Source organism: Castanea sativa, chromosome 5 (genome assembly GCF_040712315.1).
Source record: "Castanea sativa cultivar Marrone di Chiusa Pesio chromosome 5, ASM4071231v1".
In the NCBI taxonomy this organism is placed as follows: domain Eukaryota; kingdom Viridiplantae; phylum Streptophyta; class Magnoliopsida; order Fagales; family Fagaceae; genus Castanea; species Castanea sativa.
In genome coordinates this window covers 26482455-26554543 of record NC_134017.1, presented here as the reverse complement: position 1 = coordinate 26554543, position 72089 = coordinate 26482455, and the positions used below count along the sequence as shown (strand labels likewise).

Sequence of the window (72089 nt, the reverse complement as noted above, 5' to 3'; positions counted from 1 at the left end):
AGACCTGTCCTTATTCTTCATTTAGAAGCAAAATATGCAAAAATGGATTGCAAAAATGAAATCTACGTGAAAAATTGGGTAAAGAACACCTGGACTGCAAAAAAAAAAGTCAACCCTGGAGAAAAGTCAACGGTCAAAGTCAAAGTCAACGCGAGTCAACGCAGGTCAACGCGGGTCAACGATGACATGGCAGGTGACGTCAGCAGCGTAGATGGACGATGATGTCAGCGATGACGTGGCAGTGATGACGTCACCTAGGGCTGACGTCACCAGGTGCAGACTGGCGCGTGGCAGCGCGTGAAGAAGGATGTCAGCGCGTGGTAGCACGTGGGCGTGTGATCTTCAGTGCAGGATCTTTGAGCGGCGCGTGCGGGCTCCGATGGCTTCACGGCTTCCACTAAGGTGTAGATCGGTGCAAGACGATCTCAGTGGTACCTGAAGAAAACTGATCGGAGCAAGAGTCGCAGCGGTGCGGAAAGAGGCAGTGGTCTTTGCAGTGTGAAACTCCTCAACAATGGCTGCTACAGGTCCGAAACCCAAGGATGATGTCTGGAAGACGTCGAAGGTTCAACGGCGAAAGGCTGCAGCAGTTGTTGTGACGGCGAAAGCAATGTTGAGAATGGAGTAACACCAATAAAAGACAAGACTACTAAAAAAAAAAAAAAGGTCAGAGCAATGGCTCTGATACCATGTTAGAAATACTGAATGCAATAGTATTGTATTTCTCATTGAAAGAATATACATGTGTGCCTTTATATAAGAGGCATATGAGTGCAGTACAAGTAAATATGAGTGTAGTACAAATAAGAGTGTTATACAAGTAAACTAGTTGGGCCTAAAACCCACAACATTATACATGTTAACACGAATGATGGTTCCTAAGCCTGCTTCACCAATCTCCTGAAAAACGGCATCGTCAAAGTTGATTTTGACCAATTAGTGGAGAGAGGCTCCCATTTGATTTGACTTCGGGTAGGAGAAGGAGATGGTTCTGTGATATGAGCATCCTGAAATTCCAGTAAAGCATCACTCGCTAATGAGTTTAGCAGTCTCAGGTTAGCCACAGTTTCTCCCAATCTTAGTTTGTTCCTTCTAAGCCAAATCTGAGATGTTATCATGGCAAGTATGTCCGTGGGATGGGCTTTCTCCAGGCATACTCGAAACACTTCCAGGAAAGTCGAGCACTATTTTGCGTCATCCCTTAGCGAGCCAAAATGCACTACCCAAACCTCATTCAATTTTGGGCAGGGCCAAAGTGCGTGCCGTGTAGACTCCTATTCTAACCCACAAAGCAGGCAGGTAGCATCTGTGAGGACTTTCCTCTTTACTAGGTTGACCCGAGTTGGAAGAGCATCCGAAATTGCATGCCACATCAAAGTTTTAGTTTTATTTGGAATCCTTAATTTCCAAAGACCCTTCCATGTGCTCTTCGGATGGGAGGCAATCAAAGGTCCTACATTTAAGATCAGCTCATCTTCAATCAATAGTCTATACCCTGCCTTGACCGAATAAACCCCATCCACCTTGCTCAGCCAGTACAACTTGTCTTCTGCATTAATGAAGCATAAAGGGATTGATTTGATCATCTTAGCTTCATGGGCATGAAATTGTTGTCAACTGCACCATCAATCCAGTAACTCCTCTCCTTATCAATTAGCACTAATACTTGCGCATCACAGCCAAAGAAAAATAGGAGGGATTGAATGCTAGTGTATTGGGGGTCAGGTAGCCACTTATCCTGGTATATGAGGATGTTCTCGCCACTTCCCACTCTCTATTGGGCTCCCTTTTTTATGACATCTCTATCTTTAAGGATACTTCTCCACGCAAAGGATTCACTACCTTCCTTTGCAGCGAAACTATTCCCATTTGGAAAAAAAATTCCCTTGAAAAATCAGTGGAACAAAGATGTTTTATCTTCTAATAGTCTCCATACTTGCTTTGTCAACATGGCATCATTAAATTTTTGTAGTTCCTTAAACCTCATACCACCTAGGTCCTTTGGGAGGCATAGTGTGCTCCACTTTGACCAATGTATTTTCCTTTGGTCCCCCTGTTGGCCCCACCAGAATTTCCCGATTAGCTACTCTATGTCGTTGCACAAAGTGACAAGAAGTTTGAAACGACTCATGGCGAAGGTTGGAATGGCTTGCACCACCACCTTTAACAACACCTCCCGCCCGGCATGGGAAAGAAGTTGTTTTTTCCAAGCTTGCAACTTGGCCCAAACCCTTTCTTTGATGAACATGAGGCTGGCCTTTTTGATTCTTCAACTAGAGTAGGAAGGCTGAGGTATTTTTTATATTGCTTGACCTCTTGAATCCCAAGGAAACTTGTGATTTGATCAATGGATTCAGCTGAAGTTGATTTGCTGAAAAAGAGGGAGGTTTTGACCTGTTTAACTGTTGACTAGAAGCTCTTTCATAGCTGCTCAAAAGATCTTGAATCTTGTTGCATTCCGCAATGGAAGATCTGTAGAAAAGCAAGCTGTCGTCAGCGAAGAAGAGGTGTGTCAGCCGAGGACCTTTCTTGCATATAGAGACTTCTCTGATTTGGCCAGAATCCGCAGCATGCTAAAGTAGGCTATGAAGGCCTTTTGTACTAAAAAGAAACAAGTAAGGGGAGAGAGGGTCCCTTTGCCTGATGCCTCTGGATAGGTGAATGACTGGTGAGGTCTCGCAGTTGATAAGGATCAAGTAACTAACCGATGAAATACACTCCATCATTAAGGTCACCCATCTGTTTGCAAAGCCCATTCCCTTCATCACTAGCTCCAAATACTTCCATTCAACACGGTCGTATGCCTTGCTCATGTCGAGCTTCAAGGCCATGAAACCCAACCTGCCCTTTTGATGGTGCTTCATATAGTGCAATGTTTCAAAAGCCATCAAAATGTTATCCATGATAACTCTACCCGCCTAGAAAGCACTTTTTTTTTTTGAATTACTGAGGGGAGGATACTTTTGAGCCTGTTAGCTAACACCTTAGACACCAATTTATAAATCACACTACATAAACCTATCGGACGATATTCAGTAATTCTTACCGGAGATTTAACTTTTTGAATTAAAGCAATATGAGTACGATTTATATTGGTTGGTATCTTACAATTTTGCAAGTGGTCAAGAACAGCAGAGCAAACATCCTCACCCACAGTGCTCCAAAAAGACTAGTAGAAGAGAGGAGTCATGCCATCGGGGCCCGAGACTGTGATAAGCTCCATTTGTTTCATGGCCATTTCCACTTCCTCCCTGTTAAATTGCCAGAGCAGCATTGATGTCATCAGTTATTGAAGGCTGGACCTTGTGGAGGACATCATCAAAATCTGATGGGGAGGAGGATGAGAATAGGGATTTGTAATACTCAAAGGCAATGCTCTTAATCGGGCTCTCCTCTGTCTACCAAACATTCTAACTATTCTTCAGTCCGAGAATTCAATTTCTTCGAAATCTTTAGGAAGCCTTGCTGTGGAAGTAGGAGGTATTTCTGTCTCCACATTTCAAAAAAAAGCACTCGTGAGCGCTTTTGCCACATCTGACTTTCCTTATCAAGAAGGACATTAATTTCCTTTTGAAGAGTATTCACCAACATTTGATCCCCTCCTTTCACTGCTTCCAACTCAGCTCTGTCTAGAAGCTTCCTTTTCTCCTCAAGCAACTTCCTAATACTTCCAAAAGAATTTTTACTCCACTCCATAAGTATTTTCCCACATGTTTGAATTCTCCCTGCGACCTCCGGCATTGTAGCCCAGTGTTGTTAAAAGCGCGCTTAAGCGCAAAGCGCAAAGCTCTTGGGGCTTTTTCCCTCTAAAGCGGAACGCCCTCACAAAAGCGCGTTTTTTTGAGCTTTTTGTAAATTTTTTTGAAAAAAAAAATCCTAATGTGATTCTTAGCCATTAGATCTAAATATGTTTGATATAAGCCATTGATTTAATATATAAAAACTAATAGTGTGGTGTGCTACCATACACCTAAGCCTATCTCTTTAGATTTTTTTTGAACTTTTAACCACAACCACACAAACAAACACTAAATCAGATACTCACAAAAATAACATTACTCAACATTCTAGTACTTTTTAGCCTTTGCCTTGTTGGTTCTATACTTCTATTTTGATTCAACCATGTTTTGTAATCATAGTCATCAAATATCATGCTTGCATATATTTTTAAAGCACAACAGAATTATACAATGTTATATAAATTATATAAAATATTTTATTGTAATTTATATGATTAATTGATCACTTGATTGTTGTATTAATCATTAATCATTAATAATTATTTTTAATTTATTAAATTTTTTTAAAATGTGCGATTCACATCAATCAGGCGAGTGCTTGGCTTTGCGCTTCGCGCCTAGGCTCCAAGAGGCCTTTGCGCTTAGGTGCGCTCAACACTTTTAACAACACTGTTGTAGCCCCCATTAGAGGCGAACCCCAGGCACTAGTGACTGTGTCGCTACTCCCGCCATCTTTAAGCCACATTTGTTCAAATTTGAAAGTACACTTTGGTTTAGGAGTGATACCTGGATTTTGGGAGAGCCATTGGTTGTTTGTGACCGCTTGGTCCAGTCTTTCAAGCACCAAACCACCGTGGCAGTGACCTTTCCAAGTGAATTTCTTCCCTACAAATCCCAAATCCTTTAACCCAGCCTCGTCCAACACGTCACGAAATGTTTTCATATGATTTTCACTTCTCGGGCCCAAACTACCCTTCTCATAGGACCAGAGGATTTCGTTGAAATCCCCAGCACACAGCCACGCCATCGAGGAACTTGAATGAAGCCGTCAGAGCAGCGCCCATGTGTCACCTTTTTTGGCCGGGTCGGTAAACCCATAAATGCCAGTGAGGTGCCACTTTCCTTTCGTCGAATCCCCAACAACAGAATCAATACGGTTTGACGATGAGGAGACTACTTCAATCTTTATTGAGTTCTTCCAAAACAGAGCTAGGCACCCCAATCTGTTGACTTGTGGAGTAACCCAGTGTTGATCAAACCCTAGCTTTGTGCACAAACTAGTTAGTCTAGCTTCGCCCGCCCACGTCTTGGCTAGGAAAAGGGCGGTGGGATCTTGTGCCCGACTGTATCTCTCGAGCTCTTGAACGACACGCCGGTTCCCAAGCCCGCACACGTTCCAGAATAACAAACTCATCGTGGTCGGCGGGGCTACTTGCTAGCCACCGCCGTTTGAGGTGAGGGGGTTGAGGAGTCATCACTTGGCACTGCTCTTCCCTTCTAGGAGTTTAAGTTCTCTAGGGTTGGTAGTGGACCACACTTGCCTAAGGAAAACTCAAGGTTAGTCTCATCTAAAATGTGAATAAAATGTGAATGGGTCGTTGCATCCGCACCCATCTCCTATCACTAGCTGGGATCAAAGGGAGTTGGGCCGGGGTGGTATTGGTAATATCTTTGAGTGGGCTTGGGTCAATGGGCTTGGCATGATGGCTTTTGGTACGTAGGTGAGTCTTTGGGTTTATTTGGTCCATTTTTGTGGGATGGGCTTCGGCCCGAGTGAGTGTCATTTGAGTTATTCCACGTTGGATCCACTCTGTTAAAGCAACAGATGTCCTCATCAATTTCATCAATTAGCTTATCAAAGTTGATGGGCTGTGTGGGCTTCAGTGGGGGAACCAAAAAAGGGGGCTTTGAAAAAACCATGTCAGTAGCTGTCTCTTCTTTGGAACTGTTTAAGACGACATTCACATCATGTTCCAGGATTTGTAGTTTTCTAACTTCTTGAAATTTAAAATTTTTGTTGTTTTACTATTATAACCTTATTGTTTATTATTCTGTTGGAATATTGTAAGAATAACTATGGTAGGTGCATTTTAGCAAGTTGAATTTATGAAGTTGAGCACATGTAGGGCTGTCCAACAGATCTAGAGACCCAACTTGCCTGAACAATCCGACTAGACTAGAGCCAACTACCATTTGATCCGACCACTCTGGCTATTGGTGGTGGGTTTCTTCCTTCAAAATAGACGGCAGCAGGTCAGATAATAGATCTCCTCCTCAAAATTCAAACTACCCAAACCAACTAACGAACCAAGTGTTTTCTAGCGAGATTTGCTAGATCCAATGAGAACTCAGCCATATTCTAAAAGATCTTAACTAGATCCGGTGAGATTTCTATTGAATTTTGCAAGATGTCATTAGGTTTGGTGAAATCCTTGCCAAATTTGAAGAGACCTTGGCCATATCCGGCAATATCTCAGCTAGATTTTGCTAGATTTTCATCGGATTTGGCAAGATCTCATTAGATTTGGTGAAATCTTTGACGGATTTAATAAGATCTCACTGGATTTTTGCCGTTTTCATATTGTCCCATCTCTATTTCTAGTGCTGATTAAACCGTCCGCCATTCAATACGAGATCGAACCACCCAATTCAAACCTCACTTTCGGTGGACAGTGGGTTTAATTTTCTTCGGATCGATGAGATCAGGTCTATTGCAAGGTAAGCATAAACTCGACTCGTGGACACCCCTAAATATATGGGTCCATAGTTGTCATTTGTCAATATCATATGATATGCAATACCTATTGTATCATTTACAAAAAAAGTTTCATAACGTAAAAACATATTGGAAGTGCTCATGAATCATACAATATAGAAGTGCGTATTATATGAATTATATCACAAAATCGTATGTATTGTACAATAAATAGGCATGTAGGTAACGAGTTTTTTGTTAAAAATTGTGTTTTTATTTGAGTCCAACAAGTTGTTAGATTGATTTTCAAAAAAAAAAAAGTTGTTATAATACAAAATTATTAGGTTACTTAATTGAGTCCAATAAAATAACATATCAAAGATATATATATATATATAAAATTCATAAAATCGTATGTATTGTACAATATATAGGCATGTAGGTAACGAGTTTTTTGTTAAAAATTGTGTTTTTATTTGAGTCCAACAAATTGTTAGATTGATTTTCAAAAAAAAAAAAGTTGTTATAATACAAAATTATTAGGTTACTTAATTGAGTCCAATAAAATAACATGTCAAAGATATATATATATATATGAAAATTTTTAATTTATTTTTATTCTTCTCTTTCTCGTACAAAATTTTGGCTACACATTTAACACTTCACTTTTTATATTTGCAATTTTTTTCTATAATATGAATAAGGTATTAAATGATAATATAATATTTTGTTATTATTGTTATAGCACTAAGTAGCTAAATTGCCAAGAAGAAATATAAATAAAAAAATATTAAAATAAAAGATAAAGAAGATAGTAATTTAATGTTAATGATTATATGAAGAAAATGACGGTGGAGATATATATATTTGCATGATGATAACATTAACTTAGATAGAGTTAATTTGGCAAGATAGTAAAAATAAATTATAATTTTGGCTCATATGTCATGTATTAACACTTTTGAATTTAATCAATTTGTTAAATATTATTACATAAATTAGTCATTAGTTAAATAAGTTTCAAATTTGTAGTGAGTATACCTTTTATATATGTATATCTTTTTTTTTTATTTAAATTATTAGGTGTTTATGTCTATTATGGTATATGATACAAAAAAAAAAAATTGATTCACGATATGATGCAAGTTTTGACAAATATATAATAGAAAATGTTGATTTTTAACTTTTAACCTTTGTTGTTCAATTTTTTGTTTTGAAAGAATGAGTCAATATTCAAGAGTATTGTAATTCTACTTATATTTGTTGAATTACAATAATGAAACGTTTAGCGCTTAAATAATTTATCTCTCATATATTGAATTATAAATTAAAAGGAAAAAAAGAAAGAAAGATGTGGGAGGGTTTATTTTTGACAAATTAAAATATGAGAAAAATTTGGCTGCTACTACTTTTCGTTTAAAAAAATAATTTGGCTAGTTTCTTTATAGTAATATAGATTTCTCATAAGAAAAATATATAATCTTTCTGTGAAATTAATGAAGAAAACAAAAGTTTAGAAAATCATGTTTGCCCAAATTTTGGCGATATCATTGCAAAAATGGAACAAAACTGAAAACTAAATTTCTTTCGCAAGTCACGTTAACACAAACTAAAAATTGCGTATATTATTTGCAAATCAAGAAAGCAAAACTCAAAGCTTCTAAATGAGTAATCATATTTGTTGCAAATGCAAGAAAGCAAAAACTCAAAAGCTTCTAAATGATTGATCAGTAATCATATAATTGGCAAATCAAGAAAGCAAAAGTGCAAAACTCAAAAACATTAAGAATATAAAAGAACCTTTAGAACTTCAATATATAATTCAAGTTGAGCAATTGATCATAAATAGAATCAAATTTGAGCAACTTGGACCTGCCCCATGATTGAGCAAAACTTTAGCCAGGTCAATGTCGGTACGCAGTTATTTTATTTCCTGTGGGCATTTTGATTAACCCAGGCGATTCTCCTGTTTATTATTTATTTTCCAAAATTGTGATGTGGTCAAAAAATTCATACATATTCTTTTCTTTTTCTTTTTTCTCCTTATTTTCGTTGTGGAGATGAGTGGCAAACTGTCATGCTAACACGGCAATAGGAAGAACAACTGTTGCAGACAAAAAGCACAGCTCTTTTCTTTTTCAGAAACAAAAAGTTGTACCTTTGATTTCTTTTTTGAAATTTCTAGTTGGAATCTTGTACGTGTGTGAGAGAAATCTTAACCCAATTGCATTCAACAGGAAAGAGGAAAGAATGCTTAAAAAAAGAAAGATATTGAAAAGTTGCAAAATCGGAATCATATAAGTTTGACAGTATGAGAAACATTCTTAGCCCATGTAATGTAATCAATCAAGATCGAAAAGAAAAGAAAAGGACAAAGCATGGAACTTTTATAACCTTTCCTTTTTGTTTGTTTGATAGACAAAGATTTTATATCAATTGTTTATATGGCATGAAATATATTATATATTGCATGTTGGATTGCAACAAGTTACAGATTGTGGGCGGCCGAGTTTATGTCATTTTTACGTGGGTAAATTTGGCTGGTTGGCTAAAAGGACATTACTATTATAAGAGAGCATCACCTTTTGTAACCCTTAAATAATATCGTACTAAATTGCGAGGCCGGTGGTACCTTATGACAATGAGAGCTAGAACCCAGTTTTGTACCATGGTGCCATTGATGGTTTGGGGAATTAGGTATTAGGGCCTTGAAGATTGTCGTCTATGGTACAAAGTATTACACACGTAAGAGTTTAGGGGAGTGATCATGCTTTTTTGTAGTTTAGGAGAGTATGTACAAAAGGGATATAGTTTAGAGAGGTAAAATGTTATTTCCCTAAAAATAAATAAATACAAATGAAAACCTATTCAAGTTTTATGCCCTTGGATAATTCATCTCTCTTCTCTCACAAAGAAAATATAATGAAATCTTTATCTCATGACCTTGAAGACCACTCCAACTTTGACACTTAAGAGTGTCTTCTACATATTTCCCTTGACTTGAGTCTTATGTTTATTGATGCTTGATAACGCTCGACTCCACAAGGGGTTCATTAAACATAATATTAGAATTTTGGAATCCTCCGTAAAGAAAGGAGAAAACTCTATAAAATTTTATTAAAGAAAAAAAAAATTTGTCTTAGAGGCTACAATGCATAAAATAGAAAAAGAAACCTTAGAGCTTCGAGCCAACCATTTAAAAATGCTAAAGTACTCCTAGGACAATTCTTTTTTGATAATTACTCCTAGGACAGTTGCTTAAACAACCTAATTCTTGTTAAACACCTATAAAACAGGAAAAATCATTTTAAAGAAAAAAAAAAAAAGAAGGAAAAATTACAAAATCAAATCATATGGTCTCTAGGAAATGTCCCAAAAATAGGCAAGATTTTATTTTAACTTTTAAATCAAAAGTAATAATAAATATAAAAATTTATGTAAAATTTAAAAGTTGGGAGGGTTTCAGTGCAACTTTTTGGGATTTGAGGCTTTTGTTAAAATTTATAGAATTTTAGGCATATTTGTGTAATCTTAAGAAGTTTAAGGGCATTGGAGGAATTTTTTGGAGAGTTTTGAGCATTAATGCATTTTTCAAAAGACTGGGGTTGTAATTTTTTCTGAAGCGTAGGGAACATAAGCGTAATTATGGAAAAAAAAATAGGGGCAAAAGTGTCTTTGTGAGAAGTGCTTGGCCTAAAGTGGTTTTTAAATAAGTTTTAGGGGTTTAAGAGTAATTATTCTAACTTTTATGTGTTGCCGTGTTGGAGCCTTGGAGGTTTTAAGTGTTATTTAAAGAAAGTTAATGTGCTAGTGAGCCTTTGGATTTTTAAACAAAAGTTTCTCTTGATGGATTATTCGGCCTTTAAGAATAGTGATGGGCTTGGTTAAGAGAAAATAAAGTTTGGGCTTAGTTTATTTTGGTTTCCACTTGGGCTTTGAAGGAAAAAAGATGTTAGGCTAAGGTAGTGAATTGAATAGTTTAATGTGAATGTGGATGGCTCAAGTATGTGTATATCTATGTGGGGTTTATAGATTGGACTTGGGCTGGGTTTTGACTGAACCGATCTGTGGGGGTGGCAAACAGGGTTGAACGGGTCTGATCTAGATGGGTATTTGTGGATCAGACGGGTTGGACCCGATTAATACTTACCTGAATAAAGTTCTAGCAGTATCAATTCACCACATCAGTCTCACCATTCATGCATTTCTTTTCCTTCTTTTTTATATCCCTCTTTTTAGTCTTTAATTTTCAAGAGTAATGTAAGTCTAAGACCTTACTCCAACAAGGAACATGGAAGTAGTATCACACCTATTAAAAACTGCATATTTTCAATAGTTTAATTACATAATGTGAGACAAAAAAAAATAGCCTTTTTTTTTTCTATGAGAAAAAATTTGGATCATTTCTCGATATATACACGTCATCCTTGCGCAGGGGCTTCCAATTTTATTGGATGATTTGAAATAAAAAGTATTGTAAGACCTATAAATAATACATAAAATAAGGAAAAAGCTAGCTTAATTCATTCTCCATGCAACCTAGTATAACATTATATAAATGAATTCGTAATGCAATTTATTTAAATTTGCAACAAAAAAAAAAATCCAAATTGGTACTAGAGTTATCGTTTCACTATGTGCAGATTTTATAAATGTCATTTGAGATTTTTTTTTAGAGATAATTACAACGTGCTGCTAACTCCGCAGCTCGAACCATTTTCACCCCTCCCCCAAGCACTTTGTAAATGGGAAGGTGTTAATTCAGCTACAAAGCCTTAGGCGTCATTTGAGATAGTTATAACTAATGTAATTGTTGTAAATAAGCTTAGTTTTAGTTTGTAACAAACTTCACTTCAACAAAGAGAATCTTGATGATCCTCCCGTAAAGTTGCTATTTTTAGCTATTGTTGACTTCTACAAAATTACTGAAACCCTTTTTTCAAATCGCAACAAATTACAATAGTGATATCTCAGTTTATTATATTTATTAGTACAAATTATTATATTATTCTCATCAATTTTAGTTGGAACGAGCTTCGCAACAAAAAAATTATGTTTATTATTTATTATTATTTTGGTTTAGAATGCAAGATATATTAACAACAAAATAAACTTACAAACTGGCCACGGAGGCCAAAGTAGTGACTACCTGCCTATAATAGTACAACCCATTAACATCAGATATAAGAAGTCTATCTAATTCAACAGAGGGGGAAACTTCAAAAATAACAAAATCCTCCCTCATGCAGCAACCATTCTTGGCCAAAAGATTAGCACACTATTCACTTCTCTATACACATGAGTTACCCAAACTTGTGTGAATCTTGCTATGAGGGATCTGCAATCAAAAAGCAATGGAGAAACTTTAATATTAGTGCTGTTAGTATTTTTTAACATCTCCACAATACCTTAGCATCAAGCTTTACTTCCAAACATCCAAATCCCAACTGAATAGCAAGATTTAAACCATCTCTCAATGCCCATAATTCAGCCATCACACTTGTCGTGTGCCCAATAGACCTCGAATACCCCCTAATCCATCTCCCTTCACTATCTCAGATCAACCCTCCACCGCCTGCCTTACCTAGGTTCTATCTATATTTATTATATTTTTTGTTATTGTTATCGTTGGTGTTTTTTTATTATATATTTTTATTGTTGTTGAAATAACAAAAACAAATTGTTTGTTTCTTATTGATATTTTAAATATTTTTTTAGAACAATATTGTAAATCTTTAATATAATCATGATACTAATAGGTACAAAAATAAAAATTTAAAAGGAAAAATTGTAATATCTCCCGTATGCATAACACGCTAGTTAATCATAGATCAATCTTTTACACTCTCGACTTGAAATAGATTTAGCTTATTAGTGACTCCAATGCAAAATACAAATATTATTAGAAAAGAATTTTGATAACATATTTTTTACGCAATGATGTTCTAAAATAATTGGCAACCAAAAAAAGGTCTTTCATAAATTCTTTCTAGATTGTATTGATTAAAAAAATAGAAATTAATAACAAATAAGTGAAGATTATTGCAATCAAGCCGAGAAAACATGCTTCAATCTGGTGGGAGCATCTTAAGAGGCAACGACAATGGGAAGGAAGAGATCTTATTGTGACCTGGGAAAAGATGAAAAGAGAGCTCAAGAAAAAATACTTGCCTGATCACTTCCAGCAAGATGCTTTTCTAAGATTTCATAATTTCAAACAAAATGAGCTTTCTATGGAGGAGTATACAGCAGAGTTTGATCATCTTATGACTCAATGTGATATTGTAAAACTAGAGGAGCAAATGATAGCCCGCTATCTTGGTGGGTTATATGTTGAAATTAATGATGTGGTCCAACAACAAACCTATTGAACCTACAATGATGTTTGCAAACTTGCAATTAAAGTGGAGACGTGACTAAAGGAAAGGCGTAGCTGTAACTTTTGATCCTATAATCGAGAGCGTGTTTCTAACCGAGGGAGTGGTTCCACTTCTAAGGCTGTTACACCCAAGACACCCACTGTCAAGTAACCACCAAATAATGAATCTATATTAGGTTCTCGTGTGGGTATATACTCAAGGCAATTGTTATAGGTGCATATTCATGCTATATTGTGTACATGGTCATCACGGTGTGATTGTCTCGATCCATTTCACCTTAGCAACATTGGTTTCCTCAGTGTATGCGACACACATCAATATGCTTGATGCTTTGAGGGGCTCCGGCTCGTCGTAACATGAGCATGTTGGCACGCACCGCATACACAAGTGTGAAACCTTGCTGGTGCGCCATAGCGCACCAAACGCAAAACTCTGCCAAATTTTCGTCATGGAAATAAGGCACCTCCGTTACCGTATTCTCATAGCAAAAGCTTGGTGAGAATAGTGTTTTGTGTTCTATGATGCACTTAAGGAGAAGCACTGTCGGATTTTCGCCACAAAAATGACAAAATGCTACCGAATTTTCGTCATAAAAATTTGGCACCAATTCCAAACGCACTAAGAAAGCATCAATCAAGACCACACCCTTTCCGAAACCAAACCTCAAATCCCTATTCATTTAAAACCTCGAAAGCTAATGCCAATAGCTCATTTTTAGTTGCTAATGTCTGAAAATTAAGATTTTATCAAAACAAAGGAATGTCCTTAGACAGGCGTTGTGGGATACCTAACACCTTCTCCACACATAACTAGACTTCCGAACTCAAGAATCAAGATTTTTTCCCATCCATATTAGATTATGAAAAATGTCATTTTTCTTAGCCTAGGATTGGTAATAAAATCAAATAAAGTCAGGTGACCAATCACGCCTTTAAAAAAAAAAAAAAACCTAATGATTGGTGGCGATTTCACTTACCTTTGGTAACTCCCTTAAAATTGACTCATTTTCCAGTCACACACCAGAGATATACCTTTCTTCACAGCACTCGAGATCCGAGCTTTATATGCACTGTGAATATTCCCTATCTTGTTTAAAAGCGAGCAAGCGTCGCCATGATGGGTGGTCGAACCACAATGAGGCATCGACACTAGTGAATTAACGTTCAACTTTGTGAATGAAGCTTGGAAGGCTCTAAAGGTTCGAGCAAACCATGTAGAAGATGTAAGATTAGATGTCAAACTTTCTATCACTCAAATTGTCACTTGAATGAATTACTAAACATTATTTAAACATTACTAAACTTTCTATGGAAATCTTGGATTGTTTTGTTTGGTTTTGGAGATTGCATTTAGTTCAAACGTCAAATTGATGACCTTTTTTAGTTTTTTTTTAATTGAATTATTTTAATGGAATGATGACATGACAATATCTTAACCTTATTTTATAAAGAAAATGTTAAAATTAAAAGAAATATATATATATGGTAGAAGACCCTAAGAACTCTAGAAATCTTGATCCTATGTAACAATTTGCACAAAGGACCTCAATTTTTAAGAAACTAGGCCTTGGATTAAAAATGAGCCATAGTTTCCTCAATTTATAAATCTTGATAACATCTTTTTTACGCAATGATGATCTAAAATAATTGGCAACTAAAAAAGGTCTTTCATAAATTCTTTCTAGAATGTATTGATAAAAGAAAATAGAAATTAATAACGAGTAAGTGTTACCACTTTTTATGATTGTCATTAAATTATGTAGTTTTCTATGGTAGAATCAATATATCTCCAATTTTCAATCCTATTAAATACATTACCAATTTTCAATCCTATATATTGTAAACAATGAAATTTGTTATTGAGGCTCAAAATGATCCTCCAAGAATTTTTTTTTATTTTTTATAACAAACTTCACATTATATATTATTTGATATAATTGGGAATTGATATTATTAATTATATTTTAAAAATTCATTTAATCTCATATTTTTATAGTAATTAAAAAAAAAAAAACCTTTTGAACCCCCACCCACTATTTTCACATAATTTGTGCCTAGGAATCAATTTAAAAAAATATCACTTTTGTTTCATTTTTTTTCCCTTTTGGCAAGATTAATTTGGTGGATATATTGTCAAAGAGAGAGTAAATATAAGAATAAAATTTAGGCGAAAATACACTTCTGGTCCTTACATTTTGGGCCGATTCTCAATTTAGTTCTTAAATTGATTTTGCTTTTAGGTCAGTCCCTGATTTTAGAAAATCGATTTTATTTTGGTCATTACCATCAATCCAGTAACAGAAAAATCTGAGGTGGCAAATGAAGATCCAAAGTGTCAAATTCGATTATTGAAATAATGTTTAAAAAATCCAACGTGTAACACTTACACCCACGTGACCCTCACATGACCTAGCCATGTCAGTTTCCCGCCCACTTAGCCCCCATGTGACCTCACTCATCAACTACCTTTAGCCACCCCTTAGACAAACACACTCGAAGAACTCTAAATCACTTACAAAGCTACCTCTTCTTCACCCACTCATCAAAACCACATTGAAGAGATGGAATCAAGCCCATTATCCTCGGTAAGCCTAAGGGGGAGAGCATCATGCATGTGCTATTGCCCCAGCCCTGCTAAACTAGTTCTAGTGGTGTCCTAGATGGAGAACAATCCAGGCAGAAGGTTTTATGGGTGTCTTAATTACTGGGTAAAGTCTGAGTTATTTCAAATTTTTCTTCTTTTGTTCGTTTTTATAGTGGGCTGGGTTGATTTGATTTAAATGAAAATCTTTTTTTTTTTTCAATCAATCTTTTCAAGAGTTGTATTTTATTTTGAGTTGTGATAACTAAGGACTATTGAATTCTTTGATTCCCTTAATATCTCATACGATCTTGTTGTGTAGGTACCAAATAGCCAGTTAAATATCTACAAATTTGTGAACCAAAAGCAAGATGGGCTTGTCTCCATGGTTCCTCCTTAATTTGGATTTTTATAACTTGTGTATTTGTTATTCTTAATTTGATCTATATGTTATGCATGCTTAGAAATTATATTTGATCTGTTTTGTCTTAATTCTTTGTGTTTAATTTTGTCCTATGTATGAATAGGTTGATATACATATGTGAACATGCTTTGATTTATGTTTTGGTTGATATATGTGTGTGTGTGTGTGTGTGTGTGTGTGTGAACATTAAGATGCTTTGATTTATGTTTTGTTGTTCTCAGTTTAAAATGAGATTTGATGCATGCTTAGAAATATGATATGATTTTTTTTTTAATTTGTTGTGTCTTGTCATGTTTTGAATGAAAAGTTGAATTGATATATATGAGTATCCGAATCTACTTGAACATGGGATTTTATTCTAAATTCATGTTTTTAAGTGAATATGCAAACGCATGCTTCACGCATGCTTAATGCATGCATACACATACTAAGGGCATGCGTACACATAGCTCATGTATGCACATGCATGTTCGTGCCCCGAAACCCAAATTTAGGGTTTTTGCTATTTTATTTGTTTTACTTTGTTTTAATCACATGTCTAGCCTCTGTTAGTTTAGTTTTTACATGTCTAGGTCTAGAATCAGTAGAATACCATGCTTTTTTTTGTTTAATTGTTAGATTAATGATTAGAGTTTACATGCTTTGGGAATATCATGAACATGCATAGAACATGAACATGCATTGATGCATAGGTACTATGATGCAGTGAGGTAAATCATGCATAATCATATGAACATGCATTTGATTGGGTTGTTTAAAGCGAGATGATTGATGAACATGATGAATATGCTTAGTTAATAGTATGCTTGAATGTTTAGGTATGCCATGCTTCGATGCTACCCTTGGATCTAAAGCATGAATTGATTATGAATGATAGGACCTTGAACCATGAATGATGTGACGATATGCCATGCTTGGATGTTAGATGCTTCTTCTTTTTTTTTTGTACGTGTATATAAAATAGCCTATTAAAAGACTATTTGATAGCATAAGATTTAGAATACAATGATGCTTCTTAACACCTTCCCATTACAACACTGAAATTTCGAACACATGCTCTAGTAAGATTAGTCCTTCACAGAGGGCGCTATATTTATGTTCCTAGACCCAAATCTAAGTGGTGACTCCATTTACACCCTTCATCCAATCCATTCCAAGTCAAGGCGTACTTCACATGAGGAAACCACTTATTGCGGGCGATTGTGCCCACATGCCACATCAAGGAAATTGCTTTATTGTAATGAGAACACATAGTCACAGAACGAAAGAGAGAGAAAGATGTACTAGTACGTAGTTGCCAACAACAAATGGCATGATGAACTCACAGCAAGGTGACCAGCGATGTAGTGACTGACATGGCAAGTGGCACGATGGGGGCAATACATAGTAGCCTTTTTTTTCAATATGTGTGTGTATTGGTAATTTGCAATCCGTTAAAAGGAGAATTGGGGTTTCTTAGGATATAGAGGGCCAGGCTGAGCAATGGGCCAAATAGTTTATATATATATATATATATATATAGAGAGAGAGAGAGAGAGAGAGAGAGAGAGAGAGAGAGAGAATTTAATTCCTTTTAGCTTGTTTTTTTGGGTTTTTGTTTTGTTTTTTTACTTCTACTTGTACTAGACTAATGTAAAATTTGAGGGCTAAATTCTAAAGTTTATGAGAGTAAATTCTAACATTTGAGGGGAGCGGTAAATATAATATTTTTTATTTTAATTTTATTATCAATTATATGGGAAAATGAATGGAAATTTTAAAACATTAGGGGGGCCATGGCCATATGAACCAAGAATGCAGTTACTACCCGAGAACCAATAATTCTAGCTTTGTACCTGCCGAAACAAGCGCACTTAGTGTAAATTGATCTGGTACGTACTCAAAACCTATGAAGCACGAGTGCGTTTCGGGATTCGGGTGCGGGTGCGGGAGCTGGTGTGGGACTCGGCAATTTCTGAAAAAGTAGGGTGCGAGTGCGGCGGGGTGCAGCGATTAAAAAATTATTAAAAATATTTTTAATATATTGCTAAACATACTTTTTTCACATTATATAAACATATACCAAATTTAAGAACAATAGTAAATAATAACTAGAATACAACTCCATTATATAAACATTCCATGATGTTCGAAAATTAAAATACAACTCACAAGTTTGAAACTAAAACAAAATAAAAGATACATCAACAAGACAATCAAACACCAACTTCATCATCATCAAGATCAATAACTTCACTTCGAACTTCACTTTCACTAGTAGTAACACTAGTGCTAACATTTCCAATAACCATGGCCTCCAACCCTGGCTCATCAAGTGTAAGAGCTGCATTCTCAAGCATTCCAGCTCCTCCATGTATGTCGCTCTCATTCCAAGAGTCTCCTGCAATATCCCACATCTTTGTATCTCTATTTATGTACTCCGCATTGCGCCTTGACAAGAGTCGAAGATTAGAATGCACATATACCAAATCATCAACGCGTGCAGGAGCCATTTTGTTTCTTTTTAAGGAATGAATAAATTTGTATGTGCTCCAATTCCTCTCAACACATGAGGATGAACAAGGTTGTCCAAGAAGTTTAAGGGCAAGGGTTTGAAGAGTTGGAAATGCGGAGCTATGGTATTGCCACCAAACCAAAGGTTGTAAGACCCACCTATCTGTCAAGACAGCTGGTGAAGGAAACCTCCCTCCTAAAAATGCAGCAAACTCAGACTTCACCACATTTAATTCATTCACATCTTCAAAGAATCGATCCAAACACTTGCTCCTTTCTATAGAAATTTCATAATCTCGATGTGGAGGGATGCGTTTTGAATTCTCCAAAAGCCATTCAGTGGAGTAATACCTAGAGTTAAAGATTAAAAAATAAATATAAATGAAACGTGTGTTTTACTAGAAGGGGGAACTAAAGAAAATAGAAAATAAATGTACTTACCTAGGATTTAAGGAACGAGCCAAGCAGTGTAGTGGAGTACATTTTTAGTCCAACGATCAATAAGTATATCATACACCACACTCCAAAATGAGCTATACTCATCATCTTCCAAGCCTTCATGCCAATATATTGCTACCTTCACCTTCTCTATCATTGAATCCCACATCTCACACACAAGATGAAGACAAGGCTTATTTGTGTCAGCTACTCGTATCATATCATAAATAGGTGCTGTGAATTCAAGGATATAATCAACCTTATCCCACCAAAGATCACTTAGAATCATCTTCTTCACCTTTTGAGCTTTTCCAACATCATCCTCCCTATAAGAAGCCCATTGCTCACTAATAGTCATGGCTTGAAGGTATCTTTTTATCAACTTCAACCTTTTTAGCATTATAACAACCGAAGCAAATCTAGTATCAGCAACTTGGAGCAATTTTAATGGACAAAATTCATTAAACATTGCCAACCTTATTGAATGGTTCATGATAAAAACACGTATGAAGGATGCATCATCAGCAATACGTGTAATCCAACTACATTTCTCATATGTAACTTCATTCTTTTCAGTGTTTTCTGCTGCACAAATATTCTTCAAAGCTAGATTGAGAGTGTGGACAACACAGGGTGTCCAAAATATTTTAGGATACTCACTCTCAATAAGAGCTCTAGCAGACTTCATCACATTAGCATTATCAGTGATGACTTGGACAACTTTCTCATGTCCAATCTCTTTTATAGCATCCCTCAACACCCCAACAATATAATGTTTGTGTTTGAACTCACCTGACCCATCAATTGCCTTAATAAACACTGGACCCCCATCTGATACAGCCATAATATTAATAAGAGGCCTCCTTTATGGATCTGACCATCCATTAGAAACTATACTTACACCATTTTCAACCCAAAAGTCCTTAATTGGTTTCAAAAGTCTATCAACATGAGCTTTTTCTCTTTGCAAAAGTGTTGTTCTCAAGGCATTGTATCCAGGAGGAACATAACCTGAAATGCTATGAGTAGCGGCATATGAATAGGAACTACGATAATATGGGTTCCTTGCAAAGTTAAACGAAATCTCACCGGTGTAAAACATCCTAGCAATTTGACTATCCAATTCATGTCTAGCATTATTCTGGAATAATTTCTCCACTGTAGGATTCACAACCTTCCTCTTCTTATTACCATCAAAGGGATTTGTACTATCACTCTCTTCTTGTGTCCGAAATGGGGGACTACTCCCAATAGGCCCACGACTTGGGGGAGGTGGGGGTAAGGGAATTTGTTTTCTCCGTTCTCTTTCCAACTTATCATTCTCAACCTGATCATGCATTCGCTGCATTTCCAACCTATGGCTCGGTGTCACACTAGGGCATACTTTAATACATTTATTAACAATTCTTAATAAATGAGCCTTAACCCTAGAATAGGATCCCAAATAAATATTACCACAATAGTTGCACTTAAAGTGTGTGTTTCCACCTAATTTAACAGTTGAACCAGATGGTTTTTCTATTTTAGTCACATACTGCCAAAGAGGAGCTTCATCATTTGGCACTCCTTCATTAGATGAAGGTGAACTTTTTGTGCTAGTAGCTTCATCCATTGCAAATTCAACAGATTCAATTTAACCTACAAATAATTTCCAAATATATAATAACTATTAACTAAATAAAAAATCAAACCCCAGTGTCACAAGACTCAAAAAAAATAAAAATAAAAATAAATAAAAAAATAAGATCATCACAGATTCACAACACAATCACAAATCTGAGTAATAATAAATATTAACTAAATAAAAAATTAAACCATTGTGTCAAAAGACTCACAAAAAATAAAATAAAAATAAATAAAAAAAATCAGCTCATCACAGATTCACAACACAATCACAAAACATAATAACTATTAACTAAATAAAAAATTATCTATTAACAATTAACTAAGAGTGTGAATGTGAGAGCTATGATACTTGACAGTGAGGGGAGACGGAGAGCAAGGGAGACGAAGTGGAGCACTGAAAAATGAGATGTGCTGAAGAGTGAAGGTAGAGAATGGGAGAGAGCTAGCTGAAGAGTGAAGGTAGAGAGTGGGAGAGAGGCGCAATGAAGAGGCAAGGCTGGGTCGGCTGAGACTTGAGAGCAGAACCGGACTTGAAAAAAAATTGAAGAGAGTTTTGGCTGAGAGTGATCTGTGAGGGCTATAAGCATATAAGGGTTTCTGATTTTTCTTCCAAACGCACCGTTTGCCCTTTTTTTTTTCTTTTTTTTTTTTAAATTTCGGCCGAATCGGCCGATTTCGCCGGTATCGGTGTTGCGCCCGATACGGACCGATTCAGGCCGAATCGGCGCGAATCGGCCCGATTTCTCGCGCGTCGGCCCGAATCGGTGCCGTATTAGCGCGAATCGCGCTGAAAATATTATTTTTTTAATGCCCGACGCGGCACGGACGCGCAGGCAGCGGCGGCCCAAACGCTGCACCCGTGATTCCCAGCTCAAAACCATGTCCAAAAATAAAATCTACAGCCTTTCTTATTGGGTATACAATTTGTATAAACCTTAAGCATTTTTTTTCAAACACCTTACACACTAAATCCACATCACCTCTACCCATCACATTCTTCCAAAACTGTGATGACTGCCACGATCAGCCTCCAGTACTGATGTCTTCATCAGCTCTACCCCCCTTTCCTTGCAGAACACATAATTCGTCTTTAGTTTCGTTAACCTAGGTTAAATTACTGTTAGGGTCAGGTTGTTAGCTTTAAATAACGTGGCATATTTCAAACCCTTGATTTCTTTAATTTAGATCCTAGCCTTGAACTAGACCCTCTCCATTTCAAAATGAATTGGAGAGAATCGAGATTCATACTGCTGCTCGTTGACATGTCCATGTGTTGTTTACATCATCTTTTTTATTATCATGTGTATCAAATATGCATTGAAAAAAAGTGGATGGAATAACCAAGTTGAATGTAACTGTATAATTGTTGAACCTAATAGATTGTTTATTTCTTGAAAATACGAAGATCTAATGGAGTACATTGGTATTTACTTATAGACCTTATTATATTAATTATATAATTATAATGTCTAGAATTTTATTATTATTATTATTATTATTATTATTAACTAAATCCTCTGATGCTCTCACATTTTAAGTCAGCACAATATTTAAATAAAATTATCATTCTATTTAAATAAAACTATTTTTGTTTAGTCTAAACTTAACAAGGAGTGAAACTCTATCTCTCTAACAAGTCCAACTTAAACTCAAATTCATCATTATCATTTTTTTAAACAAAATTATTTTTGTTTAATCCATACTTAATAATGAGTGAAACTGATAAAATTATCTTTGTTTGATTTAAACTTAATAAGGAGTGAAACTCTATCTCCCTAACAAATCCAACTTAAAATTATCATTTTTTTAAAACAAAATTATTTTTGTTTAATTCAAACTTAACAAGGAGTGAAATTCATAAAATTATTTTTGTTTGGTCTAAACTTAACGAGGAGTGAAACTCTATCTCTCTAACAAGTCCAACTTAAACTCAAACTCATCATTATTATTTTTTTAAAACAAAATTATTTTTGTTTAATCCAAACTTAACAATGAGTGAAACTTTATTTCTCTAACAAGTCCAACTTAAACTCAAACTCAAACATTAAAAATTTATCTCCAAATTTGCAGGATTAATCATGAACACTATAAAAGCAATGCTAACCCCCAATATTTAAAAAAAAAAAAAAAAAAAAAGTTGAGTAGAAGAATGAGCTCTTCTTATGTTATTTTCTTCTCCTCCACTTTGTTAAAAAAAAATTATTTTATATTTTTTTGTATATTTTTTAAAAAGTAATTTTCTTACATGAACCATCAAACTCTCTTTAGTCGTTTTTTATAAGATAAAAAAGTTTGCAATAATTGAAATTATTCTTTTGAATGTAAGCAATCTTTCTCTTATATTTCTTTATTGTTTAGTCATATATATTTTGTTTTCTTTCAATAATTTCTAAGCAGTGAATCATCTGATTTTAGTTTGAATTTTTTGGACTTTTAGAAGTTTTGATATCTGAATTTTTATAAGTCATTGCACGTTCAAGCAATGACCCCTTCATCAAATTGTAACACAAATTAACATCATACAAGAGCAAATCATACAGTGGTGTAGTTTCTTAATCAATTTAAAATTTTATAAAATTATTTTAGTCTACTTCACAAATAGGTAGATTTCCCTGCATAGCACGAATTAGCGACTAGTTAAAATAAATTGAAAGCATCGTCCTTAAATTCTTTCAACCATCTCCGTGATTTAAGATCAAAACTCTAAAATGGCCCATGATGGTCAAAATCATCTCACCCACGCAGTGTATGTCCAACGAGTCATAATTAATTACTAATTCGGCTGGTTTAGGGAGTAAGATGCTTACTAATTAAGAAACAGATAATATATATATATATATATATATATATAAAAAAAATCTTTGCTAGTAAATAGTAATGATATATACAAGGGAATGTGAAGACCTATGCTGCACGAACACGACTAAAATGGGCAAGTACCCATACCCATTGTGTTATTCGTGCAACTTGAGAAGGTGTATCATGCATCGGGTGCATTAGTTTTCCTCCCTCTTACACAAAGGTGAGTCCTACACTTGTGGACTACATCCTCATGTGAGAGAGAGGAGTCGTGCACCTGACGTATGGTGTATTTTTCCATACAAATTAAGCATTTTGTTTATTTGAACTATTTATTTGTACTTTAAACAACAATTTATGGACATCATTGTACTTCTTTGCTATTTGCTATTGCCTTAAATTAATTTTAAATATGTTGTTACTTAATTTTAAAACAAAAAATAAACATATTATGTCCATAAAATATTTAAAATATTCCTAAAAAGAACATTGATTAATTACCATGTCATACCCTAATTTTTTAAGGAATATCGCTCCTGTATTTGCACCCGTGCAATTTAGGTGAAGAGATGAAAGCACCAATTAAAGCATGCACCCAATGACTAGAAAGAAACATCATGAGAGAGAGGGAGAGAGTATCTGATGACAATGCCTGCATCGTTAGCTTAACTCAGTCTGAGAGTTAAGCTGTAGTTTAAGGCCTAACCTAATTGGCCTGCATCATTAGCCTAACTAAGTCTGAGAGTTAAGCTGTAGTTTAAGGCCTAGCCTAACCATATACAAAGAATATAATAACTCATATGTTTTATCTATCACATAGTAACCGTTGACAATAATTCCCAAATTATAAAAATGGAACAGTATGGAAGTCTTTAGGATTACAAAGGACATTTTCTTCCTGTTTTTATTTGTAAAAATCCCTTAATTAATCACGTCCTCAAATAACACAATATCTAGTTCCAATACAAAATCCAATAAAAAAAGAAAAACAAAACAACAACATAATGAGGGAAAGCCGTAACTCAAAGTGTATGTAACGCCTATCCGGCTGTCTCTTCTTCCTTAAAAAAGAAAAGCAATAGCAATGGACATTAAAGAGACAAAGAAACTAGCAAAGACCCCAAATGATGAAGAAGTAGTAGGAGGCGGTGCAGCCATAGTGGATGGACCTTCAACCTTATCAGGAGATGACGTAGGAGATGGGCTGCAATCAGCAGGGGTAGTTGATGTGGGAGTAGGGGTCGTGGGAGTAGTAGGAGTGTTGGTGGAGGGTGGAGTGGCGCCCGGAGAGCTCGAGACAGTGATTGTCAGGACCCAAATCCATGAAACATGAATTTAGACACCTGACTAACTTGCTAACCTTACTTAGCTCAATAAACACAATTTATTTAAACTTAATTCAATAAAACTCCAAATAAACAATGCTTCTGATAAACCTCTTATAATAACTAAAATCCACAATTTATAATAATCTCCAAAATATTGTGAAGTCTAAGCAGAAAATAAGAATAATAATAACTATTAATCTTTTCAAAACTCCACAAATTGAAAATAAACTCCACTATATAAAATGTGAACTACAAAACAAAGGTAACTAAAATTTAATGAGTCTTCGAGTAACACTGAAGCCGCCTACAACTTCCACGCTCTACCTTGCACCTCACAAGCGGTCCAAAGGTTCTAATTCTCAACTATACTTTAATCTGAAAATATTAATTGATGGGGTGAGCCACACATCTAGTAAGTAATTATACAGAATACACAACGGAATAGAGTCAAGCAAAGCACGAGTTTGATTTCACAAATTCACTCAAAATATCCAATATAGTTTTCAAAACATGTAAAGAATCACTTAATACACATATAATCATATCTTAAAGTCTTTTGGAAACACATACAAATAATTGATCGAGCACGGTGTCACATATACACATCACATATTCTCACATACAATCCCGTGAGCGGATACCAACATCTAACCCTTGGTGAGGGATCAACACATATTCTCACATACAATCCTGTGAGCGGATTTACACATATATATCTGATCAATTCTAAAAACACTCATTTTGAGTCACATATCTCAAACAATAAAGTTTATACAACATATAATAATTTTCTCAATATTAACAATTGTTCCAACAATAAAGATATATTAAATATCACAATATCAAATTGAAACATAAATCAAAAGATGCTTGACTCTCTTAGGGAACGAATAGGAACTGAAGAGTTTATATAAATATTTTTACAATTCTTGAATAAGTTTGAAAATCCAGTTTGCTAAAAGGAACGTCTTAAATACCATTTGAAAAACAAGAATATGATTTTGAAATCACTTGGTTTGAAACAATTTAAAGAACAAAAATCTTTTTAGAAAACTTACTTTGAAACTCAATTATTTTCAGAAAATAGTTTAGTTAAAAATCATCTTTTAAATGGGATTTAGACATTCAAAACGTTATTCAAAATTCGAAATTTCTTTTAAAACATTATTTAAAAGCCAATTAAAATTTCTCTTTCAATAGTGTAAAAATGCTTTTTGATAAACTTTTTAAAAAAATGTAAGCTTAAAAATATAACTTTGAAAATCTTTAACTTCTAAGAACCTAAAGAGCAAAACTTGTGCATATTATGCATAATTACTTACCGCACTCAAATCACTCTGAAAGTCCAGCCAAAATAATCTCCAAAGAGCCTCAAGACACTCTTAAATCGGACCTATAATCAATTATGAAAATTACTCAATATCCTCTACGAAATATAAATTTTACTAAACTATAAGAATTGACTCACTAGTAAAATACTTTGCTGAACTAATGATAGCACTAATGCAAAGTAATTTATCAGAACCTAGAGGCAGCAGCTAAAGTTTTAGAGTTTAAGTTAATATACATAACCCCAACCAAGCCATATTATATATATATATATATATATATATATATATATATATATTTACCATAGAAAACTTTACAACTAACCTAATATCCTAATATGTATATATATATATATATATATACAGCACGGCATAGCATAAGTCCAGAGGCAAAGAAACCACAGCCGAAATATTTGACTTCTTCTATTCATTATATATATATATATATATATATATATATATATATATATATATATATATATATATATATATACAACTAAATATAAACAGACCCCTTCTTTGACTTCTTCAACCAATATATATATATATATATATATATATATATATATATATATATATATATAAAAATTCAAGAAGAACAAGCCACTTTCTTTGACTTCTTCTTTAACCTTTATATATATATACACAAATCCACCGTAGCCCTTCTTTGACTTCTTCTTTCACCTTCTTTAACCATTATATAAATATATACATATATATACCAATTCAATGAAAGAAGGAGGGCCGAATTATTTGACTTCAATCTAGGATTATATGTACAGATCCAATGGAAGACTTAAACAAAAAAATATTGATTCGTGAAATCCCACGGGCTCAAATCTAATATCTAATCCAATGGAAAACCTAAACATTAGAATATAAATTTTAGGATCAAAATCAAATTTCTAAATAACCTAATAAAATTCTAATTTTTTTCTTGTTTCTAATTGAGAGAAATCTTACCTTGAACAACTGAGTGTCTCTTCAATTGTACGTGTACTAACTCCAAGGAAAACACTTCTTAGCCTCTTAGATAAAACCCCGACTATCTCTTCCTCTATTCTGTAGCTTGTATTATAAGATGTGGGCTTAGTGGGTAGTTGCAATAACAATTAAAAGAAAGCCTATAGCCCAACAATTATATTTTAAAGAAAACTCTAAAATAAAAAATATTATGTGGGGTTTTACACTCTTCCCCTCTTAAAAATAAGTTTAGTCCCCTAAACTTGACGTACCTCAATTAGAAAATAGATAGGGGTATTTTTCTTTCATGTCTTCCTCTTTTTCCCATGTCGCTTCTTGAACTGTATGATTTCTCCACAACACCTTCACTAAGGATATATTCCTTGAACGTAGCACTTGCTCCTTCCTATCAAGAATCTGCACTGGTTGCTCTTCATAAGACAAGTCCTCTCTAACATTGATCGGCTCATACTCCAAAACATGTGATGGATCGTGCATGTACTTTCGTAACACCGATACATGGAATACGTTATGAATATGTGACAAAGCCGGTGGCAATGCCAACCCGTAAGATACGTTGCCCACTCTATCCAAGATCTCAAAAGGACCAATATACCTCTGACTTAACTTGCCTTTCTTCCCAAACCTCATCACACCCTTCGATGGAGACACCTTTAAGAATACATGATCCCCAACTTGAAATTCTAAGTCTCGCCTTCTATTATCTCGCATAACTCTTTTGCCTACTTTGAGCAGCTAGAAGTCTTTCACGAATCAATCGAATCTTTTCGTAGTCACTTGAACTAGTTCTGGACCAAGCAACTTCCTTTCACCCACTTCATTCCAACAAATAGGTGACCTACACTTCCGGCCATACAATGCCTCAAAAGGAGCCATCTCTATGCTGGAATGGTAACTGTTATTATAAGCAAATTCAATTAAAGGCAAGTGAGTCTCCCAACTACCTTTCAAGTCTAACACACAGGCTCTTAGCATGTCTTCAAGTGTCTGTATAGTTCTTTCTGATTGCCCATCCGTTTGAGGATGAAAAGCTGTACTAAAATCTAACTTGGTTCCCATAGCCTTGTGTAAACTGTTCCAAAACTTAGAGGTGAAACGAGGGTCTCTATCAGAAACTATAGAGACAGGAACTCCATGTAATCTCACTATTTCCATAACATATAATTGAGCCAATCTATCCAATGAAAACGTAGTTTTGATTGGTAGAAAATGGGAAGACTTGGTCAGTCTATCCACTATTACCCATATAGCATCATGACCCTTAACTGACTTAGGCAATCCAGTCACAAAGTCCATAGAGATATGTTCCCACTTCCACTCTGGAATACTGAGAGGTTGAAGTAACCCAGCAGGCCTTTGATGCTCAACCTTAACTTGCTGACAAATTAAACACCGAGATACAAAATCTGCAATCTCCCTTTTCATATTATTCCACCAATACACCTCTCTAAGATCTCGATACATTTTGGTGCTACCTGGGTGAACAGTGTATGCAGATTTATGAGCCTCCTCCATAATTTCCCTTTTTAATTCAGCATTATTGGGAACACATAATCGATTTCTAAATCGTAAAACACCATCTCCTTGAACTTCAAACTCAGCTCGATTACCTTCCTTTACCTCTTCCATAATCTTTACCAAATTAGGATCGAACCTTGAGCGCTCGTCACCTTTCCAACTAAAGTAGGTTGCACTCGAAAATGAGCAACAAGTACCCTTGACTCATTAAATTGGAGCTCCACATTAATCTCCTTCAACTCTTCAAAGAAAGGTCTTTTCCTCGAAATTATACTTGCCACCCTACTAGAGGATTTTCTACTCAAGGCATCGCCCACCACATTTGCTTTACCAGGGTGATAATGTATTGTACAGTCATAGTCTTTCAACAACTCAATCCATCTCCTTTGCCGCATATTCAATTCTTTTTGAGAGAACAAATACTTCAAACTTTTATGGTCGGTGTAAATCTCACACGTCTCCCCATATAAGTAGTGCCTCCATATCTTTAATGCAAAGACCACTCGCCGCTAACTCTAAGTCATGAGTAGGGTAATTCTGTTCATACCTTTTTAGCCGCCTAGAAGCATATGCTATCACCTTTCCATGCTGCATAAGCACACAACCAAGACCTTTCGTGAAGCATCACCGTAAATTACAAACCCTCCCGAACCCGTTGGCAATGTCAAACCGGAGCGGAAACCAACCGGTCTTTCAATTCTTGGAAGCTCTTTTCACAATCATCTTTCCACAAGAATTTAGCATTCTTTTGAGTCAACCTAGTCAAGGGACTTGCTATACTTGAAAAACCTTCAACAAACCTCCTATAGTAACTCGCAAGACCCAAGAAACTACGAACTTCAGATACATTTGTTGGTCTAGGCCAATTTACCACAGCTTCCACCTTTTTAGGATCCACAAAAATGCCATCCTTAGATATTACATGCCCCAAAAACTTTACCTCGTCTAACCAAAACTCACACTTCTTAAACTTGGCATATAACTTCGCTCCCTCAAGACCTCGCAACACCATCCTCAAGTGTTCTACATGCTCCTCCCGAGTTTTAGAATATACTAAAATATCATCAATAAAAACAATAACAAACCGATCCAAATAAGGCTTGAACACACGGTTCATTAAATCCATAAAGGCAGCAGGGGCATTAGTCAATCCAAATGGCATCACTAGAAACTCGTAGTGTCCATAGCGAGTACGGAAGGCAGTCTTAGGTATATCTTCTTGCTTAACCTTGAGTTGATGATAACCTGATCTAAGGTCAATCTTCGAAAAGACTTTAGCACCTTGCAATTGATCAAACAAATCATCAATCCTAGGTAAGGGATATTTATTCCTCACCGTGACCTTATTCAACTGCCTATAGTCAATGCATAATCTCATAGACCCATCCTTTTTCTTTACAAAAAGAACAGGAGCACCCCAAGGAGATACACTAGGTCTGATAAATCCCTTTTCTAAAAGCTCTTGCAATTGCAATTTAAGCTCCTTCAACTCGCAGGTGCCATACGATATGGTGCCATAGAAATAGGTGCGCTTCGGCACTAAATCAATGGCAAATTCTATCTCTCTATCAAACGGTAACCCAGGGAGATCCTCAGGAAATACATCAACAAAGTCCCTCACAACAGGAATGTCATCAATCTTAATCCCTTCCTTCTCATTATCCACCACATATGCAAGATAACCTTTACAACTTTTTCTAAGTAACTTATTAGCATGAATGGCAGAAATAACATTAGACACGAGGCTTTCTCTAGACCCATGAAATACAAATTCAGGTCGACTTGGAATACAAAACACCACTTCCTTCTTGTAACAGTCAACATTAGCATGATAAGCTGCTAACCAATCCATGCCTAAGATTACATCAAATTCTTGAATTTCTAAGAGAATCAAATCAGCCAACAACTCATTTTCTCCAATCTTAATCACACAAGACTTACATATAAACTCGGCAACCATAGTTTCACCCAAAGGAGTAGAAACAAAGTTCAAAGTCCAACAATTCAGGCACACAATCAGCATATTTCATATAAGCACAAGATACAAAGGAATGAGTAGAACCAGGATCAATAAGAACTCGTGCGTATGAGAAAATATGGGAATGGTACCGTTACTATCGACTTGGATGCCTTAGCATCTTGCTCGCAATAGCAAACACGCGTCCTTGGACTTTTGGCCTTTGCTTCACATCACAGGCTTAGCCACCAACTCACTCTTCATGGCCGGGCAATCTTTGATACGATGACCCATCCGACCACACTTAAAACAAGCCCCACTTTCACGATAGCAAACACCCTTATGCTTTTTACCACACTTCGACAAACCTCTACTACCCGTTGCACCATTTTAGTCTCTCGGTTCTCGCCGTAGTCTTCTTCTTAAATGGCTTATTGTGTTCATTCCCTTTATGAAACCCTTCGCCTTAGGCCTTTTGTTATTCCGACTCCTAATCCTCTCGATAGTCTTCACACTCCTTCTCAACAACCTTTGCGGTCTCCACGACCTCGAATAAGACTTCAATCGTAAGGCCGCCATCCTAGTTCGATACTTGGTCGTAGTCCCCTCGAAATTTCTTAGCCTTCCTAACATCATCGCCCACCATGTGAGGGGCAAATCGAGACAACTCGCAAATTTAGCCTCATACCGTAACACCGTCTTATTCCCTTGAATGAGCTCCATAAACTCCACTTCTTTCTCATCCCGTACACTTTCCGGAAAATACTTTTCATAAAAGGCCTCAAGGAAAATACTCCAAGTTAGTATCTCATCTTCCTCAAGTGGCAAGGTCTTTTTGGTAGATCTCCACCAATGCTCTGCTTCCCTTTCGCATAAAGGAAGCAAATGAGACTTTTTGCACTTCAAGCACAACCAATCACATCAAAAATTTTCTCCATTTGCATTATCCAAGATTCTCGCTTCTGTAGGATCGGGGTTGCCCAAAAATGAAGGAGGACCCAATTTCCCGAATTGCTCAATGGTACATCCTTCAACCTCCGTATCTTTGGGCTTAACTATTCCACTAGTACTAACATGCTTCTCCACCACTTCAGCAAGACTTTTAATAGCACTTAAAACACCCTCAAGGCTCTCAGACTTTGGTTCAAGACCAGAAGGGGTAGAATTGCGGGGTGGCATTTTCCTATAACCAAATAAACAACACCTTAAAGTCAAATAAATCACAAGCAAAGTCATGATATACAAGATATACTAAACCTTCTACTATTATAATATTCTAAGCATATAAGCATATAGCTTCTAACAATTATCAAACTCCCAAAACTACCTTTTGCCTATGAATAATAATTCAAGCCTACTCCTCCACATCTTATAAAAATATCGTAAGTCCTAACCGTCTACGTAATCATAACCTGGCTCGATACCAACACTGTCAGGACCCAAATCCATGAAACATGAATTTAGACACTCGACTAACTTGCTAACCTTACTTAGCTCAATAAACACAATTTATTTAAACTTAATTCAATAAAACTCCAAATAAACAATGCTTCGATAAACCTCTTATAATAACTAAAAACAACAATATAAAATAATCTCCAAAATATTGTGAAGTCTAAGCGAGAAAATAAGAATAATAATAACTATTAATCTTTTCAAAACTCCACAAATTGAAAATAAACTCCACTATATAAAATGTGAACTACAAAACAAAGGTAACTAAAATTTAATGAGTCTTCGAGTAACACTGAAGCCGCCTACAACTTCCACGCTCTACCTTGCACCTCACAAGCGGTCCAAAGGTTCTAATTCTCAACTATACTTTAATCTGAAAATATTAATTGATGGGGTGAGCCACACATCTAGTAAGTAATTATACAGAATACACAACGGAATAGAGTCAAACAAAGCACGAGTTTGATTTCACAATTTCACTCAAAATATCCAATATAGTTTTCAAAACATGTAAAGAATCACTTAATACACATATAATCATATCTTAAAGTCTTTTGGAAACACATACAAATAATTGATCAGAGCACAGTGTCACATATACACATCACATATTCTCACATACAATCCTGTGAGCGGATACCAACATCTAACCCCTGCTGGTGAGGGATCAACACATATTCTCACATACAATCCTGTGAGCGGATTTACACATATATATCTGATCAATTCTAAAAACACTCATTTTGAGTCACATATCTCAAACAATAAAGTTTATACAACATATAATAATTTTCTCAATATTAACAATTGTTCCAACAATAAAGATATATTAAATATCACAATATCAAATTGAAACATAAATCAAAAGATGCTTGACTCTCTTAGGGAACGAATAGGAACTGAAGAGTTTATATAAATATTTTTACAATTCTTGAATAAGTTTGAAAATCCAGTTTGCTAAAAGGAACGTCTTAAATACCATTTGAAAAACAAGAATATGATTTTGAAATCACTTGGTTTGAAACAATTTAAAGAACAAAAATCTTTTTAGAAAACTTACTTTGAAACTCAATTATTTTCAGAAAATAGTTTAGTTAAAAATCATCTTTTAAATGGGATTTAGACATTCAAAACGTTATTCAAAATTCGAAATTTCTTTTAAAACATTATTTAAAAGCCAATTAAAATTTCTCTTTCAATAGTGTAAAAATGCTTTTTGATAAACTTTTTAAAAAAATGTAAGCTTAAAAATATAACTTTGAAAATCTTTAACTTCTAAGAACCTAAAGAGCAAAACTTGTGCATATTATGCATAATTACTTACCGCACTCAAATCACTCTGAAAGTCCAGCCAAAATAATCTCCAAAGAGCCTCAAGACACTCTTAAATCGGACCTATAATCAATTATGAAAATTACTCAATATCCTCTACGAAATATAAATTTTACTAAACTATAAGAATTGACTCACTAGTAAAATACTTTGCTGAACTAATGATAGCACTAATGCAAAGTAATTTATCAGAACCTAGAGGCAGCAGCTAAAGTTTTAGAGTTTAAGTTAATATACATAACCCCAACCAAGCCATATTATATATATATATATATATATATATATATATATATATATATATATATTTACCATAGAAAACTTTACAACTAACCTAATATCCTAATATGTATATATATATATATATATATACAGCACGGCATAGCATAAGTCCAGAGGCAAAGAAACCACAGCCGAAATATTTGACTTCTTCTATTCATTATATATATATATATATATATATATATATATATATATATATATATATATATAAATCCAACTAAAGATCAACAGCCACCTTCTTTGACTTCTTCAACCAATATATATATATATATATATATATATATATATATATATATATATATATATATAAAAATTCAAGAAGAACAAGCCACTTTCTTTGACTTCTTCTTTAACCTTTATATATATATACACAAATCCACCGTAGCCCTTCTTTGACTTCTTCTTTCACCTTCTTTAACCATTATATAAATATATACATATATATACCAATTCAATGAAAGAAGGAGGGCCGAATTATTTGACTTCAATCTAGGATTATATGTACAGATCCAATGGAAGACTTAAACAAAAAAATATTGATTCGTGAAATCCCACGGGCTCAAATCTAATATCTAATCCAATGGAAAACCTAAACATTAGAATATAAATTTTAGGATCAAAATCAAATTTCTAAATAACCTAATAAAATTCTAATTTTTTTCTTGTTTCTAATTGAGAGAAATCTTACCTTGAACAATCTGAGTGTCTCTTCAATTGTACGTGTACTAACTCCAAGGAAAACACTTCTTAGCCTCTTAGATAAAACCCTGACTATCTCTTCCTCTATTCTGTAGCTTGTATTATAAGATGTGGGCTTAGTGGGTAGTGGGCTGCAATAACAATTAAAAGAAAGCCTATAGCCCAACAATTATATTTTAAAGAAAACTCTAAAATAAAAAATATTATGTGGGGTTTTACAGTGATGGCTAGCTTCTGACCTGCTAGGCAGTGCCTGCCGACGGTGCATATGTAGTAGTGACTGCCAGCAGCCTCGAGAGTCACATTAGCAGGGCCAGTTTTGATGGCGTTGCCAATAGGGTTGGCAGTGCTGCAAGCGTCGTAGGATTCTTTTGTTACATTAAGGACATCGTGCTCGTTGGTGGTGAAGTTGAACGCTGCAACACATGATAATTAATTATTATGATGGAAAATGCATTAGATATTGATATAATACTTAAATTAATAGAGTTCCTGATAGGAGGAGGATGCACATATATTGATTTGTTATGTTTTAGTGTATGTAATATTATTAGAGAAATAAAATTCGAGGATCTACATTCTGTAGTTGTTTTTTGCATATTAATTGTATACAAACACATTTATAACTACTTGATTTTCAGTTAATCACTTTTTTTTTTTTATGTGGGACAGTTTCCAAGGCTCATAGGGCACCTAATTAATCTCTTGGGTATGTGATTAATCACCCATTTGTTGGTGATATTGTTACAGATAAACATAGCAAAGAGCATATCTAATATGTATGGTTGGAAGCTTGGACTAGGTTCCAACACAAAAGTACATCTTAAGTAGAAGACATTAATGTTATTTGAAGAATAAATGTCCCTTTGAAAAAAAGAAGTTGGTAGCGATGATGAAAAAGAATAGAAAAAAATTTAAGAGCAAAGAAAAATGAAAAAGTGTGAGAGAAAAGACAGAAAATCATACTTAAAATATCACCAACCACGAACTGCTTACTAGCAGCCCAAGTCTGATATGCCTGGGCACCACCTTGGGGAATGGTCCAACCAATGTTATCTCCCACAACATGCACTGTTTGTGCTGTCGTGCATTGTAAAAGCACTGCAGCAACAACACCAAGAACAACCACAACACTCATAAGCTTTTCCATTCTCTCTTTCTCTATCTCTCTAAACAATATATGTCAATATGTATATGCTGTTTTCCTTTGATACAATCTAAGTTATCAATATGTATTATTGTATATGTCTTCGATGACAATGTGAAGTTGCATGTAGACTATATATAGTGACGCAAAAATGATGAGGAAGAGCTCATCTAGGACTTAGACACGGCCTTGACGGGGAAGCATGATCGACCAAGCACCGATTAATTAGACTCTAAGATAATTCATAATTTAAATGCCGGTCCCTTTTGTTCATTTTATTACTTGGTCATAGGTCCATTATGTACGTACATTTATGAATCCATCTCTTGACCTCAAACCAAAGTAGAAAGTCTGCAGATTTGATTTGAAAAGTCTTACATTTCTTTGGACCATACAGAAAATTCAATAAGGCTAGAGTTTCTCTTTAGTTGGACACTTGGACCACGTCCTACCAAATCACGCGCAAGTTCATTTTTTTTTATCAACAAAACACGCCATCTCACAAAACTACTAGTAACAGTTGGAGACGCGAAACTCTATAATAAACACTAAAAACTACACTCACGCACCGATGTGAGACACAAGCCCTTTTTTTTTTTTTGTTGACGTGCAAGTTCATAATAATATTCATTGAAACTAGCTCACATCATTCATATCTTAATATAGCATTAATAACATTGAATGACTTAATAGGCTATATTATAGCCTATTAATATTTAGTCTTTCGATGTTGATTCTCCAAAAAAATAAAAAGGTCTTTCAATGTTATTCTCACAAGAGACGAAGTCTTACAAAATTAAATTCTCAAAAAAAAATAATATAATATATATATATTATAATAATAATAAAAAATCAATCTTTCAATATTGCATACAATAGAAGGATCTAATTGACAATGCATTAAGTCTCTGTTCAAAGTAACGTGACAAAATTCAAGATTTCAACAATTATTTCACCCAAAAAAAAAAAAAGATTTCAAAAATTAAAACAAAACAAAAAAGTCTTAATTGGTTTACTTTTTTTTTCATATATTGTTAACTTTGCAGTTGAAAGTTGGTATTGTGTTAAAATAGTCCATTTTGTTAAGTAGTAGATAAACAATACTGATGGCTAATGGTAATTTTTTTTTTCTCAATTGAAGCTGCCACATTAACCACCACATATCCTTAATTAAAAAATAAATAAAAGACTTTGGCTTTTCTTCCCCAAAAATCTGAAACCTCCTGAAATTGGACGGCATTGGGCAGGAGAGGATGAAGGTGATGTCCAACGGAAAAGAATGTGATGGAGAGGCTTTAAATTTGGGGAAAAAAAGTCATATTTTTAAAAATAAATAAATAAGGACGCATTATTGTTGATGTGACAGCTCAATTGAAAAGAGAAAATAGTATTTTAATGTCATAAATTATCATATAATTCTTTTCTATCTCGTAAAATCTGTTTTGACACAATATTAAAAAGTTAGATATTAAACTGATACATTTGAAACATGAATAAAATGTAAATTTTAGAAACCAAGTAAATAATTTACCCTAAAAACTGTAATTAGATTACTAGCACCCTTTAGTTAAGCAAGGTTACACTCGCATTCATTCATTATTTTTAGTTCAAAGTTCAAACTAATGGACTCAGGTTTTTTTTTCCCTTTTTCTTTTGGCATTTTTTATATTTAAAACTAGTTTCTCTTTACTTTTCTTAGAACAATTGACCGTAGGTTTTAGTTTACACTGAAGAAACCAAGAAGCCCACAAGGAAGATTTTATTTCCCATTAATTGACTAACAAGTTTTGAGTATATTTAGATGTGTGAATTCAAAGGTGAAACGAGCCATTAAATCCAAACCAAGACTTGGAAAAATATCATGGCTCCTTGACATTAATGAATTTAAAGTTCAAGAACTCCCAAAATTCTAGGAGTTTGAAGCTTTCCTCTGCCTCCGAGGACTCCTTCTCTTCTCCACGCCCGTGAAAGACCTCAATGCCCCAACATTAATCTTGCTTCTTTGACATTTCTTGTTTGATTTAACATATGTGATATTACCTGTTTTCTTACTGTAAATGAGTTCCTCTCGGACCTCTAAGGGAGCAATTTAGATCACTTGAGCAATAATTAACAAGTACAGACAATGTACAAATTATGTTTAGAAGCAACATGTGTTTGGGCTTTTGGAATTTCCTAAAATGAAACATGCTGTCTTTATTCAAATGTAAAATACATATTGTTGGAGGTATTGAACACAATCATAGTCTAGACTCAAGCTCAATCCTTGATGTGCTAACCAAGAATACTACTTGTACAAACCATGGTTAATTAACTTATAGTACAAGTAGTGTCTTTGGTTTGATGCATATCTTGGTTTTTCATTACGTTGTGTATGATGTAAATGAGATGCGCATGATTTTCCTACAACTATAGTATCGATTCCTACTTCTTTATCTTTCTTTTTTCACATGCTTTTTGAGTTTAATAATCAAAGAAAGATGTTTTCTTGATGTTTAAATTATGCAATAAGATTTTGTGCATAATCTTGAATTTAAGCATTTTATCTATAGAAACATATTAAGGTTTACGATCAATGCATGATTTGATGCGGTAACATGTTTTATATGTTTTCTTTAATATTCAAATATAAAACATGTAAAGAAGTTGATGTTTTGAATACTTGTTTGATAACATGTTTTTGTTTGATCTTGATAACATGACTTGTTTGATGTTTAAACTTTTGATTGATTGTTTTCATAAAAAAGAAAATAACAAAAATCAAATAAAATTTTAGGTTTATATAAAGCCTTAATTGAAATCCATCAAAAGAAAAACCCGCCTAATGAGGTTAAGGTTTTGTTCTCAGGGTTTCTTTTGATTCCTTTCAAAAGATTCAGAGCCTATAAATTAGAGATAAAATGTATATGTGTGTGTGTGTGTGTGTGTGACTACACAAATTCAGATGTTAAAACTTCCAAAATGCCAAAAAAGATATATAATTAAAGAATAAGATATTGAAACAATTCAAAAATATATATGACTATTCAAAGGAGAAATATAAGAAAAGAAAAAAGTACATGAACCCATAAAGCAATAAGTTTTAAATTTTAACGGGTCTAAACTTTAAACGAACTTTATTAGGATGTGGTCTATGCTTAAAAATGTTAAGCAGGAGCCCATGTTGAAATAATGAAAGTCATACGTCCTCCTAATATATCGTATATAAGTTTTCTACCCAAAAAATTAACATACATACACCATATTCTCTCCACATCACAATGATTCTAATTACCATCTAGAAAATTTTATATAGCAATCATTAGGTGGAAGGCACTGGAGCTTATCTACTTGGATGAGCGCTTATGCATAGATCATATACATTGCAGACAATCAAGTGATTGTTTGGACCTGGCGTTTCCTTCAGCGTTTCACGTTTGCGTTTTGATGGGTGTGGGACCCACGACTACAGTGGCAGGAAGTAAACGCGCAAAAAATCTCAGCTGAAACGCAAAGAGGGGACAAAATTTACTGTTCACGCACTGTTTAACACTGTTCACGGGACCCACAACCACTTTATTCAGAATATATATATATATATATATATATATTAAAAATGGGTCTCACGGCACTATTCACACATTTAAAAATTATTTTGCTACAGTATTTTCAGTTTTCAGTTTTTAGCTGTATCCAAACAGACCTCAAATCTTGTCATGTAATGTGGCCTTTTTCTTTATCATATTATGAAGGGAAGACGGGAGACTAGACCATTGTTTAAAAACTAAAAATGAGATGCTTTAGTTATTGGAGGATATCAGATGTGTAGTTATGTACTCGCAAGCACATTAACAAACCAAATTGTTATCTTCTCTCTTTATACCTCGTAAATTTTGGATATAAATTGTCAACTTTTGAGTTTAAGTTTGACTTGTTAGAGAAATTGAATTTCACTCCTTGTTCAATTTGAACTAAACAAAAATTATTTTATTTAAAAAATGATAATGATGAGTTTGAGTTTAAGTTAGGCTTGTTATAGAGATAGAGTTTCACTCCTTATTAAGTTTAAACTAAACAAAAATAATTTTATATAAAATAATGATAATGATGTGGCAAGCTCTAGAGAGGTCAATAAAAAGTCAAAAGTTTTGATTATATATATATATAAAATAATGAGATAATTAGAATTCTTGAATGCTTAAGATTTCTAGTCAGGTCAAATAAGGATATAGTTCTGGAGTAACTAAATCTTTTGATTAATTAGAATAAGTAATCCTAGGACTTTCCGTTTAATTTTTTTTTTTTTTTAATAGAGTTTCAACCTATGAAGTCCACTTCTGATGATTGTCTTCTTTATCATTAAATCAAGATACCAATCAGTTTTTGGTGTAAGCGAGGATTAAACCTCAGCTCTCTTATTCAACCACCAGTTGAGGTAACTGGAACCTACAACTTTCCATTTAATTAGTAATTCTTATGAGATTAGAATTCTTAAATATTTAAAATCATAATTAAAGTGCAAGGTCAACATTGTGAATTGTGATAAGATCATAATAAATTTTAAGAAAACCATTATTTTTTTCAAAATAACAATTAGGAGAGTTGGATTTAAGAGTTGAAATTTTCCCCACAATTATTACAATTTTTTTAATGAAACTTGAAATTACAACTGATTATATCATATCAAATCAAACTAATTTTTAGCAAGAACTGAATAATATTATCCAAGTGTTTAACATGAAAATATTGCAACAAAAACAAAAAATATTGATATCCATGCATTTAAATAAGCTAGTCTTGATTTGTTTGTTTAAACTTTAAATAGTAAGGATGTAGAGTATGAGAAATTTATAATTATAGTCCTTAATATATCAATGCTAGGCAAGGTGGGGATGGTGCAGAGAGGGGCTAAAATGTCTAAACTCATCACATCCCCACCCTATCACCTATGCGGAGCGAGACAAAATTGTCATCTCTTTTGACTTTCATTGTCAAGTTTACAGTAATGTGAGTAGATATCTTGCCTTCATCATGGGCCTTGCTCCTTGTGGAGGGTATTTACTTTGCAAATTACATGACAAAACTTTTTTGTGATTAAATCAAGTTTGATCATCCTGTCGTGACATGACTTAGTAGATCACATGGATTCTAGAAAATGGAACACATATGGTGTATAAGGTTTAAATTGTGATGAAATCATAATGATTATAAAACTACCCATTTGTTTAAAACAACTAGTGGGAGAGAGACTCAAAAGAGTTGAGTTTCACATCCTTCAAGGTCCATTTATAGTACTAGTAGTGTGGGCTTGCCTGATTTGGGCTAGTAAGAGAGAACTAGTCGCTTTCAAAGAAAAGCAGGCCAGATTCGATTGGCAACAACCCATTTTACTAGGGACATGGGGGGCACGATACCTATCTTTAGAAATCCTTCTCAATCACAATTTGTGCTTTTCACTTTTCAGGTTCTTCTTCCCTTCAAGCCTTTTCCTATCTTCTCTCTTTCATTCTTTTTGTTCCTTTTTTTCTTGCTTTGGTACTTGTAGAGTTGTAGTAGAGTCTATAGGTTTTATTTTGCCTTCTCCACTTTTGTAGAGAAAATTAGATAGTCCTAAAGACATTGGCATTAGGCACATTCTCCAATAAGGGGTGTTTCACATAGAATTGGTCAAAAGACACCTGACCTAAAAATATATATATATATATATATATATATATATTATATGTAAATTGTAAAAATTTTATAATTTTGTATCTTTAAAAAGAATTTTGTTACTACCTTAAAAAAATTTTACAAATTTTTTTAGGGTCAACATAATTAAATTTTAGCAACAAATTGGTTGTAGACTAAAACTAAGATGTAAATTTTGATAAATTTACCTTTGAATTAGATCTTCTTCTAATATCCTCCAATCTTGATAAATTTCAAGAAAATTAAAGATCAACTGTTATGTTATCAATCAAATGTTTGAATTTTAGTTGTCTAAAATTATACATAAAAAATAAATTTATGGAACAAATAGTGTTGATACTCATTTTTTATAATATAGAACCGAAGGCCCAATGGCAGAAAAAAGCCCAAATTAACCCAAAAATGGACTAAGAAGTGGAAAAAATAAGGCAATTGGGTTGTGCCCCAAAAGCCTAGAAAGTAAATAAGTACGGCCGAAGCAAAAACCCAAAGAGAGAAAATACCCATAAGAGACAAGAAATAGAACCCATTAGCCCACCTTAGGGTATGGGCAATGTAGGGGATGGGCATTGCCTTCTCCACTTTTGTTCAGAGAATTAGACAGTCCTAAAGGACATCGACATTAGGCACATTCTCCAATCAAGGGTGCTTCACATAGAATTGGTCAAAAGACACCTGACCTAAAAAATATATATATAAATATATATATATATATATATTATTATATATAAATTTTAAAAAAATTATGATTTTTTATCTTTAAAAAGAATTTTGTTACCACCTTAAAAAAAATTTACAAATTTTTTTAGGGCCAACATAATTAAAGTTTGGCAAAAAATTGGTTGTAGACTAAAACTAAGATGTGAATTTTGACAAATTCACCTTTGGATTAGATCTTCTTCTTATATCCTTCAATCTTAAAAAATTTCAAGAAAATTAAAGATCAACTGCTATGTCATCAACCAAATGTTTGAATTTTGAGTTTTTATTGTCTAAAATTATACATAAAAAATAAATTTATGGAACAAATAGTGTTGATACTCATTTTTGATAATATGGACACGAAGGCCCAATGGTAGAAAAAAACCCAAATTAACCCAAAAATGTACTAAGGAGTGGAAAAAGTAAAGCAATTGGGTTTGCCCCAAAGGCCTAGAAAGTAAATAAGCACAGCCCAAGCAAAGGCCTGAAGAGAGAAAATACCCATAAGAGACAAGAAATAGAACTCATTAGCCCACCTTAGGGTATGGGCAATGTAGGGAAGTCAGCCACGATGAGATGACCCTCTTCATAGAATGAGAATGGGCCTTAGAAAGGCCCGAGAAAGAAAGAATAGGGCAAGAGCCCAATAGGTCCACCTAGCAGAAACTGACAGGAAATGAGAAAGAATGAGGTAAAGAACCAATGGGCCCAACCCAACAAAATGAAACGTGGCCCATGTTGCTCCTATACCAGGAACACAGATGAGAAGCACCAAATGCCAAGAGAATGGAAGACAATGAGACAAAACCAAGCAACAAGGGCCAAAAACGCATGGAGAAAGAAAAGACAAAGCATGAAGAAGAAGAAGACAATGATGTAATGGCCAGAGTACCACCAACCTATAACCCAGCTAATGCAGGAAAGGTGGGCCCACAGCTAAAGGGATTACAGAATGTATGGTTTGGTGGAGAAGGGAAAAGAGCCTAGTTTTGGTATCCTGCCTTGACCTCTTTTGGAGAATACTCTGTTAGGAACGCATCTTTAACCAAAATAGGTAATAGACCGGCTGAGACCACTTGATGCGTGCTAGAGGGAAAAGATAAAAAGAGACTCAATGTTTTACTATTTAGAGGGAGAAAAAGAGATAGAAAGGCATACATGGCAGAACGTGTAAAAGAGAATTTGTCATGAAATAGGTAGTGGAAGAGAAAAAGTACTGTCCATGGTCAAGGTTTAGTGGAGGTTGAGCCCGTATGGCCAGAGGGCAGTGGGCACTCCTGAAGAGTTTTAGCAGCAAACAAAATGGTTGGTGAACATTAGTGGTAAAAAGGAAAAATGACATGAGTTTGATTTGGCACATAAATAGGAACAATACCCATAAGGGGACAACAATAGTGACCTAGGCAATCTAAATAGGAAATTGAAAGTAAAAGAAGAGAAAAAAAAAAGGGAAAGATGAAGTGAGACATAGAAAAGAGAGAAGAGTGATTACGGTAGAAACAATATGCATCACTAGGCAAATCTTTTCCCTCCCGCACATAACAAACCCACTCCTTGTGATCTCATTGGGCAGAGTAGCTATTCTAACCTATCCTCCAAAGTGTATAACTCTATGATCTGATAAGGTAAAAAGGTTGTATCAGTTGAGGTTTGGACTCTGTTGATAGTCATTTTCGTGACAAATTTTATGGTTTGACAAAACAACTAAGCTCAATTGCTTAGTAGACCCGATCAATGTATCTTATCAATTGTATTTTGCTTTGTTGCATGGCTCAAGCCCATGCAAACAATTGGAAAATTGAATATGAATGGTTTAGTGGGTTTGGGTTAATTCCTATCGAACCCTTTCCATGAGCCCAGTCCATATGTGCCATAAAACAGGCTAAGGACGCTGGGGCACTTAGGGCCCATGAAGAAGGTTTAGTATTAGAAATTTCTACCCTAGAATTGTCTCCATGCTCTGGCTAACTGTGCCCCTAATTTTTGGCCCAACTCCATTTTCCACACCAAAGCATAGCTGACCCTAAAAAAGCTGAATAGCCTAGCCCATTCAACCACCTAAATGTAGTTTTCCAAGGCCTGCAAAGACCAGAAACAGTAGCCACGCAGAGGAAGCAACTTTGTTTCCAAAATCATGTAAAAAGCAACTAAACCCTCTCCTAAACATAAAACATAATACACCAAATCATAAAAATAGCATCTAAAAGGTCCAAGGCCTTCCTCCCAACAAAAAACTGGTCACAAGCATCCCTCCAAACTTGATATAAATATTCATCACTAGTCCACAAGAGAGGGAAGAACGTTTTCCCTACAAAACCCAAAACTTTGATACAAAAGACCAGTCAGCTACCAAGTGTTTAGACGATTCGGAAGCCTGAAGTGGGAAATAATGGTACAGGGGAACTCTCCTTTTCTTACTCAGGACCTCTCTTAATTTTCCCCTCTTGCTGACTGTAGGTTGAAATTTCAGACTTATATATATATATATATATTCCTACATTTTCTTGTGTTTCACTTTGTTTTAGCTTTTCTTTCCATAAAGCACCGTTAGCCTTTGTGTACTCCGCATTGCGAATTTTGGGCTTGACTTTCTAATAACAGACAAATTTAACGAATCCATTGGGAGTTTTTGGGCTCATTCTACAATTTCAGCCTTTGTCGCAAAACCTACCCCAACAAGCTCTTTTTAGCCTACTTTCTACAGAGATTCACTTTTATTTACATTACAATCTACCACTGTAACTATGTCTAACTACTGACAAATCATTTGGATTGACATTCTTTTCTACTATTCCATATATATATATTTATTGCTTGTTTCCCTTTTCTTGTAGTTCTTGTCTATAACACAGACCGGTTCTGGACAAATTCTGCGAAAAAAGAGTCAGGCCCAACTCTCCTACCCTCAACAAATAGCCTCGACCTAAAGGTATAAAAGGCTCCTACAAATAATAAATAACATCTGATTAGTATGAAAATTGACATGTGTTTTAAGAACATAAAAAACATGCAATTCAATTGTTCAATTTTCAAAATATGTAGTTATGTTAATTTGTATAGTGAAATTTGAAACCAAACTTTGTCCTTAATCTGTGGTCCCCTTAACAATATATTAGGTCCTAACAAAAAATAATAATAAAATAAGCCCAAGAAAAATTTTATGTAACTAAATTTTGAAAGAGATGTAGAATGAGACTATCATGCAACGGTTTCAAGATAAGAAAAAAAAATTGAGAATCACAAAATAAGAAGGAAATTGTAAGACTTATATGTACATACGCATGTTTATTTTATTTTATTTTTTGTTATCAATTTATGAAGTTCTTTTTTTTGTATAATTTAAGTTTCTTAATGACCACCCTATAAAAATTATGAAATCGTCACAGTCTCCGATATGGATTCCACATTCCTAACTTAGAATAACAAAACATTGGATGTCTTTTAAATTCTATTCAAAGCCTCTCTCTCTCTCTCTCTCTCTCTCTCTCGGAAAGAGGAAAGAGGAATTTCCTTCATTTAACCCTCAAATGCAGTCATTTTTATTGTTTTGCCAACATTAAGAACCTCATAAACTAACCTTAATTCACCCGTGTCATATATCTTTATTTTGCATGGTTGCTTTTTAATTGGGTACTAAAATGTCAAATGAATTCAATAAACCAGTTTGCTTTGAAGCCCATAAAATGAAAGAATTTCAACAAGGATAATTTTTTTTTTTTAATTGAAGAATGAATAGGGGAAAAGAAAGAATGACTATTGTACTTTGCTGAAATATGAAAATGGCCATTGGCAATATTGGAGTCGTCAACTATTTCAAGAATGTGTGTTAATACAAGAATAAATTGAATTGTCTATACAAGGAATGTTACAACAATTATGAATCCAAGACCTTGAATTTCTTCCCTGAGCTGGCTGACCATCTCGAAGAACATAGTGAGGCCCTGACCTTTTGACTAATTACAATGTTAATACCAGTAGCAGCAGTGTAGCACTAGTAAAAATCAGCGAGTTTGATAATCCAATCCCCTGTAAGCCAAAACATTAGAAAATGAAATAATATAAGCTTAATTACAACAACTATAAATGCTACAAGTTTAGCAAAAAAAAAGAACTATAACTGCTACAACTCTGATTCAATTTTAATGCAAGAGATCATAGAAACGTGACAATGAATTGTATTCTTATTGCTTAGTCCTTGAATTGGTAGAAAATTAAGTTAATTAGCTAACAATCTACTACTAGAGGATAACATCTTCTAGACATGCATACAGGGCAGGGTCTTAGCACAAGTAATGAGGTGGGAGAGAGGGATTAAGGTTGGTCTTTGGTTCTATTTTCTTTGAAAGAATCTAGCTACATAAGAACTTCCCCTAGATAAAATACCTACTAAAAAGGCTACTTATAAAGAATTCCTAAATTCTTATCGAATATCCATATCAATATAATGCTGCCCAAATGTTTCAGCCAAGCACCAGACAAGAGTCTTAACTAGATCCGGAGATTCAGACTGTCCATTGTGTAGCAGAATTTGGTTAAATTAGATCATTGTCATTATGATGGAAGAGGTTCCATATGGCTGAAGTTGTAATGTAATTGTGAATTGAACTTTGTCGTATCACAAATTGTCAAACAAAGAATTTCAGTAGACTTAGCAAAGCAACTAGAAAAATAACAATATCATGAAGAGGAGATGATAGCAGAAGAAATTGCCCCAAGATCTTTGGTTACTTGCCAAAAACAAATTTTGCAAAATATTCCCTTTCTAAATCGATCATTGATGTTATGATATCCGTATTTCCTTCGCCTAAACAAGAATTTGATTTATTGGCTTTTTCCATATGATGTGAATGCAAGTTATATTTAGTGGCTCTAATCTAAGTAGACAGGATGCTCTACTCTCTCAACAAAGCTAAGGTTTACTCCTGACAACAGCATAGATTTTTCATCAAGAAAGCAATAAACAGTACTTCCACAGCCAATCACGAAATTAAAATGAACCAAGTGATTTGGAATCCCATACCTTGAAAGAGATAAAAGATGAGGTTGCTGAAGAAGGGACAAGCCCTGTGAATCCAATATCATATGAAATGCTCCCATCAGCTTTAAACAACCCAAAGTTCCTCTCGGAAGTTGGCCCAAATTTTAAGTTCTCATTGAACAAAGCAAAAATATAAGCCTTCACAGCTTTCTTTGGCTTGTAGGGGGTACCCTTCTTTTTGAGTAGCCGTTTTCGCAAGTTTTTATTATATGTCCTTGCATTTTCCACTGTAGCGCCTGCTTCATTATCGTCTCCTTTAGAAGCCCAACCAGTTTCAGAAACAATGACCTCCATCTTACCAAACCCAACCTTTTCTAAAGCAGCATAAGCTGCATCAACCTGGGCATCAAACATGTTATCATAGTGTAATTTAGTCTTTGCATCATAAATTCCTTTATTTGATTTGAAGAGGGCATAGTTAATATCAATATGCTCAGGGTCACTCTTATAAGCCAGAAATGGATAAGCATTTATATAAAAAGGAGAACCAATCTGCGAGAAGAACTGCAAAAGTGGCTTCATGTATGGAAGAATATCATCTCTGAAAGTACATGAGGATGGCGGAAATGAATTGGCGAAAACAGCCTCTGAATGTGGGCTTGAGACCTGAACCTCTTTTGTCAAGCCCAACCGATCAAGAGCAGTGTAAATGTTCTTTGATGCAGGCAACAAGGCCTCCCATATTTCAACTGGAGTAACACCCAAGATCTCATTCCCCATTGAAATTCCACGTATAGATGTTCCAGGAAGGTATGGCTGCACATTTTCTTTTATCCAATCCATGGCACGTTGCTCGCCGACACTGACCTCGATCAGAAGTTCATTTGGCAAACAAACCATTATTTCAATTCCAGATCCTTTGAAGGCTGTGAGAACATCAGGATTTGCGTCATAGATTCTAATGTTTTTTATCTTTGCTGCCTTCAGAAGGGTCACCACACTACCCGGTGGAGGTAGATTGTCAGCTATCCTGCCATAGTTTACCCCATAAGTTCCTGTAAATGCTTGTCCTGTCAAAACTGCATTAACCAATATCAGGAACAAAAAAAAAATGATTAGATTTAAAATTCAGACTAATGAACTTTTTGCCTTCCAGTTTCAAGGTAAATTTCTATGTTATTCTGGGGGGAAAATGTTCTTAAAGTGCTTTTGAGAATACTTTAGTTAAATTTTGAGCCAAGGCATGGAAATCATATTTAATATAACATTGCAAGGGAGAAAGCATTTTTTTTTTAAGGTTCTTTTTCATTTCCAATGTAATATTAAATTTGATTTCCATGTCTTGGCTCAAAATTTAACTGAAGTATTCTCAAAAGCACGTAAAGAACATTTCCCTCCAGAATAACCTGGAAATTTACCTTTTGTCATCTTTGATATTACAAACTGTAAACGCGATGGCCTTAATTACAAAGGCATCAAGATAGATTTTTATTAAAAAATATATGTACAGTGAAGGACAGGCTCAAGCATGCCCATCCAAATATTCAAAATAAGTTCTATCATGAATGTATAAATTTTGGTCAAAACAATTTAACTTTTGAAAATTAAATAATAAATAAATATCTTTTACATAAATTTTTTTTGGTCCAATTCACGAGTACCCTCAAGCCATTTGTTAATGAATTATTTTAGAAAAGTTTTAATACCACTTATGTTGAAAATATAAAAAGTAATAAAAAAAAGTTTGTTACTTTTATCTTTTCTTTTCCCATAAACAATTTTTAAAAGTAGTTCATAAATCTTTAAGGCATCCATTAATTATTTCTTTTTATTTTTTGTCAAATTCAATGGCTTTGGGGTCAAATCCTAGCATTAGTATTGAACCTGGATGCTTTTAAGCTAAAATTTTCGAAGCAATATACACATGCATCATGACTGGTTTGATCCTTGCTTTTTTACATATTTTATCTAAAAATATACAAATATTAACTACTACTAATAAGATAGGAAACATTGAATAGAATAAAACAGAGAAATTGTTAACATTCTAACAACATATATCCTTAATTCTTGTTACTCCACAACTGAAAGTACAACGGTTTGAATTGCTGGTTCATATAATATATATTTAAATATGATTGAGCAGAAGGGCCAATGTATGCTATTACATATGTTGTAGTATTCTACATAAAGCTGCAAGCAAAGAAACTATTGTACGTACCATTGAGAGATACGAGAGAGAACACAAGCAGAAATCTGAGAAAGGAAGAAGAGGACCGCATGTGTTTTGTGGGCATGTTAACAACGCAAGAGCATTCCATTTGTAGAATGGATGTGGGTATGGCCTTGTATTTTATAACTCGTAAAAGATAACACGTCAAAGGGTCAAGACAACATTAACCATCCTGTGATTTATGCAATGCTTTTCCTTCAGGCATGCGGCATGACATAGACAAAATATTCCAAAGACAATGAGAGAAATGAGAGAGGAAGATTCCTAGCCTTTGTCCAAAGACGAAGAAAAAATATTTAGATATGGGGTTTCTTGGAGGTTCTGCAAGTCCTAAATCTGAGAAGTCTTAGATACTTCTGATCTCTAAAAATCTCAACCATTGCATAGCAAAGATGGTTACACAAGCTCATAGGGTATGACTTCGTATTATAGAATACAAGAGTTGCACGCAGTGGAAGATGCTTTGTCAAGAATAAGAGCAAGTGAAAGAAAATGCAGGCACTCAAAGAAGAAGTGAATCCCAATCTCCATAATCTTAAGGAACTCAATTCTATTTTACCTGAGAAAAAAATTCTAGATTTCCTAGAACTCTCTTTTGATTAAGGAGATCATTCGCCAATTTCATGGCAGCACACATGGAGGTTATCATAAGACATTAAATCCAGGCAATCTTTTACTGAAGTCTGAAGGGGCATGAAGGAGCAGATTAAGGAATTCATAAAGAAATGTGATTACATGCCAATGCCACCAAGTGGAGCAAATGACACCTTCCAGCCTCTTGCATGCCTTGCCGATTCCGAACCAGGTATGGGAGGATATATAGTATATCAATGGATTTTGCTGATGGGTTGCCTTTATTAGAAGATAAATCAATCATATTAGAAGTGGTTGATCACCTTTCAAAAATATGCCCATTTTGTTCCAATTCCTCACATCCCTATAATTGCTTGGCATGCCACTTAAAACTAGTTTGTAAAATTAATCCGACATTCAAAAGTGTTCGGTTCAACCGCAACTTCCATTGGTGATTGCAGTTCTGTTAGGTTCTGTATGTATTGTCAAATTCCGTGTCAAAATTTTCTTGTAATTATCATGCAAATACTTTGTAATTTGTATTTTGTGGATCCTTGTGTAATTGGGTTGAGGGTTCATGAGCTATAATTGAAGTTATTCAAGATGGAGTTCCGGTCTAGTAAAATGAAGGAGGTGTCCAGCGAAGTGGCGCGTGAAAAGCAATTTGAGAAATAAGTTAGGTAGTGATCACGCAAAACACTAAGTTGACCGAAATGGTCAGAACCTGAGAGAATTCACTTACTGACTCTCCTTCTGTTCTACCCTTTATCCCACCTTTATATACCTCATTTCCCATTAAATTAAACCTTAATTCCTATCTGACGGTTGAGTGAAACGCATTAAATATTGAGATCCAAACACCAAGCATTTTCCCTACCTTCTCCCTCTCACTATTGCCAAATCCTTGAGAGGATATCATCCCCGTCACATCAATCACTAACTTTGAGCTGTGAGTGTTGATTGAAGCTTTTGGAAAGCATTGGAGACACCACAGAATCAGCCATGGAGGCTTAAAGTTGCCATTGGAGTCGGTTGCGAGCAAGATTTTGGAGGGCTTGAGTACACTTTTTGCTACATTTTGTGAGAAAATTATACTACAATTATCTATTCTAATAGATAGTTTATAGTGGTGAGACCGCAGAGAGGTTTTTCTACCAGGTTCTTGGATTTATCTATGCTTACTATTGTTTATTGGCTAATTACGTACACAATTGGACTTTAAATTAGTAAATTAGCTTAAATTTTGCATTAGCCTTAATTGTAACTTGGGGTCTAAGTGAAAATCTTAATCTTTATTGAATATGATAGTGTTTCCTTAAAAGATCACAACCTGGCGACCAGCATGGTGCCCAGGCCGCAAGTAGTTTTGGATTATGGTGTAAGAAGGAAAAGAAAGGAGCTTCTGATACAATAGTAGGGTCTGCCCCACACCAAAGCCACTTGGGAAGACTTCCAAACAAACGAAATGAAGATTCTAGTTTTCTCATTCTACCTTTTGGACAGGACTTTAGAGGTGGTGTGTTATTTGACTTTGAAAAGTTAAGGGAATATTTGTTACATCAATTAAACACGTTTTTTCAATTTTTAAAAAATGTAACATGTATTTTTATACATTTTTTTATTCATATATATATTTTTTTTTTAAATTAAAAACTGTTATTTAAATATACGTACCAAACAGACCCAAGTATCATTAAATTTAGCATTTCCCGTATAAATATTATGGGCTAAAAGTGACTTGTTCAGTGACTAAAAACAATTACGTTAAGTTATTCTTAAGGACTAAAAATTAACTGGTTATAACAACAACAAAAAAAAATTTAACTGGGCCCCTTCATTATATGCTTTGCTTTCAAGGTCTAGAGATGCACTTACTCTCTTCTTTTAATATTGCCATTAATAACAAAAGATAAACATTGGATATATTGCAGACCAATGAATTATTCACAAATGTATTTCTTTTATCAAAAAATGTATATTACAACTTATAATTGAGCATTTACTATTCTTTGAGGGCACCTATTATTATCAATACTTTATTTTGAATTCTATTCAAAGCCTCTCCCTCTCTCCATTTTTCCTTTTTTTAAGGAGCATGGATTTCCTTCATTTAAGCTATCAAATGAAGCATTGTTATATTTAGTGTTTTAACTTCCAACATAGAGAACCTCCTAAACCCACCTCAATCCACCCCCTATCATTTAAAGTTTCAAGCCACACTCTCATATTCTAATGGGTCCAATTAATGAGTGTTTTTAAGGCATTTATTAATAGATCATTTAGAAAAGTTTTGATATTACTTTTATGAGAAATATAAAATGTTATAAAAATTAAAAATTAAAAAAAAAACCTTTACATTGTTCTTTTCTCATAATATATTTATAAAAATATTTTTTTAACCAAAGCCCTTACGGCACCGGTTAACTTTTCAATTAAAGTCTCTAAGTAGCTATCTGTAACAATAGTACTGATTTATCTTAATTTTGCATGGTTGCATTTTAATTGGGTACTATACTGTTAACTGAAATTTTTTTTTTTTTTTTAAAGAGGAAAAAATGAAACAGGGAGAAAAGAAAGAATGACCAAACGTACTTCACTGAAATATGAAAAAGGCTATCGGCAATTTATTAGTCATCAACTAAATCAAGAATGTGTGTTTATACAAGAATAAATTGAATTGGCTATACAAGTAATGTTACAACAATTATGAATCCAAGACCCTGAATATCTTCCGTGAGCTGGTTGAACATCCAGAAGAACAAAATGAGGCCGTGACTTTTTCACTAATTATAACGTTAATATCAGTGGCAGCAGTGCAGCAATAGTAAAAACCAGTGAGTTTGATAATCCAATCCCCTGTAAGCCAAAACATTAGAAAAATGAAATAATACAAGCTTAATTAGAACAAAAACTATGAATGTTACAACTCTGATTCAATTTTAATGCAAGAGATTATAGACACATGACAATGAATTGTAACTTCTATATACATACACTTATTGCTTAGTCCTTAAATTCCATGAAAATTAAGCTAATTAGCTAAGAATCTACCACTAAAAGATAACATATTCTAGCCATGAATTAGAACCTAGCTAATTATCCAGGGTCTTAGCTCAAGTACTGAGGTGGAAGGATGGAATTAAGATTGCTAATTGGTTCCAAAAGAACCTAGCTACATATATAGAACTTTCCCTTAGATAAAGAAACAATAGAAAAGGGCTCTAACATAGATAGACAGGACAAAACTAAGGTTGACTCCCAACAACAGCATAGATTTCCGTTAATTAAGCAAAAAAAAAGAAATTTTATAGCCAATCATAAAATTAAAATGAACAAAGTAATTAGGAGTCCCATACCTTGAAAGAGAGAAGAGATGAGGTTGCTGAAGAAGGGACAAGTCCAGTGAATCCAATGTCATATGCAATGCTCCCATCGGCTTTAAACAATCCAAAGTTCCTCTCAGAGGTTGGCCCTGGCTTCAAGTTCTCATTGAACAAAGCAAAAACATAAGCCTTTGCCACCATCTTTGGCCTGTAGGGGGTACCCTTCTTTTTTAGTAGCCGTTTTCGCAAATTCTTATTGTAAGTCATTGCATTTTTCACCGTGGCACCTGCTTCATCTTCGTCACCTTTGGAAGCCCAACCAGTTTCTGAAACAATGACCTCTGTCTTCTCAAACCCAACTTTTTCTAAAGCCGCATAAGCTGCGTCAACCTGGGCCTCAAACATGTTATCATAGTGTAATTTAGTCTTTGCATCATCAATTCCTTCATTTGGTTGGAAGAGGGAATAATTAATATCAATATGCTCAGGGTCACTCTTAAAAGCCAGAAATGGATATGCATTTATATAAAAAGGAGAACCAATCTGCGAGAAGAACTGCAAAAGTGGCTTCATGAATGGAAGAACATCATCCCTGAAAGTACAAGATGATGGTGGAAACGAATTGGCAAAAACAGCCTCTGAATGCGGGCTTGAGACCTGAACCACTTTTGTCAAGTCCAACCGATCAAGGGCATTGTAAACATTCTTTACTGCAGGCAACAACACCTCCCAAAGTTCCATATTTGTACCACCCAAGATCTCATTCCCAACTGCAATTCCACGTATGGAAGTTCCAGGAAGGAATGGCTGTACATTTTCTTTTATCCAATCCATGGCACGATCCTCAGCCACACTGATGTCTTTGAGAAATTCATTGCCAAGTCCAACCACAATTTCAATTCCAGATCCTTTGAAGGCCGTGAGAACTTCATGATCAGCATCATAGATTCTAATATTTTTTATCTTTGCAGCTTTTAGAAGGGTCACCACACTACCCGGTGGAGGTAGATTGTCAGCTCTCCTCCCATAGTTTACTCCATAAGTTCCCGTGAATGCATGTGCTGTCAAAACTGCATAACAGAAGGAGGATAGATACTGCCATTAGCCAATGCTTCACCATGATAACAGACCAAAATAAATAAATTTAAGATTCAGACACATGAACTTTGTCTTTGTGGCATACAGTTTCAAGGTAAATTTCTATATTATTCAAGGGAAGAAAGAAATAAAAATGTTTTTCTTTATGTGGTTCTGAGAATACATCAGTTAAAATACGGTAAAATTTGAGCTAAGGCATGGTAATCAAATTCAATATCTCATTAAATTCACTTATGTTTGTTAGTTACAAACTGCAAACACTGGCCTTCATCTACTTATATATAGAAAAAACTAATAATATACTTGTATACATAGGAAACATTAAACAGAGAAAACAGAGCAATTGTTAACATTCCAACAACATATACCCTTATCAATTCATCAAATGTATATACTTATTACTCTACAACCGAAAGTGAAATGCTCTTAATTACTGGTTTATATATACATTTGTGTGTGTGTGTGTGTGTGTGTGTGTGTGTGTTTATGTATGTACATCCTTCATAAGATAAACCATTACATATATACTATGCTATTACATAGTTTATAACATTCAAAATAAAGTTGCAAGTAATGAAACATGACACATACCATTGAGAGAGATGAGGTAGAACACAAGCAGAAACCTGAGAAAGAAAGAAGAGAACCGCATGTATTTAGTGAGCATGTTAACAATGTATGAGTATTCCATTTGTAGAAAGGATGTGGGTATGGCCTTGTATTATGTAACTCATAAAAGGTGACATTAAAACATTAACAATTCTGAGGATGATGCAAAGCTTTTCCTTCAGGCATGCCATAGAGCCTAGATTCCGAAGAAAATGAAAGAAAATGAGAGGAAGATTCCTAGCCTTTGTTCAAAGATGATGAAAAAAATATATTTAATGGGGTGTCTTGGATTGGAGGGGCTGAAAATAGATTCTTCCTTTACTCTCACTTTTATCCCCCTCACAAAGTATACCTTTATCACTTTCTATACTTGTTCTCATCTGGTTATACTCTCTCTTCCATCTAAAAGGTTTTGTTGAGATAGTTAATATACCTTACGTGGTTAATAAGGAGTTTGAAACTTGTGATGGTGGTTGGTAAGCCTCTGGGGCAATAGAGGTGGCAGGGTTAACCACCAGCTTAAGCAGTTTGGCTTGGATTGGATCCCTTTGGGCTGTGGGTTTCCCTTTTTGGTGTACTGGTGTTCCAACTCCAAAAGATATATTGGAGATTGAAAATTGAAAATATATCTTTTGGACAATCTAGCAAGTCCAAGTTTTCTGTCCAAGACAAAAAAGAAAAGCACTTCTACATTCCTTTCACTTTTGCAACAAATAATAACAAAAGGCAAGCTTTAAAAACAAAGGGAACAAAACTTTACAATCAGGGACTAAACCAAGTAGTATTGTTAACAAAGTTTTCGTTAATATATACAAGCTGAGTAATAGTTAATGTAATCGTAATTAATGTTATACTACTTAATAACAATTTGTTAAATTAATACTTTGAAAATTTACATCCTTAACATGCACACAAAACACAATATCAAACTTCGTCTAACTAAGATGTAATATATTATTTGATTCATAAACTCATATTTTGTATATAATTTAGAGTTAAAAAATATTAAATATTTTAACATTTTATAAATAAGATGGCCATTAATCTTTGATATCCTTGATATTTTTGCAAGCAAGTAATATATAAGAAGACGATGTAATCGGTGAATGGAATTTTAAAATATATAAACATAAATTAATTTATTAATTAAAAAACATAATAAAATGTTATTGAATGGTATACCATTCACAAAAGCTAAAATGGTAAACCATTCACAAATGTTATTGAATGGTATACTAGGGTTGAAAACCCAACCCATTTAGGTTGCGTTTGGATAGCTTTTTTTTCCCCAATTTATTTTACTATTCAGCTCATTTTACTATTCAGCTTATTTTTACTATTATTCATAGGTCCTACTATACTTTTTAGTACTATTCATGGATCTCATTATATTATTTCAGCTAACTTTTACATTTATCTTAAGTATTTTTAGCAAAAAGTTTTCAGTTTCAGCAAAGTAAGCAAATCCCAAACAAATCCTTAGTAAGACAACTAAAATAATAAATTCAAAATAGGATTTTAATTAAACTATCATATATTTCAAATAAAATACTAGTTTTTAAGAAAATTCTTTCACAACAATAGGAGCCTCCTGTCAAGGACGTTTTGCGACAAGGGCCAAAAATGTGAGAATGACCCAAATCTCCCCTTGGGTTCTTTAGAAGTGTTTATTGTGGAGAATCAAGCCCAAAATTTCAAATGTATAATGAACAAAAGGCTAATGGTGCTTTTATAAGAGAGAATCAAAATGCTAATAACAAAAGTGTAGAAAAAGTATAAAAACATAAAAGGTCTGAAACTTTAACCCACAATCACCGAGAAGAGGAAAATGAGAGAGGTTGTGAAGAAGAGAGGGAAGGTTCCACTGTACCCATATTTCCACCCTTAAGGTTCAGAATTGTGAGAATGTTTCTTGACCCAGTGGGTTTTTGCTCTCAAGTTTCAACTCTACGAGGAAAACATGGTTCAACAGGTCTGAAATTTCGACCCATAGTTACCGAGAAGAGGAAATTGAGAAAGGTTGTAAGGAAGAGAGGGAAGGTTCCCTTATACCCATATTTTCACCTCTAAGGTTCAGAATTGTAAGATTGTTGGCTGGATGAATGAGTTTTTGCTTTGAAGTTTCAGGTCTCTAGGTAAAATGTGGTTAGTTCCTTTTTGAGCTAAAGAGAGAGTTTTATATGGAGTTTGGGGTGTTGCTAATGACTGGTTTTTAAGTAGTGGAAGAGGCTTTTATCCCCCATGATACTAATTTGGAAATTTTGGGTACAAGACCTTCTCCATGAGCCTGAGGCGCTACTAGTGTCCCTTGCCCACTTGGTAGCATGCATGGGTTGGGCTTATGCAAAAGGTCCAAAAGGAACCGACCCATACCCTCCAAACCACACTCCCTCAATTTCTCCAATATGTTGCATGGGCTTGGGCCATACTTAAAAGAATAAAAAATAATATAATACATGAATGGAGCCCATAAGGAAGTCGGGCTTGGTTAAATCAAGCTTGTAGAAAATGTGTTGTGAAAATGGATATCAACATTAGCCCTCGATCACGCGTGGCTCTTGCGGCATGCGTGTGAGTAGTTGATATTTCTCATTGCTTGTATACGTTGCAGGTTTGGGAATTAGCTTACTCAAATGCCCCATTTTTTGTTGAGAAAATGTGGGTTAAAGAGGCCCATAGGTGATGAAGGCCGAGAGAGTCAAGTCGCAACTAATGAAATTGTTTCGGAACAACTTTGACCTTTAAGTCCAACTATTTGATCAATAGCCTCCATGTCCACATGTGTAAGAATAATAATATTCTTATATAATATTATTATTCCTTTTTTGTTCTTCTTGTAGCTTGAACGTGGCATAAGCCATAGATGATTGATGAATACTAAACTCCAAAGAAACGATCTTGACAATGTTTTTGCATAGGCGTGTGGGCTGATTTAGTTTTAAAGCCCATGGGTCATGACAAATAATCAAGGCCTTAGGCTTCAGGCTTAACACATATGCATGAGTGCTTTGCCAAAGAGACATTATATAGAGAAAGTGGAAGGTGAGATGCAGCCACTTTTTTTTTTCTATCTTTTCTGTGACTGTGGCCTTCACACCACTTCATTTTTTTCTCTTAAAATCAACACCCCACTTGCTTCAAGCGTCAAAAGTATTTTGCTCCAAGCATATCATGCCACTCTCTTCTCAACTTTGGCCCTTTTCATTTTTTTTTTTTTTTTTTTTTTTTGCTTCGGTGGCTTCTCACACCGCTTTGCTCTCTTCTTTCTTAATTTCTTTTCTTTTCTTCTAACGCCACATTGGTCTTTTGGAAATGGAAGGAAGAATTCTTCATGGATGTAGAGACTACATAAGCCTCTTCTGCGTGGAGGTAGGGGAAGCAAAGTTTTTTTTTTTCAAATCAAACCCTTAAAGCATCTTCAAATCTTGCGACACCCACTGAATCCTCCAGCCACTACTTGCTCAAACCCAAGGGAGGTGGGATGATGGTGGCAAAATGGAGGAGATCTTTGTTGGTGGAGAGCATAAATTTGAAAAGCTCAGCACCATCCACCGTTCAAAATGTCAAGATTTAGGTGGGACAAAGTGCTGCTGCCGAAGAAGAGAGGAAACCCATCGACAAAGAGTAGAGTTGTCCCATCGATGATGTTGGTGGAAGTTTGCGATAGATTTCCGCCCATGGCCGCTGGACCATCTGTACCAATTTTGGCTAAGAAATGTTGTTGGCGAAGAGGAAGGAACCTTCGTCTCTAAGAAGCGAGGTTTTTGTTGTAAGAGATTGATGCCGAATGCAGCGACAAGATGTTGAATCTATTCTTTGTGCAAGCTCGATAAAGTTGGATGCGACGCTCACCTTGGTGAGCTAATATATATTGCTGATCTCTTGAATGTATTTGACGACATGTTAAATGAATAGTGTCGTTGATTGTGTAGGTTGACTCTTCCTTAGGAGATCATAAAAATTCCGCGAGGTTTCGACCTATAAAGTCGAGTCATTGTAATTGAGGCTGAATTTCATATCGAAATTAACTCTCCATTGATTTCGGTGGTCACAAAGCATGAAGATCAATTTGTGGTGCGGTTGTGCTTGACCTTGAGTGGGTCATTGCGTTGGAAGTGAATTGTCCCCATTGTTTGCTGTAAATTTGAATGAGCAAATTGGGTCCATATGAGGAGATGATTATGAATAAGACATTGGGGATGCTTCAATTTTTTAGTTGCTTTATCGTTGGCCAAATTGGCAAGATCGTGATTGCCAAGATTAATTTTGATGAAGCTATAACCATAAGCAATGAGCAATACTGCTAGCTGCCTTGGGATAGCGTATTTGAGATGGAATGGAGTGAAGATATCACTTGGCGATGTAGTATAGGGGTGTGACATAGCTACTACATTGGTTGGCAGCCCCCTGTATTGTATTCTTGTGATGAACACAAGTGAGAGTGATAGTCACCGAGTGGTATCGCTTCTTGATTCAGCAAGCTTGAAATGAAAGTATAGGAATGAAACTTGAATTCCTAGTGCAGGGGCACAAGATGGTTGAGTAAGCCTTTAGCCCACAGCAATGCCGATGAATGAGTTATTGGGTTGTTTGCATAACCACTTAATCATTGTGAAATACTAAGTGTTGATGCCATTGAGAGTAAGGCATACATTCCATGGCTTTGTAACTAGAAATTGTTGGCGAAGCCAAGACTGAAGATTCCATAGAGTGTTTGTTCTTTGATCATAGTGTTGCCCATCCATAATAGCCCTCGCATCTTGGGCCTTGATAGGGCAAAATAGACTATGTTGGCATGAGATGACGCCTTGTAAAATAGCCTTTGAGTACGCTAAAAGTGATTAATGGCACAACTTGTAAGCGAGTGGGAGGTTCTTCTTTGCTGTGCGGCTATAAAAGATATTGTTCAGTGAAACATAGTTGTGCCAAGAGGCTTTCGCTTGTGGTGATGCTGCAGCCACTATTCCTTTTATATAATTGTCAACAGACTAAAGATAGCGCATAGACATTAGCTCCATTTGTTTGAGGACGAAACCACAATTTCTTTGGCAGCATAAAATCTATCGTGGGAAGCCAATACTTGCTGCCACCCCTCCTTGTCATGCCGATAGGAGTTGTCGAGTGTGATGCTTATCCGTTTTACATAGAATAAACGTACTTTGGGAGATTACACCATTGTTGAGCAAGAACTTGTAACTCACTTGGTAAGTCACATATCTTCTTTGTTTTCTTTTCTTGGTTGCATATAATGGTATATTGAGCGCATCATACTACGGTTTCTTGAAGGATGACTTTGGCTAAGGCAATTGCGGTGCCATCGTTAGGACATTCATTCGCAAGGTCAATCTCATTGCCAATACATCATTTTCTGAGGTTGAAGTCGCCGCGGACAGCAAAATAGAGCTACAATAGATGGTACCATGATCACTGTTAATAAATTTGAACCCTTTTTGGTCTGTCTCTTGCTGGCGTCAAGCATTTGATGAATTTGTTGTCTTGATGTTTGTGCACAGGGCCAAGTTGCTTTAAGTTCCGATATTAAGAGACAACATTAGGAGTTGGTGCAAAGTTAAAATTGAGTCTCTTTTGTTCAGTCTCATCACTTCTAGCTTGCCTCAAGAGGATTGCAAGGCTTCTTTGGTTGAGCTTGTTGAGAAGTGGTTGTGGTAAAAATGCATAGTACTCGGTTTGTTCCTTTGGCCGAAGAGCAATTGTTTGAATTAAAGAGTGTCACCAAATACTTGATTGAGGATAGGCTGATTGTTTTGTATTGAGTTTCTGGCTTTGGAAGTTTGGATTGGTTGTAATGTGTAATAGAAGTTGTTGCCTTGGAGACACTTTCTCTTATATTTCGCCTTTGTGGACTGCCCACTTATGTATGAAGCAGCTTCATTTTACTTGTATTTATGAAAACTTTGAACTTATGTTGTCATGGTTAGTAGATACAAGTTGTGTTTTGAACAAAGAAACACATATATGATGTTTCAACATGTAATTTTGAATTTTGCAATGAAAAGAATGATTTGTACCTCAAGGATGTGAATAGTTTGTATTTTTGTACCTTGAGAATGAGCTTGTACCTTTCTTTGATAGGCTATAGGCATGTTTTTTCTGCGAAAACAGCCCTTCTATGACTATGAGCATTTGTGTATGCTGCAAAAATCTTGCTTGGAAAGGTCATGTGCACCTTGTGATTGAATAGCAAAATTTTGATAGATTATGCGCACTTAGTCTCTTGAAGATTACTTGTGCTTGATTGGATAGCTTGTGAATATGGCTTTGCCTTTGCAAGGACAAGTTAGTAGACATGTTGCTTGGTTGTCATGCCTTTGCGAAAAGGTTTTGGCTAAGCGCACATCTCGCTGCCTGTGCACCATTTTTTAGCGCTCTATTGACGGGTAGATTAGGTTTCACAAATAGCACCTCATATATAAGCTTGGCTAGCCGCTTGGTAGTCAACTTATTCTCGACATATATTAGGTTGCTATTTCGTTAGTTTCAAGAAGCCCCCACATATGGGCTGCGTTTTCGCACATTGCAGCTCATGGTGCATTTGTTCGTCACTATTTCATAGGGCGATCGCGTTCTCACATACAATGCATAGGCTTGCTAATTTCTTGAGGAAGAATTTTACCCTCACATATAGCAAATTACCATGTGGCAATGAGGTAGTGATCCATTGCATCGACTTTCCCATATTTTTCAAGGGATGGTCATGTCCTTACATGTAGTGGATCATCGCGCTTGAATTATAAGATATTATGTTGGCTTCCCTACCGCTTTGTAAGGCTTGCCATTAAGAAAATGTTGGCTTTCCCTACTTTATCGAGAGCATTGCATCCTCGCAAGTAGGGGTCTTACCCCATATGAATGATATGACATCTCACTGGCTTCCTAATCATTTGGTAGGGCTTACCTTTTGAGAACGTATTGACTTTCCTACTTTGTTGAGGACTAGTTATGCCTTCACAAGTAGGGGTATCGCCATAATGAAACGTCCCATCAGGTTCTCAACCATTTGATAGGGCTTACTATAGAGAGAGTATGTGTTTGGCTTTCCCTACCTTATTGAGATTATTTTCACCCTCGCATGTAGAGGCTTCGTTGTAAAAGTAATTCATAGGCTTTCTCACTGCTTCGCAAGGTTTGCCATTAGGAGAAAGTGTTGGCTTTCCCTACCTTATTGAAGGCATTGCACCTTCGTATGTAGGGGTCTTACCATGCTTGGATAATATGATAGTTCGTAAGCTTCCTATTGTTTCATAGGGCTTGCCTCCGAAAATTGGTATGAGTGAGATGTATTGTTGTCACTTATGAGTGAGACGTCAAAGCGACGAATAAGATGCTTCTGGATGAGTTTTGCTACAACCATTGCCATTGCTTTTATTGAGTCAAATTGCTTCTGCCCACTTAGTGAACTATTTAGTGGCGACAAAAACCCAAATGTACTCATTCAAAGGTGCATGGATAGGTCCGATGAGATCAAGCCCCCAAGTGTGGAATGCTTTGGAATACTTATGTCTTGAAGGCTTATAAGATATGTGAGTATGAGGTTGGAGTGCGCTTGGAGGTGCAGTGACTTTTAGCGAATTTGGTTGCGTCAAACCAATGGTATCCCATCGCCAAGAGTTGCTGGTGGGATTTATTCCTCCCTTAGTACTCTCCATATTCCTCCAAGATGAATTCCAAAAATGGGGTCCCTAAATCTACTGTATGGAAGGCAAAATATGATTCTCCTTTGACAAAACAAATGTTGTGCCGCAAACAACAACTTCATACTTTGCTTGCTTGGCTTCTAACTTTGGGATAATGATGGGCTAAGCATTAGAGATGTCGGTGTAGGATTGTTGCATCTCTAGCACAACAATTTCTCTCGTTAGCCTTTATGCCGCTTATTCCAAGTTTCCACATTGTACCAAGATTCCACTCCAAAGTCTTCGAAATGGATTTCCAGCAACTAGCATGTGATTTTTGAGCTTTTTGACTTCAATATCTAAAGCGAGGTCTAGCAAAGAATTCTTTAAAGGCGCACGCACAAACCCCTCTTATTAGTTAGCTTAATTGCGGATTTCATTTGCAAGAGTTGAGTGACAATAATAATTTTCTTTAGAATGGCAACATTGGCGCTTCCCTCTTCAAGCATAATCTTGAATTCAAGAATGATTAAGGCGTTGGCATGGCTTGGAATGCATGCTCTTGTTGTGACTTGAGATATATGAACATGCCATGGCTTGACGTGTGCGAATCGACCATGACTTTGGATGCATGAGCTTGTCATGGCTTAGAGTGCATGAGCGTGTCACGGCTTCGGCGAGAAGGGAATCGAGTCTGGCTTTCCCTCTTTTTCGGATGGTCCGAGAAGGTTTCCATCTTTTCCTTAGAGTAATAATGATTTCTATTAGTAAACGATGGTCATGGCTAAGCTTTAGCACAAACGACTTATAGAAAATATTTTGATTACAAGTCTAGAGTATTAAAACGGTTTAAACAATATATATACAGCGCAGAAGGCAGAAGCACAACAGATATAAAATGATAAGTTAAGGCGGTAGAACCAACCAAGCAATTATAATAATTCAAAGTATATGATAATTGAAAGTAAGGCGGTAGAACCAGCCAAGTAGAACCAGCCAAGCAGTTATATCAAAATAATTCAAAGTATTGAAAACAAAGTGTTTATTGAATGTGCTTCAAAACACTTACAGTAGTAGTAGTAGTAGTAGATACAAGATCACAACAATCAACAGGAATAGTAGTACAAGACTTAAAAGCTAGTCCTGGTTCTAGTTACAAGCTTTGTGTAATCAGTGAAAGATTCTAAACTAAGGGAAGTCCTAAAGATAGTTCTAAAGGAAATCCTAGAAAAGAATTCTGAGTTTAACAATAAGAGACAACCCCCCTTATATAGGAAAATAAAGTAATACACAAAAGTGAATAGTAACATTTTTCATTATTCCTATCAGGACCCGTGAGGGGTAACAGGAGCGTCAAATTCGGAAGGAATCAGCTGGCTTTGGAGCCGAAAGTAGTTTGGCATGTTGTGCCAAATGCATCATCAGTGGAGACAGCATTAGTGAAGATGGCAGATAAGAAAATGCTTTTAACTTTGGTGGATATTGTAGTAGCTTTGTCCGTTGTGGAAAGTGATCAATAGATGAAATATCATTCTCATGCAGTCATAATAGTGAAAATATTCCAGCCATATAGGTGCAAAAGAAGTCAATAAAGGAAGTGGGATATGGCTATAATGGTGGCATCAAAAGTAGTCAAGGACATATCATTGATGGGTAAAATAGGGTAAAGAAATAGTAACATTCTTCACCCAGGGAAAGTATTCTAGAATTGGCCTTTGTGTAGACTAGTCAAATAGAGAGTCTTCAATCAGTAGAGGGAGCATCAGATGGGTAGCCATCATTGGGATCTCGTGCAGGATAAGGATCCCATTCATCTTCACATTCATGCTCATGGTAAGTGGCATATTGGTTGCAAAAGCCACAATACAGTAAGGGTTCAAATGCAGGATCTCTCCTGAGAAACTTCATTGGATCATCATGGCTTATCCAGTTAAGATTACGGATAGCAGAAACATAGGGTCTTGGCCCAAAAACATAAATTCTATCTGTGCATCCAATGAAATGGTAATCTTTCCATAAATCTTGGATGACATCTAGAATTCGATTGTTAAAGTTGCTACTCCAACATTCAACAAGAGTATTGGGATATCTTTAGGAAAGGTAGGTGTCACCTTCGTACCATTTTCCCTGGTGAGTGTAGCCATTAATAAGACCAATGTGCTTTGAGGGCTGGACATTCATCCAATTATTTATTTCCCATCTTGGTAAAGTACTCCAGCACCTAATGGAAACAGAAGAACTTTCAACATTTTGAACAGCATTTTGAATGATATCAGGGAATTGGCTAATTTGATCATGACTCGTTAATTTTAGGAGTCTAATAAAGCCAGATTCAAACATTTGGGAGAGCCAGCTGGGATTATCATATGAAACATCCTCATAATTGATCAAAAGGCCAGGGAATGGGTGATTCAATTCGAAAACTCTGAGACTACTCCCAAAGTGTTCTCCCCAAACAAACCTTATATGGTGAATATCATCAGGATGATTGGGATCAGGGATGGTGGTTGTGACCAAGAATTTGAAATATTTAGTTCAAAGATCAAAAGATCTGGTCATAGCCTTGCTTTCAAAAATACAAGATTGTATTTTTTGAGGCAAGTTGGCAACAGCACTTCTTAGAAAGAATTGAGTCTTAAGACCCAATTTAGCATAATCAGTGTCCATTATAGTCTTTTTTCCTTTGAATAGATTTCCTCTTTGCCAAAGAGTTGACTAAGAAGGATATTAATATCATCAGAATCATTAGGATTATCAGGATGGCTCCTATGAGCCTCATTTGAAACAAGGTTATCAATATAAATGGCATAAGTTTCATTTTGAACAGTTAACTCAACAAGATGGCTTGTATGGGCTTCATTTTGAGCAGTAAGGTTAACAAGGTGGATTTCAAGTGCTCTCATTACTTTCTTGAAAAATTTGGGACCGATTAGTGAGAAGGCAGCTTGGAGATTATCAAGAATGAATTTAATGGGGTCTGGTAATTCACAAAGACTCCATTATGGAATTGTAGATCTTTAGCTAAAACTTCCTGTAAAGCAATTATTATATCACCACTGGAATATGTCACCTCTGCCGGGACAAATTCTTGAAGGGATGTTGCATCACTGGATTTTACTCCAGAAGATGCGCCTCCATGCATTACAAAAGGTTGTCCCGCTAGGAGTCTTTTGTCTTGAGGATAGTCCTCTGTCGGTGCTTTCCCCTTGTTCTTCTTCTCTACCAAAGAAGGTGTTATATTCCACTTAATATGACTTAGTTGTGCAAGACAACAAACTTTAGAATGAGAGAGACAAAAAGCATTAGAAGTGTCAGGATAATGTAGGGATATGATATGAGTAGTAGGCCAGAATAGGGTATGACTTTGGATTTTAGTAAAAGGTGAGGTTTCATCAATACATTTCCTCTTATGCCAATAGCTATAAGGGACACTTGAGTGGGGAACACCAGAGTAAACATCACTCCAAACATTACTCATCAATATGCTTTGGAAATTATCAATTCTTGATTGTGACATTTTATGAGAAAGTTGGTCAACATTTTTCTTGTATCTGACATCTTTTTTAATGAAGTTGAGATGTTTAAGTTTTGCATGAATCAGGCTTAAAATATCATCATTATCAATTACAAACTTTGAACAAAATTTGAATTTTACTTTCTGTCCAAAAGGATCAGTAGTAATTCCATCATCTTCAAAAAGGAAAGGGTCCAAAGAATTAATAAAAGGCAGACCAAGTATCACTTTATCAGTCATGTTTTCAACAAGTACAAAGGGAATCTTAAAGCAAACATTATCATGGCAAACATGAGCATTATTCAATTCATATTTGATCTTCATTTTAGTACCATTGGCAGAAACTAATCTTTTAGTGGATTTTTCAAAATATATAGAGGGAATCAATCCTTCTTGGATACAATTAACATTAGCACCGGAATCAATCATAGCAACAACATTAAAAGCATAGTCATGGGAAACAACGATTTTAACTTTTGTAAACCATTTTGGAAGCATATGTTTAACAAGAGACAGTTGATTATCAATCAAATTAATCAAGACTTTGTCAAAAACATTACCAGAAGGAGGAGCTTGTTGATCGAACTCATCTCTGTCATCTTGCTCATCATTATTAGATTGGTGCTTATCCATGCTTTTATCAATTTTTAAAATTAACAGTTCTTGTTTAAGATGATTATTGTCATGTTTAACAGATTTAACATCATTTTTTAATTGGATTATTTCTTGTTTAACAATTTTTATTTCTTATTGAAGATCATTAACAGTTAGTTCTTTGGTTTTGTTTTTATTAAATCTTTTCAAAGTTTCTTCAAAACTTATCGTAGAATTAGGTGTTTTAACCTTATCATCTTTTATTAAGTTTTTCATAAACTTATCAAGATATTCTTTTTGTAAATTAGGGTCTTCGACTTTGCTTAATAATGTTAATAACAAATCATCACTTTCTTTACTTTTGGTTAACATTTTAACAGATTTAATAACATTACAGCAAGAATCTCTACATCCGATATTAGCATTAGGAGAATTAGAGATATCACTACAAGAGTGGTAATCATAATCAAATGAGGAGGAGAAATCCTCTTCAAAAGAATCAAACAAAACAGTTTTTTCAAGTATTTGAAATAATTCATTTTGATCATTATCATTAATGTTTAACATGTTCAATTTATTTTTCAATTTACCAGGCTTTTGGTTACAGTCTTTATTAAAATGGCCAAATTTGCCACGGTTAAAGCATTTACCTTTACCTGATTTTTGTTTATCATGTTTTTTAAAAGTAGATTTCTTTTTATCATAAAAATCATTGGATTTAACAAAATGGGTTCTGTATCTTTTATGTTTTTTATGGGAATATCTTTTGTAAACCTTATCATGTTTACTTTTCTCTTTTTGCTTGGAAGGAGAAATATGAGGTAAACCATATTGTTCACAGAAATTACCCATTTCATATTTAGCTTTTTTTTATCTTTTAATTGTTGTTTTAACCATTTTTCATCTTTGCACATATTAATTCCAAGTTTTTTAATAGTGCTGAAAATATCACCATAAGTTAAATTATCAAAATCAAGAGAATCATTTTTACTAATTAATTCATTTTTTACCTTATGAGCAAAGATAGGAGGTAGACCATCAATAAACCTCTCTTTCCAATAAGGCTTCGTAGAGTCTTTTCTGAGCATGATTCTGGAAATAAACACATCTTGGTACCATCTGTAATCAGACATAGTAAGACATCTCAAATTATTCAAATAATCAGAAATTCGAGACAAAATATTAGATGGAGTGCCAACCATAGACATGTGAGCAATTTTGTTAATAGTTTCTTGTTCAGACAAACCATCAATATTCCACTCATAAAGTTTTTCAGCAGAAACAGAAAATTGTGTTTGAAAAGATCTTTCTTCAAACTGTAAATCAAAAGGAGTAGGTTTAGAATACCAGTTTTTTGTAAAAGACGTAGGATTGGGTTTTTCAACAAATCTTTTAATTTCAGGTAAACTTAAACCATCATCAAATGCATTTTTTAAAGAATCAGAAGATAATGAGTCAGAACTTGTGTCTTCTTCATAAACAATTTCTTTCTCATTTCTTGAAATAGCACAAGCAGTACTTCTAGAAGTAGAAGTTTGCTCAGTTTTAACTTTTAAATTGGCAAGCATTTTTTCAATTTTTTCAACAGTTGATCCTTGGGAGGCAACTAAATCAAAAGTCTTAGTCTGAGAAGTTTTAAAATTAATTTTTTCTCTTTGACTAGGTAAATCAATCAAAGGTTTCTCAGGTTTTGAAACAGCAGTTTTTTCAACAATTTTTTCTTCAATACGGTCAAGCTGTTGACCAATAATATGCAAAGATTCATTAGCAAAATTGTTTTGTTCAATAATGGCAAAAACAGGAGTTTTATCATCAGCAATTTTGAAAGGGGAGGCTTTCACCTCAATGCTTTCTTTATCATTTTGACAAGTGATCAAAACAATTTCAATGGGTGGATGACTATATCTAACAATGGTTTTATCTTGTTTAACAAAATTGGATTTTCTTATTACGTTCAAGTAATTAGTATGAACTTAATTTCTTGAAATATAATAATTCTCAAGATAATCAAAAAAACAAAATATGTTGTTTTAACAAATTCATTTTTTCTCTCCATTTCCTTTTGATTCTGTCTTTTTCAGACTGAGTAAAAGTACTTTGGTAATACTTTCTTTTATCACGGTTTGCTTTAGAGAAAAATTCATCATGCAAAGCAACCATATCAATTTCAAAATCTTTTATTTCAAAATCCATATCCATCAAATTTGTCACTCTTAATTGATTATAGTGAATAGGGGTCTCAATAGGTGGAAAATTAAACCCAGAAGGAGTTTCAGATTTAGCATCCTCTTCTTCTTTGTTAACATCAGAAGGAAGTTCAGTTTTTGTTGAATAATAAGCATTGCTAACTTGGGAATTGTCGCTAGCAACTTCTTTTAGCTTCAAATCAGTTTTTTCAAAATTCTTTTTTAGAAAATCATCAATTTCTGAATCTCTTTTAACAAAACTTTCAGATCCAACAAAGGAATGTCTTCCTTCGTTGATTCTTAAAGGTTTGTTTTTTGCAAAACATTTGGTATCAAAAAATATTTTAACAGTACCATTAGCATATTGAGCAATATTGGTAAGATCAAGTTCATCAAAAATAGGTTTAACAAGTGGTGCTACTTGTTCCAAAGTCCATTCTTTGGGAAGAGAAATATCTTGCCATTGAATCATTTTAGGGACTTGGATCTTAGCATCAAGGGTGGAACATTGAATCAACATGGTTTTTCCAATAGGATCACGTCCTCTAGAACGAGGAGTTAGCTGAGAATCAAGCAATCTATAAAAAATTCGGTAAATAAGAGTAAAAGGTCTACTACCATCATCCATATCATAACCAGACGTCAATATATTCAAAGTCAAAGCTTTAATAATATTAGGATCATCCAAAGCAAGAGCAAGATCAGGATAACAATCAAAGTAAACAGGACCATCATACAAAGAAGCAGTAATCATGCCAAGAATGCTATCATTAAATTTCTTAAATCTAGCATCACGTAAACACATAAACACAGAAGCATCAATTCCTTTTCTGGTTAAAGGTTTAACAGCCACTTGAACCAAACCAATGTGTAAATATTTAAGATGTTTCTTAGTTAAAAATTCATTAATATTTTTCTTGGAAAATAAACAGCATTTTTCATGAGTTTTAGAAATAGTAAAAGTTTGTTCAACAGTTCTAGCTCTATATTCAGAAAAAATACTTTTTTCAAACCAATTAAGATCGTAAACAGTTTTAGTAGAAATCTTAGGGATATTCCATTTTCTAAATTCTGGGTACTCACTTTCTCCAACAGTGAGGTCTTCTTCATTCACAATATCAGGAAGACAACCAGTCCTAGAACTAACAAAGGAGTCGGATCTCCACATTCTATCTGAAGCTATCTTAGTTATAACACTCAATTATCATGTTTTTCTCACAACCGTTGCATTTCGTAACACATACCGTAACCAACCATTTTCCTTTCATGCCCTCACGCTCTCCTAGCTTGAAAGTCTTAGCTTAAGCAAGCTTTGACAGTTGTTTATCGCTCGTATGACTTCAAGACTTGCTGATTGAAACGTCGCTACCTCATGGCTTGGTATATGAAATATCTTGCGACTTGCAATGGGCCATTTAGCTATAGCCTTTAGCTATTTGGTGAAGAATTCATTTTGTGGTAACACCAAAAAATATTCAACTGCGAAAGGATGCACATAGCAGCATTTATATTTGCCCCAAAACGAGTCAATCACCAATGACGGCTCCCATATGCTCAATGCATGAGGGGTTCTTCGGTTGAAATGGAAGTTTAGAACTTCGCTTTGTTCATTATTGGACGGAGCTTTCCTTCCCTTAACAGTCGAACGTACGGCTCACCATTTTTACATTTTCAACTATTAGGCTTACTTAGGAATTTTCCTTGCAAGAGTTGAGTGACAAGAAAATTTTTCTTGAGGATGGCAACATTGGCACTTCCCTCTTCAAGCTTAATCTTGAATTTAAGAATTATTAAAGCGTTGGTATGGCTTGGAATGCATGCGCTTGGCACGACATGAGATAAATGAATGTGTTATGGCTTAGCTTGCGCGGATTGAGCATGATTTTGGATGTGTGAGCTTGTCATGGCTTAGAGTGCATGAACATGTCACGGCTTTGATGAGAGAAAATCGAGTCTGGCTTTCCTTCTTCGTTGGATGCACCGAAAAGGTTCTCACTTTGTCCCCTAGTGTAGTTATGATTTATATTAGTAAACGATAGTCATGGCTAAGCATTAGCACAAACAACTTATAGAGAATATTTTGATAAAAAAACTTGAAGGATTTAAATGGTTTAAGCGATATATAATAAAGATGAATTGGTAAAGAGAAAGCTTAAGAGTATTAGCTTAAGCGTGCTTTGACAATAGCATATCGCTTGTATGACTTCAAGACTTGGTTTATGAAATGTCGCTACTTGAAGACTTGGTGTGTCGAATATCTAGCGACTTGCGGTGGGCTTAGCTATGACCTTGAGAAATTTGACGAAGACTTTATTTAGTAGTGACGCAAAAAATATTCAGCTCCGAAGGGTTGCACACAGCATCAACTATACTCATCCCAAAATGAGTCAATCACCCGCAACAACCCCCATATGCTTGCCGCTAATTCAACAACAATACAACTCAACAATAAAGGACACATGTGTTGAGAAGATGTTGAGGATGTGCTTTTAGCCATTGTCATTGGGGTTCTTGGTTTGAAATTGATGTTAAGAGCTTTGCATTGTTGATTATTAGTCAAAGCCGTCATTCCCTTCGCGGTTGGACTTGTGGCTCACCATTTTTGCATTTTCAAGCTACAAGAAATTTTTTTCACAAATATCATGTAAAGCAAGAGATATAGGATGATTCATCCATAAGAATAATAGCTTAAAAATATATATATATATAGATGAGTGGAAGAAATTTTTTCCCTCGAATAAGAAAGTTGGTTCTCCCTCCATCCTTCACTTCTTGGATGGCTTCCGGAGGTTGGAGCAATTTATTCACATGATTTGAAGCACCTCCAAGAGCTCAAAAAGCTAAGGATAGAGCTTTTTTTTAGCTCCACTTCACCATGCTCTTCTTGCACAGCAAAGCATCATACGGTTTCTCATGGAACGACAAGTTGGTGTGAGAAACACCATCTTTTTTTGCTGGTTTGGCATCTTCGTATACATGACTTCTCTTGTTTCAGCTGCTTGACTCCCCAACGGAGTTGCCAAAATGTCAGGGACGTTTTGCAACAAGGGCCAAAAATGTGAGAATGACCCAAATCTCCCCTTGGGTTCTTTAGAAGTGTTTATTGTGGAGAATCAAGCCCAAAATTCCAAATGTGTACTGAACAAAAGGCTAATGGTGCTTTTACAAGAGAGAATCAAAATACTAATAATAAAAGTGTAGAAAAAGTATAAAAACATAACAGGTCTGAAACTTCGACCCACAGTCACCAAGAAGAGGAAAATGAGAGAGATTATGAGGAAGAGAGGGAAGGTTCCCCTGTATCCATATTTCCACCCTTAAGGTTCAGAATTGTGAGAATGTTTCTTGGCTCAATGGGTTTTTGCTCTCTCAAGTTTCAACTCTATGAGGAAAACGTGGTTCAACAAGTCTGAAATTTCGACCCACAGTCACCGAGAAGAGGAAATTGAGAGAGGTTGTGAGGAAGAGAGGGAAGGTTCCCCTGTACCCATATTTCCACCCCTAAGATTCAGAATTGTGAGATTGTTGACTAAATGAATGGGTTTTTGCTCTGAAGTTTCAGGTCTCTAAGTAGAACGTCGTTAGTTCCTTTTTGAGCTGAAGAGAGAACTTTATATGGAATTTGGAGTATTGCTAATGACTGGTTTTTAAGTAGTGGAAGAAGTTTTTATCCCCCATGATACTAATTTGGCGTTTTGGCTTGGGTTGCTTTTGTTTAGGGAAGAGTTTAGCATGCTTTTAGCATAATTTTGGAAATAAAGTGGCTAACTCCA

The 72089-nt window shown here is 35.0% G+C and overlaps 3 protein-coding genes and 1 long non-coding RNA gene across 4 annotated transcripts; all 4 read right to left on the bottom strand.

The window, feature by feature from the left end:
- Positions 1-24066: 24066 nt before the first annotated feature.
- Positions 24067-35300, bottom strand: LOC142634334 (umecyanin-like). The gene is made up of 3 exons (XM_075808631.1): positions 35022-35300; positions 34281-34471; positions 24067-24480 (listed from the first exon to the last, which is right to left on the bottom strand). Exons 1-3 carry the CDS (start codon positions 35203-35205, stop codon positions 24238-24240), a joined length of 618 nt encoding a protein of 205 aa, XP_075664746.1. The 5' UTR covers positions 35206-35300; the 3' UTR covers positions 24067-24237.
- LOC142634336 (uncharacterized) lies at positions 31958-34269 on the bottom strand. The gene is made up of 3 exons (XR_012844120.1): positions 34045-34269; positions 33070-33140; positions 31958-32118 (listed from the first exon to the last, which is right to left on the bottom strand). It is a non-coding gene; the product is annotated as an uncharacterized LOC142634336 (long non-coding RNA).
- A 10016-nt stretch (positions 35301-45316) lies between the features above and the next one.
- Positions 45317-48917, bottom strand: LOC142636709 (glucan endo-1,3-beta-glucosidase 14-like). Its single transcript, XM_075810996.1, has 3 exons — positions 48774-48917; positions 46595-47631; positions 45317-45600 (listed from the first exon to the last, which is right to left on the bottom strand). The coding sequence occupies exons 1-3, from the start codon at positions 48871-48873 to the stop codon at positions 45532-45534; spliced, it is 1206 nt and encodes a 401-aa protein (XP_075667111.1). The 5' UTR covers positions 48874-48917; the 3' UTR covers positions 45317-45531.
- Positions 48918-51962: 3045 nt separating this feature from the next.
- LOC142636926 (glucan endo-1,3-beta-glucosidase 14) lies at positions 51963-54557 on the bottom strand. The gene is made up of 3 exons (XM_075811220.1): positions 54371-54557; positions 52715-53751; positions 51963-52214 (listed from the first exon to the last, which is right to left on the bottom strand). The coding sequence occupies exons 1-3, from the start codon at positions 54468-54470 to the stop codon at positions 52146-52148; spliced, it is 1206 nt and encodes a 401-aa protein (XP_075667335.1). The 5' UTR covers positions 54471-54557; the 3' UTR covers positions 51963-52145.
- Between the last annotated feature and the right edge of the window lie 17532 nt (positions 54558-72089).

What these genes read in the sequence shown, in the direction of transcription:
- LOC142634334 (XM_075808631.1), bottom strand. Translation starts at nt 35,205, where the DNA reads ATGGAAAAGCTTATGAGTGTTGTGGTTGTTCTTGGTGTTGTTGCTGCA. An exon ending in CGTGGTTGGTGATATTTTAA is followed by an intron (nt 34,472 to 35,021) that starts GTATGATTTTCT and finishes CATGTGTTGCAG; the next exon opens with CGTTCAACTTCACCACCAAC. An exon ending in TAGCAGGTCAGAAGCTAGCC is followed by an intron (nt 24,481 to 34,280) that starts ATCACTGTAAAA and finishes TGGGTCCTGACA; the next exon opens with ATCACTGTCTCGAGCTCTCC.
- LOC142636709 (XM_075810996.1), bottom strand. Translation starts at nt 48,873, where the DNA reads ATGGAATGCTCTTGCGTTGTTAACATGCCCACAAAACACATGCGGTCC. An exon ending in CTCTCTCGTATCTCTCAATG is followed by an intron (nt 47,632 to 48,773) that starts GTACGTACAATA and finishes TGGTTAATGCAG; the next exon opens with TTTTGACAGGACAAGCATTT. An exon ending in CATCTTTTATCTCTTTCAAG is followed by an intron (nt 45,601 to 46,594) that starts GTATGGGATTCC and finishes TTTGGCTTACAG; the next exon opens with GGGATTGGATTATCAAACTC.
- LOC142636926 (XM_075811220.1), bottom strand. Translation starts at nt 54,470, where the DNA reads ATGGAATACTCATACATTGTTAACATGCTCACTAAATACATGCGGTTC. An exon ending in CTACCTCATCTCTCTCAATG is followed by an intron (nt 53,752 to 54,370) that starts GTATGTGTCATG and finishes TCTGTTATGCAG; the next exon opens with TTTTGACAGCACATGCATTC. An exon ending in CATCTCTTCTCTCTTTCAAG is followed by an intron (nt 52,215 to 52,714) that starts GTATGGGACTCC and finishes TTTGGCTTACAG; the next exon opens with GGGATTGGATTATCAAACTC.